Source organism: Ammodytes marinus (assembly GCF_949987685.1).
Source record: "Ammodytes marinus genome assembly, chromosome: 14".
In the NCBI taxonomy this organism is placed as follows: domain Eukaryota; kingdom Metazoa; phylum Chordata; class Actinopteri; order Uranoscopiformes; family Ammodytidae; genus Ammodytes; species Ammodytes marinus.
In genome coordinates this window covers 13,358,502-13,430,590 of record NC_137218.1, presented here as the reverse complement: position 1 = coordinate 13,430,590, position 72,089 = coordinate 13,358,502, and the positions used below count along the sequence as shown (strand labels likewise).

At 42.1% G+C, this 72,089-nt stretch overlaps 3 protein-coding genes across 5 annotated transcripts; 2 read left to right on the top strand and 1 right to left on the bottom strand.

Moving 5' to 3' along the window:
• Positions 1-20,373: 20,373 nt before the first annotated feature.
• smg6 (SMG6 nonsense mediated mRNA decay factor) lies at positions 20,374-35,546 on the top strand (the record flags this gene model as incomplete). Of its 2 annotated transcripts, none has more annotated exons than XM_080040531.1 (19): positions 20,374-20,464; positions 22,639-24,961; positions 25,098-25,290; positions 27,073-27,183; positions 27,413-27,519; positions 27,814-27,892; positions 28,035-28,145; positions 28,453-28,668; positions 29,340-29,401; positions 29,524-29,669; positions 30,046-30,159; positions 30,509-30,683; positions 31,228-31,447; positions 31,553-31,732; positions 31,887-32,054; positions 32,540-32,684; positions 32,798-33,057; positions 33,239-33,320; positions 33,451-35,546. In XM_080040531.1, 19 exons carry the CDS (start codon positions 20,374-20,376, stop codon positions 33,579-33,581), a joined length of 4,914 nt encoding a protein of 1,637 aa, XP_079896657.1. In that variant the 3' UTR covers positions 33,582-35,546. The 2 variants fall into 2 exon arrangements, with proteins under 2 accessions (XP_079896657.1, XP_079896656.1); XM_080040530.1 differs by having other exon boundaries at positions 28,438-28,668.
• A 1,685-nt stretch (positions 35,547-37,231) lies between these two features.
• taok1b (TAO kinase 1b) lies at positions 37,232-62,047 on the top strand. Of its 2 annotated transcripts, none has more exons than XM_080041061.1 (21): positions 37,232-37,359; positions 44,276-44,528; positions 44,848-44,919; positions 45,492-45,593; positions 45,710-45,755; positions 45,880-45,976; positions 48,774-48,887; positions 49,592-49,683; positions 50,028-50,121; positions 50,301-50,382; positions 51,947-52,114; positions 52,903-53,109; positions 54,004-54,138; positions 54,404-54,640; positions 54,830-54,958; positions 55,332-55,415; positions 55,647-55,766; positions 55,855-56,094; positions 56,497-56,709; positions 57,405-57,587; positions 58,058-62,047. In XM_080041061.1, exons 2-21 carry the CDS (start codon positions 44,397-44,399, stop codon positions 58,544-58,546), a joined length of 3,036 nt encoding a protein of 1,011 aa, XP_079897187.1. In that variant the 5' UTR covers positions 37,232-37,359; positions 44,276-44,396; the 3' UTR covers positions 58,547-62,047. The 2 variants fall into 2 exon arrangements, with proteins under 2 accessions (XP_079897187.1, XP_079897188.1); XM_080041062.1 differs by lacking the exon at positions 37,232-37,359 and adding an exon at positions 37,599-37,933.
• A 584-nt stretch (positions 62,048-62,631) lies between these two features.
• LOC307260761 (protein ABHD15) lies at positions 62,632-65,201 on the bottom strand (the record flags this gene model as incomplete). The annotated part of the gene is made up of 4 exons (XM_080041070.1): positions 62,632-63,385; positions 63,491-63,720; positions 64,458-64,958; positions 65,091-65,201. The coding sequence occupies 4 exons, from the start codon at positions 65,199-65,201 to the stop codon at positions 62,632-62,634; spliced, it is 1,596 nt and encodes a 531-aa protein (XP_079897196.1).
• Between the last annotated feature and the right edge of the window lie 6,888 nt (positions 65,202-72,089).

Here is a 72,089-nt window from a genome sequence, read left to right as displayed (position 1 = left end):
ATGAGCTTCTTAAATGTTTTTGGAATTTCAGAATCGATCGAGATAATGAGCCAGAGTTTTCCTAAATTCCTAAAAACAAACAAAGTTGGACAGGCATAACATAAGTGCCTCTACCGGTGTCTACATCGCAGCAGTTGAAGCTTTCTGTCATAGCTCCCTCCTGTTGGCTGCATCCCTACTTGCTCTCTCCAACAACAGAATATCACAATGGATGGTATGGCACCCATGGTGTCGCTTTCAGTTGCACACAAAGTTTCAGACGCTGTAATACGAGCTGACCAGCTCTACATTTGAAGTGCACTAAAGAGTCCTTTAGACAGAATGGCAGATGGGGAAAATCAGGGACTCTTGATACATTTGTTTATAAACTAGAAGAATATCAGGAAATATTAGTGACTTTATTTATATGAATGTACTCCCACTCCCTCAGCTGTAAACTAAACAGTTAAATCTAAAAAAGAAAGGAAAAATGTTCTCCCCTTTATAAACACAACCCCACGCCAGAACATTTTTAGGATCTGGCAACACGGCACCATGATTGTGGAAAAGTTATGACAAGAATTTTACACCAGTGCCACGAGTTGAAGTGCAGTATGTAGGCTTCACATAGATTGGCAAACTGCTTTACTGGTGGAGTATTTCAAAAGCTGTGTAATAACAGAGCCTGCGTATGCTATAAAGAAATTATAACTAAAGAATGTGTTCATACAAAAAAAAGGAACGGTGCATGAGGAAAATGTTCCCATGTAAACATGGTAAATGCCCTAAATGTTGAGAGAACGTTTGAATGACTCAGTTACCACATCATTATGTATGAGTCATTTTTTTTGCATTGAGTTTGCATTGCAGAGTATAGGGCAGCAGCGGAGAGTAATCAGTCACTCTGCCATTCAGAGGCGACGTAGCTCGACCATTGACTTAGGTGTTGCCTCACACGGTGGGTTATACAGACAGGTTTATGCACACGCACAGATGCACAAGGTCCGAGCCGAGGACATGCTGTTCTGTTATAGCCGAAGCATGTGCACGTCACACTGCACTCATTAGATTGTTTCCAGATGTTTTGCTCCCTCCTCTCTCTCTCTCTCACTCTCTCTGCCGTTCCATTTTGCTTTCATCTCCCACCGGCCTCCACCTCACTCCGAACTCAACATCCTCCTCCCCTTACACATCCTGTGTGTCGTCAGCTTTTGGGCGCAACATACACCATCACTTCAGATGTCTGCAGCAATTATGACACTGAAAAAACAATAGTTTGGCCTGTCCGGATACCTCCAAAACTTTACACACAACTTTGGGCTGCTCTGGGTGGTGGTTATTTGCCTTAATGAAATTCCACTGTAAAACGGCTTATGTTCAGCATCCCCTCTTGTAAACTTACACTCTCCCTCTCTCTTACTCAATCTGTCCTTGTGTTTATAGCACATCACCTGTTCAAGATCTACTGAGCGTCCACTGCCACTCACAAAATCACACTCACTATTCGTTTCTCTCCTGTGCTCCCCTGTGGCCCTTGTGTCCCTCCAAGACCTCACAACACACACACACACACACACTCATACACATGGTTTTGATAACAAGAACGGAGAGAGTGAGCGAGCGAGGGAAACAGTAAAAGAAAAACACAGAGGGTCACTCTTGCCAGTAAGTTTTACAACAGAGCCGTGACTCTCCGCTCAGGAATCCGTTCCCCCTGTTGCACAACAACCGGGAAATAATGGAATGAGAGACAGAGACAGATGAGGGTGGAGTTATTCTCCCCAGTCTGCCTCCAATACTCCCTCTCCCACACTGCCTCTCCGTGGCTTTTGCGGTTAAAGAGAGAGAGAGAGAGTAAGGCCACATTTTAAGTTTTTCCCGGGCGACGGCAGGATCACTTTTTCCCCTTTTCCTTTCCCTCCGGTGGAGTACGGGTGGATGGAGCATGGGGCAGAGTGGTGTGTCAGAGCAACAGATGGGCTCGTATTTTGATTATGGCACGTTTGTTGTTAAGGGAGACGGAAGGAGGGGAGGGGCCGTGTGGTGCGTGTGTCTATATAAGACTTGCACTTCAACTCCAAAGAGCCTGGTCATCCCATGGCCCGGGCCCTGACAAAGTTGATAGCTTTCTTTCACTGGAATAACCAGCGTCTAGGACCTATTCTATGAGGAACTTGAGATTGTATTACCCGACTTACAACTATTGGACTTACATTCATTTCGCTGCAACTTTTCATCCTTATTTTTAATTTTTCTCTTTGTTGATATGTACAATGATCCAGACAAAAAAGGAGATGCTGGATTTGGATTTCGACCCTGATGATTTTCAATCTTCTGTTAAAACATTGATTTTGAATTGATATGTATACAGTTGACCTGAAGTGTTCGCATGTACGCACCTATTCTATGTGCGTGCTTGCACTGTTAAAATTGGTTGGCTTGTGCGGATGGATGTGATTTAACACCAGGTTGGATGTTTTCCAGAGGTATGGCCTGTGTCCAGTGTCACATGGGGTTTAGCCATGCCTCTATCTGCTTCCTGTGTGTGTGTGTGTGTGTGTGTGTGTGTGTGTGTGTGTGTGTGTGTGTGTGTGTGTGTGTGTGTGTGTGTGTGTGTGTGTGTGTGTGTGTGTGTGTGTGTGTGTGTGTGTGTGTGTGTGTGTGTGTGTGCGTGTGTTAGATAGAGGGTGTTTGTGTGTTTGTCTGGACTAGGTGTACATAGTGTTTGTGGCGTGTTTGAAGTGCGTGATGTGTGCTGAAGTATACGAATGAGGGAACAGAGGGAGTATTTTTAGAGTTGCCAGTCAAACAGCTATGTACAGAACAGAAAGGGAAGGAAGGCAAGTTGATATCAGCTAATGACATGACACTCCACAGTGAAGAAATCTATGCTGCAGTATTAGTGTGATATCTTGACCCTTATGATGGGCAGTGGGTGTGTGGGTGTGCGTGCGTACGTGCGTGCATGCGTGGGTGTGTGTCTGCATATTTCCTTCCTCCATATGGGTGTGATTTAGTCATTTGTTATTCAATGCTTGCATACTCGCACACTTCTGTTTTTTCTTGTGCTTTGTGTGTTTCTTGTTTGTGTGGACAACGTGTACTTTGGTTTGGGGCCAGAACTTGTCTGGTTTTCGCCCCTCTCCAGCCATTATGGGTAGCGTTCTCTCCAGCGTTATCTTTCCTTCTCACTGATTTCAGACATACAACATATTGTCATTAAATGAGATTTGATCTCCTACCAGGATTATTGGCCCCTCAGCCTGATGTAAACATGCTCAGAGGTTGTGACTGTTGACCGAGGATGTGCAGAGGTGAACTGAGGACACGGCTGAAGCCATCTGAAGTTATAGGGCATCGGTGGTTTCACGTATGACACCATCATAGGGGCGTTTGTCAGTCTGCTTGTGTAAACTGGACTGTTTTTAGAGGCCGTGGCTGGGCCCTGGCAAGGAGAGCTGTGGCTTGGCTGTCCTTATAGGTGCCTTGCTGACACTACTGGGGTAAATATTAGTCATCGGGACTATGGGGGAGGACTATGGTAGAGTCTGGATGAGACAGAGAGAAAGAAACAGACATAGAGAGAGAGAGAGAGAGAGAGAGAGAGAGAGAGAGAGAGAGAGAGAGAGAGACATGTATTGGCTCACAAAACCAAAAATTAGGATATACAACGCTGTTGCACAATCTTGTTTGATTTTGAAAGAATTATTAAGAGGTTTGGAGGGTGAAAAGTGGACATTACAATAATTCCGTCAAGAGCCGTTGCTCTAGCTGAATGCTTGTACATGAATACTGTGCAGACTAAATCGAGTGAGGACACTTATGGAGCAGTCAAAACTAAAATCAAACAGCTATAGGGTAAGGACCATAATAAAAGTCATAAAACATTAATGGGTGTTTACAAACAGCAGACTCTTTTGGCCTGCACCAAGACCTGACATGGGATCGCTTGAAGTGTATGGGTCTAAGACAGATACACTTATAATATTTTTAACATACAATTTAATTTTAAAGGTTTGTAGGTTCCTCATTTATAATGATTGTATATTGAATCATTTTGAGCCACTTCCATGCTATACTATGTAAGACACTTTAAAATGTACCAGATTGAGGTAGAATCAAACCAATGATTGAGGTAGAATCAAATCATTGATAAACAGAAGACTTCCACGGTGGTAAATAACCAGTGAACTGCTGTGATACATTTGTGCAGCTTAACTTCTCAGCCCTGAACAGTAAGAGTTTATGTGCTGTTGTTAATCTATCAGCGCATAAGCTTTTACAGTGCAGGGAGGCAGAGGGCAAGAACTGTTCACCCAACTCATCTTTCTACCCTCATCCTCACCGTTCCTCTCTTTTCTTTCCTTTTGTACTAGTTTCTTTTCCCAGACAAATACAGTATAACGGTGTGTATAGAAGACGTGATGACTGTGGATGCAGTCAAGAGTAAAACTGATTTCTCCCCATAAACTTCTGTGAATCTTCCATGTGTATGCTTTCTAATACATGAAGTGATGTGCTTTGTGCCATCTTAGTTGTTAAGTGCACTGTGTGGTCCACAGGGTAAAATCAATTGTTTTATGTTAAGAATTTAAAAATATTTACCATCGTGCTGCAGCCATGCTCTACACTCTTTGCACCCTGAATTCTTCAGTTCTTTGGATTTTTCTCTTTTTAGCATTACTTTTTACAAACTTATGAAAAGTAACTGTTGAGTCCAGAGGGGATTTTGAACAGCTGTTGCACATCATTAAAATAGAAATCTACCTTTCTGTCATGCTGGAATGTGGAGTCACTCAAATGATATGTCTTGTTTTACCATCTTTTCTGCTCAGATCTTAAATAACACTGCCATCTGTCTCATCAGTTTAGATACAAACTGTGAAAACTGAACACCTGTTCAGTGGGACATGGAAAGGCAGCTGCCTTAGCAAGTATCCACAACAGACTGGCAAATCTTTTTTATTTTATTTTATTTTATTGAACCAGGCTCCTATGACCTGTAGAGGGCAGAATAACACTGCATATTATAGAGTAGTGCTTGAAGAATAGTGTGTGTGTGTGTGTGTGTGTGTGTGTGTGTGTGTGTGTGTGTGTGTGTGTGTGTGTGTGTGTGTGTGTGTGTGTGTGTGTGTGTGTGTTTGAGTGAGTGAAAATACCTTATGTGTGTTTCCACATGTGTGCATGCATACATGTTAAGTATCCCACCTCTGTCAGAGCCAGTGTGTTATTTTTGTCTGCCTGCTGGTTACAGCGCTGCCTACTGGGAATTCCAGACCGTGCTGTTTGAATTGAGGCTGCACTGGTCTGACAGAGGGGGGGACAGGTGTTGAAGCTGGATGACTCATCCATTCAGCATGTGCTCTTTGTATTCATTACTCAATGATCAAACCATAAAGAAACACGTTATACCTAATAAAGACCAAGTGAAATTAATATGTGTCACGATGTCTCATTGTGTATACAGTGTTCGGTGTGTTACATTTCAATATGTGCATTGATATTCCATAGGATTTTAACACATATTTAAAATCAAACCCTGAACATGGATAAGTGTACAAACTCTGAATTTCAGAATTTCAACAGATAAATCAAATGCAAACAAAATTAATGGCCAAGACTCAACTTTTTTTTCTTCCTTCTTCCTATTCCGATGACACCTGCCCCTAACGACCATGGCTGTAGACTGTTACCGTGGTGCTGTTGCTAGAGTAACAATCTAAAGCCACGGTTGCCATGGAGACAGCAGGGCGGAGGAGGAGGAGCCAGGGGTTGGCATGGTAACTGAAAAACGGCAAGGTATCATTGGTCTGAGCGTGGATACTACGCACTTACGACGGCGTAGGACTCCCCCAATGCAAGCCCACACAGGTTTCCTCTCTGGGCAGGAGGGAAGAGAGAGGAGAGAAATCTCTAATACACAGTGAGCTTTCAGCTGTCAAGTACAAGCATTTTACAAGCCCTGAACAGCAGTGCCATGGTGCCAAGGTCTCTGTGTGTCCCTGCTGTCTTAGGAGTACTTGTTTGTAGCATTACCAGGCTTCAGTAGCCATGACTGTAGACTGTTACTGTACTGTGAGATTGTATAGGCAGTAAGCAGTCTAAAGCCAAGGTGCTGATGCTCTGGCCAAGTGTGGAGGATTGGGGGAAGACATGGTCAGTAGAGCAAACACTCCCCCTTGTGAAGAAGACCTGCATAGGCAAAAAGAGGAGAAGGACATTTGTATAACATTACTGCAATCAAACCTGACACAATTCCCAAGAGATGGAAGCGGATCAATGAAGTCCTTTTTGACCAGGGGCATCCCAGTTACGTAAAAAGTCATTTTTGGAAGACTATGCTGAAACTAAATGCTACTGCTTAAACCATCATGGTAATGTTTTTTCTTCAGTAAGGGCTGTAATGTGTAGTTGAAGCACCATCCCTGCATCATCACTAGTGACACAGTGCAATTACTTAAAAACATGTTCTTTAAACTCTAGCTTTCACTGCTTTTTCTCTAAACTGGGACGGAATATAAGATCATTGGTGTAGTAGATTCTGTTCATCTTTTTGAAACATTAAAAAGTGTCCAGTTGGTGTTCCTGTGCTATTTTTAAGCTAAAGCAATAAAGGGATTGCATTTCCTGGTATTTTAAAATCTAATCAGGGAATTATCAACCCCTGTGATATGACTTAGGAATTTAATTTGGGAGCTGGCAGGACTAAAGAAACACAAGACAAAAACTACAACAAATGTAGTTGTTCTTGTTTGTTTTTTTAAATAGATGATACAATTATTTACACTATGTTAAACACTAATGTCCAGAAATGGTTTGACTTCAAAAATGTAAAGTATAAAGATAAACTTTAAAATATATATATATATACATTTTGTACAAACTAACCAGGGATCAATTAATAATTTGATGTGCTACTAATTGGCTGATCAGTCAATCAAAGGTGAAAACTGCAAGGTGTCAAATTAAAATGCCTTAAAGGTATTTTCTTTGGAAAACTTATTTGAAACACTGTTGCAAAGACATTTTAGAAAATGCCCCCATAGAGAACATCAATGACATTTCCATCAGTGTTGGACTATATTGAATATTCCAATGGTTATTGTTACAACAAGTGAATACTGGGGATGGTACACAAGTCATTACATATTTCAGAAAAAACGACCACTGACCTATTTAAAAAAACTGAAACAACTTGAAAACTTAAGACCAACTTTCTACCTCTTTCAGTTGTGGACCCTTTACCCAGGAGATTTACCTGATTAGATCTGACGATTATGAAACTTAGCTCAACTCAGTGACTCACTTCAGCTCCATGGGGAGCGGGACATTTCACAGCTATGCCCTCATTAAACGGCTAAGTACTAAAGAAAATAACTAAAGAAACAAGAAGGATATACTACTCTCACAGCTTAATCTTATTCCTAATAAGAATAATTGTGTCAACAATAACTTGTTTAAGGGGCCCTTTGTTACAGTGGTCGCAGGTTCGAGTGCGACCCGTGGACTTTTAATGCAGGCCTTACCCCTCTCTCTCTGTCTCCCCATTTCAACTCTGTACTGTCAAATAAAGCTTGAAAATGCAAAAATAATTATTTTAACAATAACTTGTTTAAATAGATAGAAAATCCTCTGTTTAATGACAGATGTCACAGCAACAGGTTCCCATTTATCTTTGTTTCAGCACCACGGACAGCGACACAGCTGAGGTTCGGCGCTGTCCGCGGTGCTGAATTGGGCGAAGTCTCATTTTTCACAGCACAACTAAAGACTCAAACGTCCCAAATCTTAGTTTACCGTGACTTCTCAAACAGTGGTCAGTATTTCACCTCATTATGATATCGCCCATGACATCTGTAAAAATGTCTCATTGCCTATCTTAGCGCCATAGTTTTCGCGACTCGACCGCGTCTGACGTGGAGCACAGGCTCTGCAGTCAGGTGACACGCTCCTCTTAGTGCTGCTCGGGCTCCCTGCAAGTTTGTGTGTGTGTGTGTGTGGGGGAGGGGGGGGGGGGTACGGGTATGTGACGTCACGTCGCAAGCAAACCAATCGGCTGTCCTCCCATTCTGCCGCCTGGCTTATCAGAACTCGTGGGCAGTGGCTTAACAAGCTCGGTTTCTATGGCACCGGGGAGAAACCGCTCCGACTGCGCGGGTCGACGTGACGAGCATTCAGTGATTTACGCACGGAATCATGAAAAACTTGAGATTGAACTTTGATCACTCGCTTATTTGTATCTCATACAAAAGCTTTCACTATGAGACGATACCTCAAAGCTTCCATTGCTTCTCAAGTCTGCAGCATTAGGCTGTTATAGAAATGGTAGGTTAATAAAAATACCATATTATAATGAACTAAGATGTTTGAATGATTGCTCTAACATCATACACACAACTATTCCATTGCCTCTGTTTAATCTACTATACAAACACATTCTGTGTTATATTACAATATTTCAGATGGCTTTGCTTTACTTACAGATCAAAGTGAGTGCAACAGTATAGCCACAACAACGAGTTGTGAATGAACAAGGGGTCTCATTGACTCGCTCCACCCACTCCTCCCTCGTGTTGTTCATGCACGAGCCTCTCACATTGCGCATTCACACCCACGCACGCCAGAGGATCACACTGCAGTGTGCGCGATGCCTATAAAAGGGTTATAGTAGGTGACTGCGTCTCATCTGCAAAGTGCGCAAGAGTGACGCAGGGCTGACTTCACTGGCTGGCGACGTCACAGAAATGAGAAAAAAGGAAACGCCGTCCGGAAGTGCATGAAGGAGAGAGGGAGAGAGCAGGGAGGATGGTGGTGGGGGGGGGGGGGTGCACCGGAAGAAAGTGATGGCTATAATGTCATCACTATCACCGGAAACCTCCCGGTGCCACGCGCTCCCGAGAATGTAGAGAGGTTGGTGAGGAACACTCCCCCACCTACACACACATACGCACGCGCATACAGGCCCCTGCGTGCCCACACACAGAGACGTGTGTGCGTATCTATGTCTGTGCACGTGTCATTGTAAATTGCACCGCTGCATCTGCACATCTTACGGGAAGCACCGGACAGCTGATTAAGCCTGCTCTGTTTGAGTAGCATGGCATACAAAACATCTTCTATAGGCTTACCTGTGCTGCTCAGCCAGATACAGCCAGTAAGAAACGTGAACATACGTGGCGAGTCACATATGTATAACTATATAGCCTATATTTCGTGGCTCGTAATTGGAAAAGTGGATGAACCAGAATCTCCCAGAAAAGACACATTTCGATTATTGGCCGCAGTTAGTGTTTTTCAGAGGTATCAAAGATAATTATTTTTGTGTAGGTTGCAGGCTGAATGCTGCCCACATGGGAGAGAAAATGACTCACACTGCAGCAACTTCCAGCCGAAGAGTCAATGTGAGAATAGTGTCTGTCAAAGTAGATTTACGTGGAGTCTTTAGGGGATTGCCCATCCAATACCCTCTCATCCACATCTACTTTATCTCATATTCAGATAAAGTAAGACAATATCTGGTCTGTAGAAACATAAATGTAACTTACCTCAGCCAAAGTTCCCCGTGTGGCAAAGGCTGCTGTTCCTTGCTGCAGAAATATGTCTGTCCTCCTGTCTCTAAACTCGCTGTCTTCATCAGCATGAGATCGGTGCCATAATGTCTTCGCACACACAGACTGCGGTGCGGTCAGATCTTCTCTAAAGTCGCTATACAGACCGGGTTCTCCCATCAACCGTAGGCTTTTTATAGAGATCCCGTAGTAACTCGTAGAGGGAACGGGGGTGGGCGTGGGAAGGGGGAGACGAGAGCTCATTCAAAGATTTACCTACACATGTACGTGCGTATCCCACGTCATTGAAGGGAGTGCATCTATTTATAAAGGGGAGGGAAAGTATAACCGGATCACTGTGCATTTCTTTAAAAAGGTGGATGAAAATAACATGTTTTGTCCATGCACTCTTTACACCGAGAAGTCAAATATTTAAATCTTTGGCGTCAAAATTCCTGTTGTAAAAAGTAAAATAACAGTCATAAATGTGTGGTATCGTTCGTCTCCCGGTGGTTCTATAATAGCCGATGTAGCCTATTACATAATTGTCTGAAGTTTAATTTCGCATGGGATGCATTTTTAGATGTTTTGTCTCCCCCCCAAAAAATGGCTCGACAAACATGCGGTCATTTCGTTTGTCATAGGATGTAGCTGTTGCTTCGGTAATTATATTATATTCAATCCATGCCTCCGACGCGTTAACAAATAACAAATATTATTTTCCAACTCTAAAATCAAACAAATAATCATGAAATAATCCAGGAGATTCAGTGTATCTGTTGGAGAATAATAAAAGAAACAGATTGTTTCGAATAAATAGCTTAAAGCAAGTGACTAAATCTATGACTGGTGGTCGCATGTTCACAAGGGGTTTTACCAATTGATCATAGCGATGTATAATGAGCAAATCGTGATGTGTAAATTAGTAATGAATCACTGCAGCTGCCCGCTAAGGACAGAGTCTGCTGCAGTGCACTAATGTTTTAACATTTTGTTTTATGTTAATGTAATTTCACAAATGAATGAAAATATCCAAAATCCATAGGTGTTACGTTCCTTTAGAAACATCTGGAGAAGCGCGACGGACACGAAGTCGTGCGTAAATCCACCACGACACACTTTTAACTCGCAACACATTTTTTGGGGAGACCCTCCTACGTAAAGAAGTGTGTCAGACATGCGTAGGCGTGTGCAGCGAGACACTGCTGTAAATTAGACGCACTTTGGACACGGGACTGAATATGCTCATTTGCTTTTCCGAAAGCTGCTCTCTTGACTTGAGAAAGCTCAGAGTTATGCAGCAGAAGTGTGATAGTTACAACTCAAATGCCTGCACATTTGACTGGAGGGCAACCCAGATGTGACCTCCACTCCTGCACCTCCTATATCCAAAAGTGACCCCAAAACTTTTTAAAAGAAAAGTGTAAAATTAAATTTTAAAAAGTAAAGTCTTGTCACACCTCTCCTTTGATGCCTTATGATTGAAAGGTATCCAGCTGTCACAGCTGAAAGTGCAGACTGCAACAGCAAATGTAGAATAAGAACTATTTTCACTTTTCACATCTTTATTGTCTGATGAATGCAATCAGTGCATGAGAAATAAAATATTTCTAGTGATGCCAAAAAAAACGTCTTTAAACAGCGGTCAGTGCACAAAAAATACAATGTTTCTGGCAATTTGTTTGCTTGTATTTGTTATTTGTTTTTGTTGTCTCTAAAATGCTATTTCTAGTGTCTAATCTTGATGTATTGTACGCCCCTGTAAAGCACTTTGAATTGCCTTGTGTCTGAATTGTGCTATATAAAAAAAAACTTTCCTTGCCTTTCCTTCAAGATACTGTATAATTTGAAACTTTTAAAACTATCATTACATTCACAATATAAGTATTCGACATGATTATGAACTAAAAAACACAAACCTGTTGCAGCTATCTTAAAGAAGATACACCCTAAAATCAAAACCACATGGTTTTAGTAAGAGTTTGAATGAACCATTGACCGAGCTGAACAGCCTGTAGTGATGATGTGATTCTTTAGCTCACACTCCTTTATTACACGACTACTGCTTCTTACTCTTTCTCTCTCTTTCTCAAGGTTGTGAGAGTCACTCCCATTGGGCCTCAACCTCTACCTGTGGCGAAGCTGCCATGGAATCCAAAAATAAGTCCAAAAGAATCCAGAGTGACTCCATCTTGGAGATCCCTTTTTCAACCTTGAGAACAAGTACCGGTGCTAAAATATTCCACATTTAGTTTCAACCAATTGGCATCTTTTGTCAGTGAAAACATCTTAAAAATGCCCCCCCTCCCCCCCAGGTTTCAAAGGCATTGTGTCAAAGTTCAAGGCTATTCATATCCAACACCATGCCAGTACCCTTGAACAGACAGGGGTTACAGAGCCCCCCATGATGACATCTGGGCATCTTCCATTCGCTGAAGAGGATCATGGGATATTGTGAGAGCTACTGTATGTTGTGCATCCTGGTGGCATAGTGCTTAAAGGCCTACTTCACCGGTTTGAATATGAAGGTGTATTGAATTCTGAGATCCTATGTAGTATAAATGTGCAAAAAAAAATTTAAATCGGTTCATCCTAGCCTGAGAAAAGGCAGAAAGAGTGTTTTTTTTAACCCTATATTTCTCTTTCTGTGATGTCACGAGAAAGAGAAATATAGGGTTAAAAAAACACTCTTTCTGCCTTTTCTCAGGCTAGGATGAACCGATTTCAATTTTTTTCGCACATTTATACTACATAGGATCTCAGAATTCAATACACCTTCATATTCAAACCGGTGAAGTAGGCCTTTAAAGGTGCTGTAAGCGGAATGGTTCTTTTAGCTAACTTCCTGTCAGTTACTGCAGTTAGCAGTCCCCTCGCTCATCCCTACGTCACCACATTAATGCACTGCGGTCTTCAAGCAGCAAGTTATCTAGCATCATCTCAGATCCATACGTGTGATAAAACATGGTAAAAACCATCAAAACAGACATTGGGAAGGATTTTCACCTGCTCCGCCATTGTAGGCGCATACTAGTCTGGCATGACCACTTCCGCCAGCGTCTATTCGCTTGCGTCGAAAAGCTACGCAGCCCCCGGTTGCTGGCTTTCCCCTATTGTGATCCCCCTCAAATTCGGAAACAATTCGCTCAGTCAACCCGTGTGCTTATGTGCAGCGCTCTCTCTCTCTCACACACACACACACACACACACACACACACACACACACACACACACACACACACACACACACACACACACACACACACACACACACACAGGGTGTGAGAAGTCACATTACTGTAGACAGATATAAAGTGTGGCGATACTTCGGGATAATAATATTGGCGGCGGCGGTCCGGGATGCATCCTAGCTTAGCCTAGCTGTCCAACTTCATTGTACAACTACCCCCGGGCAGAAATACCCTCATAAACTCTGGAAAATGAAGCGTGGGGGTTTGAATTGAGCACCGGACCTTATAACCAGCTAGATTAAGATCCGCCGTTCCCTTTCTTTGGTTAATTAGGGACTATGCAGCGGTGTTTTAGCGACGGGGAAAGATTCCAACGGCTTCCACTATCACCTAGCAACTCTTACGGCTACTTGCTGCAGTTGGTGTAGCGCTCACAACGTCAAAACCCTGTTCTGCCTGTAAACAGACGGACTACGGCTATGACTACAGCGATAGGAGGTGGTGACATAAGTTCTCGAATGCTAAAAATTCTACTCGACCGCCGTAGCCGTCCTCTCAACCGCCGATGATAATGTTACCAGAGATAACACTACGTGGGTGGCTAGTTAACTCCGGTTAAGTTATCCCGTGAGCTCCTCGGGGGCTAAAGTGTATGGTGTCTTGACATGCTGGTTAGAAAGCAACACACTATGTATATTCCTTTTGTCTTTAATAGTTTTTGTGTGGCGTTTGCGGGTTTAGCCATTTCTCTGACAGTCTCTGGACGTAAAGACGTTCCATCAAAATAAGTCCCCCCCCGGCACTATTTTGCAGGACACCGCTGCTGCTTCCCGGGGTTAGCCCCGCCCTAGATGATTGTGATTGGTTTAAACAAATACAAACAGGCTAGCCCAGTTTCCCCGGTTTCCCCACCCGAATAGACGGCTCTAAACAGAGTGCTTCCAGACCCTACTACTTGCTGTAGTTTGGTCTGGCTTTGCGAGACTAGGCGCATACACATTCACCCATCTGTTGCTCTGGCGTGCACCGGCAGTGAGACCATGGAGTGTATATACTATTTATGAGTGAGACGGGTGTCGGTTTGTAGCGTTCTCTCTTCTGATTGGATAAAAATTCCGGGATCCTTCAATAAGTTTATTTGCCGATTACATGCAAAGCAGCTGACTGAGAGATCGGCTTTATGAAACGCGCACATTATGTAAGCGATCACTGTATGAATAAAGAGCGATTTAACACTTATATTAACATAATTAAACCGCTTACTTTACCTTTAAGGTGCACACCACATAAACCCTACAATCCTCCCTTTATTGCAGGTCTTACCCCTCTCGCTTATCTGCTGAGAGAGTAGCCACCACAACACGTGGCCATCTGTGGATAGTACCAAACATTTTAGGGGGTTATTTTCTTCAAAGGCTTAGATTATAATTAACTAAGCATTTCAAGCACTTGATAACTGGTTCGAATTGTCACATAAAGGACAACATGGTCAACTTTGCAATGTTTACGTATATTGTTGTGGGATTTGTGGAAATTGGTTAATTTTGTCCAGAGATTCCCAAGGGAGATCTACCGCTCTTCTTTGAAGGATGATGCAATATGATTAGATGTATTGACTGTGGTTCACTGGAGGAAGCCCACTGGGACGTATTCTTATTGCTTGAATAGAGAAGGTGGAAAAAAGCCAAATTTGCAGCGTGGTAAGGTAAGGTAGGCTCTTTCTTATAGAGTTAACCTTCCCCAGTATTGATTGCAGATGCTGGGGAGGGGGGGGGGGGGGGTCTCTCAGCCATCGGCCTCAAAACTGTACAATCTGCGCTGTAAACAGTACAATGAATGTGCTGATAACATGTGGCGGAGTGTAAGTGGTGTGCAAATGTGGTTACCCATGCATACACAATCCGATTGCCTCATTCTACACACACCCCACATGAATATGCAAGCAGCGTCAGATGAATGATTGAAAAAGTGTGAATGAAGTAGTTCCTCACTTACTCCCTCCTTAATCTAACATTACTGGCCCCAAAAGCGCAAAAACACATACACACACACTGCTACAGTATCCTGTTCTTAATATTTGTCAACATTTTAATTTCTCCCTGGATTACTATGTATTCAGTTCCCAAATGTTAAACTTTCCCCTCTTTTGTTTTGACAGTGAGTGTTTAGCTCACAAAGGCCATCCGCCTTCGACTCATATTCAACCTTCATGTACAGTATCTCCAACATTGATTGTGAATCAGGATGCAGATTATTTCCTGTTCAAATTCCCTCGTCTGTCGGCCATGCCGTTGTTTGCTTGACGCCTTTTCTTTCTTTTTTATCTCCTCATCTGTATTCCAACAGGAGAATGCAGTCAGAGAAGAGAGAAGGAACTCATCCCTCCCATACACTCTTCCCTCTCCTCGCAACCGCCTACCTTGCCTTCCCACCTCCCCTTCACCCATTCTGACTCATACTTAAATCCCAGTGAGCCTCTCTCTCTCTCTCTCTCTCTCTCTTCACCCACCCCTCCGCTCTCATTTGTGTTTTCTCTCCCTTTGATTGCCAAGCTGGCTTGAACGCAGCGGCGAGGAAAGACGGAATGTGCAAATGACAAAAAAAGGGAGAGAGAGAGAGAAAAAGAGAGAGAGACAGGAAAGGTAGTATGGAGACAGGGAGAAGAGGAGGAAGACTATGCTGCCAAAACGTGCCCGTAATGAGGAATCTGTCATAGGAAGGCTGGGGGGGAGGAGGAGGAGTGTGTGCCTGTGTGTGTGCCTGTGTGTGTGTGCGTGTGTGTGTGTGTCAGAATGAGTTGGAGGTTTGGAAAGAGTGGGTGTGTATTAGTGAAACCCCTCTCGCCCCTGCATTGTTACCTCCACACTCTCTCTCTCTCTCCTTGCCCAGAGGATTTGTAAGATCGCAAACCCACCCACACACACCAGAAACTCAACCCATACACACACACACACACACACACACACACACACACACACACACACAGCTATATTGAAAAGGCAGAGATTGTGAGCCGATACCTATGGACTTTGTATGTATGTGTGGGGGGGGGGGGAAACATGCATGTTATGGTCCATGTTCTTCCTCGGTTACATGTGCTCCTCAACCACTGGAGCCAATTAAATGGCTAAATCGACTTACCTGAGGAGACATGAAGATTGTTTCCCTTGATTTCATTACATTTACAGAGTTTCTACGGCTAAAAGATGCCTAGAATGGTCTGTTCTTTTGCAAAGTCATATGCCGTCGTCTCCCTCCCATTCGGCTGTTACTCCAACTGTGACTCACCCCAAAACTTCACAACATTATGCCAAAGTCATATGCTGAATGTAATTAACGGGCAACACCAGCTGTACATATTCGTGTGTAAGTGTGGGCACTCATTTGTGTGTGTGTGTGTGTGTGTGTGTGTGTGTGTGTGTGTGTGTGTGTGTGCGCATGTGTTGGAGGGAAAGGGTGTGCGTTTGTTTGCACGAGTTCAGCATGGGGCTCATTGGAATTATTCAGTGCAGAACGCCAAGAATATTTGAAGTGACATAAGTGTCCGAATGTATGTGTCAAAGTCCCTGATACAACATATGATGCACACACATGGCTTACTTCGAACTGAATGTCTTGCCAGAGCAGTTCCAATCATCCCAAACTCTACTGTGCAATCAATGTCAATATATTGTATTCCAGTATTAACACTGCTGTCCTGGAAAACACTGCCAGAACACAACTGGTGCATCCTGGTGGCATAGTATAGGCCGGTCCAGCATGGTACCAGAGAGTGGCTCCCTAATACTGGAGGAAAACAATAGAATATATTTACTTAATGGGAAAAACCAGTCATTAAAGGTCACATATTATGATAAATGCACTTTTTAAATGTGTTCTAACATATCCATGGGTCCACGGTGTGCCTAGAGACTGCCAAAATATTTTAAAAAATAACAATCTCTCCTTTTCTCACTCTCCCCCTTTCTGAAACCCCCACCCCTCCCCCCCAATATACTCCAGTCAGAATTCTCCTCGTTTCTGACCTCACAAACTGGAAAGCCAGAAGCTTCCACTGTGCAGCCCACACCCCTATTTCTTATTGGTCCACGGCCCTGACAGACAGAGGGCGAGGCGTATCTGGCTTCGCTTCTGGACAGGGGGCGGGAGGAGCTCAAAGATTGTATATTTACGAGGGGAGCTGCAGCTCTTTTTAAAAAATAGGCCATTGTGAGATTAGCTGAACATCAGCATAGTACAATAAATTATCTGAAAGTTTTTTTCAGCAAACAATTAAAGAAAAACGTATTAGGGACCACTAAGACCATATAATATGGTGTATAATAGTACCGAAAAGTGTATAATATGGGAGCTTTAAAAACTTTGGGGTTTGAATATTTCACTCATCTTCAACAGTTGTAGCCAAGTAATATACTAATACTATATACTAATACGTATATATCAGGTCAGGCAGAGTGTAATAATAATAAGAGGATTTTTTACTTTACCCTGAAGCTACTTTAAGTGAAAACTGTATATATAAAGTTTGACAAATGGTGTTGTTGATGAAGTCGCTGGTCTTTGATCAACATCTGTAATAAAACTTTAATGGGATGACGTCATGAGACGCAGTCGATAGCTACAATCTGCCTTTCATTCTGCCATGGACTTTTATTTGTTTGAATCTCTTTTTCGTGTGAATAATACATAAAAAAGCTGACGTTGAAACATGTAGCGTCAAATATATGCGTCACACAAGCCTCTGGTGTCAGTCTCTCTTTCACTGTCTGTCTCTCCTATACACACACACACACAGACACACACACACACACACACACGCCTCCTTTCATTCTTGTCTCTCTCAGTACTTCAGATGTGGATCCCACATCAGTCGTCTCACTTCCATCTCCCTGCCATTGCCATTCTCTTTGCCTTGCTACCCATTTCCGAAAACCCGAGGCATTTTCATCTGCTCCATTGGCAACCACAATGTCCCAATCTTGTCTTCACCTTTCTCTTATGACTGTATTCCCCCCATCTGTTCTCCTCCTCCTCCTCATCTAACACCTTCCAGCATCCTAGTGGGGAAGACAGACAGAGAGAGAGATGGACAGAAAGAGAGTGATAAAATGAGATGGGGGCAAGAATGGATCGAGATATGATTGGGCTGGAGAAACCCCCCTGGTGTCAGAAATTCACCTACAAAAAAACTCCTAGCTTCCCCCGCTCTCTTCTCATCTGTATTAACAGTATCTCCTCCTGCATCATGCCTCCTCACCTCTCTCTCACTCGCTTCCTCTTTCTCTCCAACTCCCTCCCTACCTCCCATCCCTCACTCCCTTCTCCCTTTCTGTCCTTCTGGGTCTCTTATCATCCTGCATTGCTCACCCTGCTGTGGTGCAGCACTGACAATCAGAACCCTGCACACATAGACACACACGCACAGAGGCACACACACACTTACAAACACACACACACACACACACACACACACACACACACACACACACACAGGGAGACACACGCCCACCACTTCCGGTAGTCCCCCTCCCCAGTCCTACCCGCTCTCACACCTCTCCACTGCAGACACGAAAAACATTCTACAACCCCTGGTGTGCCAGTGCTTCATCAAAACAGCATTCTGCTATCACATACAATGTGGCCTATTGTCCATTCCACATAATTGTTATAATGAAAGCAAAAAGAGGAAAGGACTTATTGATAGAAACAGGAGGATACAGAGATGATAATAATCGTCGTCAACATGTCAATGTCAATAAACAGAAACTGTCATTAGTAAATAGATACAGTACATGTTCAAAAAACGTTTTATAATCAGGCCAATTCTCTGCTGCCTGCCTGCTTTATATACTGTCAGGGGGATGCAACTTCTCTTACGGTAAAATTGATTTTCTATACACACAAGTATGTGTAGATAATATTGCTGATTACTATGCCAAAGGAGTGAACCAAGCACCTTGGATGAATAATTGAATGACACTACGGGGAAACGTGTATGGATGAAAAAGAGGAGGTTTGGCTCTGGATGAGGAATCGTGTGTGAGAGCATTATAGGAAGGACAAAAGACTCTGGCCCTTTAATTTGGTGTTGCTAGGGCAATGGAGCTGTTTACTCTAGCATCAGCCACAGCGATGATGTCTGCATGAACTCCCCATGTTCCCTTCGTCATACTTGGCGCACACACACACCACCCAGTCTCTCTGTGCATGTTTTTGTCATTCCCACAATTCCCCTCAACACCTTTCTGGTGCATCTGTCAGTTAACATTAAAGTCATGAGGGAAACACGGGACAAAATGTTACAGTATATATATATATATATATATATATATATATATATATATATATATATATATAGAGAGAGAGAGAGAGAGAGAGAGAGAGAGAGAGAGAGAGAGAGAGAGAACAAACTAAAAACTTTTACTTTTGTTTCCCACATAGTAGTTCAGCAAAAGTTTTTTGTTTGGGCCGATCCAAAGGGTTTGACAATAGGGCAGTTGAGCAACACATTTGAATGAGTAATCAACCCTGACATCTAGTGGATATTGTATGCAATTGAGTGTATGTAAAGGACATCTGTTTATTTGCTTCTTTATTTAACATGCAGACTTGTTAAGCCCTCTTCCTGCATGCCACATATGTAAGTCAAGGCCTGCATAAGAATTACATAACTACAAATTTTACAATGACAAACATTCAGAAAATTGTCACAGAGAGTTTTCATACACAATTATGTTACGACTATGTAATTGATTCTAATCAGAAAAATAATAAGGGAAGTTACAATTAAAACAATCTAGCGGGTGCAATCGAAGAGCTTGAAACTTTTTCATCATCTAAAAGCTTTGATCAAATATCATATATGTCTGCATAAACAGATTTGGTTGAAACATGTCATCCCTGTTTGTGAATCTGCTCTTTATAATGAAAGGATATCTGGTGGAACAGGCAGCTCAAAATTCATTCAGTTGTTCGAAAACATTACAATGATGTTAAATTCAGTATGAATAGTATAATAATGACAGGAGTGTAACGTGACACAAAACAAAGGATTACAAATGAAAATAAATTAAAAAAGCACAATCCATAAATAAATAAAAATACAGTATATAGGCCTAGCCTACATATAAATGTTTACAAAATAAACAATTGGATAAACAATAATAAAACCACATATTAAGGTGTTTTCCTGAGTAAGTAAAATAGAAGCAACAAGCTCAAATAGCACTTATAATGGGCTGGCAAATTTCTGTCATTGCTTTTACTATACAATAGGCTACTAAGCTAACTTCATATTTGATATTTTACTAAGAATATGGACCCTAAAATATCTGTAAAATAAACAAAATGATAAACAACAAAAAAGTTCCTTACAAAATAGGAGTAGCCTACCACGATATAATCTTAATGCACCTCTTGTAATAAGCTATTTCAAACGTTTGAATTTACCACAACGACATTTAAAGGATCTGAAAACTGATTAATAAGCATTGCACATATATTAAACATAAGCTGTAGGACAGGCAGGCCATAATTTATAGTAAATTAATCTTACTACATTACCCAAGCGCTACGTCACACGGTGATTATGTTTGGTCCTTTGCGGCCACCATACTTGTTGTGTTTGTTTCAGGTTTGTTTTAGTGAAAACAAAGATGGCGAATGAACTGGACCGAGTGCGAATCTCAGCTGCGGAACTCCGAGCTGAAGCGTCGAATTCAGTCAATATTATTGACTGTCAGAAAGGTAAGAAAGAGTGAACTAGATATCTGGAGGGGAAACTGTCGTGACAACTCGATAAATTCAAGTGCAGAGGTAACCCAAGTCTGGCAAAAGTAGCCTTCGGAGTTGCTAAGTTTGTAACCAGCTAATGTTGTTAGCTAGCGAGCTATCTGCCAGTTCATTCTTTGGTCGCGCGCGGTCTGTTTCAAACGCCCCCTTCAACCATAATAACGACTAATTTTTTGTGACTGCGAAATTACCCCGTTTTAAATATTCTCCTTAGAGTTACTTTATTTATTATACGCACACTGGTAGAATTAATGCTCCCCCTATTGTTTAATCGCAACGTTTAAGTTTAACGATTTACAAACGATACGTAAGTTAAATAGCCAACGTTTTTTGCCGCAGGCCTCCAAAAGTTCAGTTGAAAACTCAATATAAAATGTATAAAAGTCAATAACAGTGATACAATTTTCATCTGCTGTGGGAAGCATTGCAGTTTTATTCGTAGCTGCACATTTCCCTGTGTGTAGCCTACTGCTCTCTGACTCTCAGTTTCTGGCTCTAAAGATGCTGTTATTATTTGAGTTTGTGTGTTCAATGTTTGTGTCTAAAAAAAGGATAAGCCTGATGATATTCTATATTTTTTATTTTTGTCAACAAATCCTTCAAAAAGAGTCTGATGTTGTTAGCTCATCACTCTGTGCAATAGCCCTCCTCCAGTGTTGTCCACAAACTATTAAAAAAACATTTATTAAGACTCCATTGGGCGATGTGTAATTTATTTTGAATCAGTCCAACATACAGTGTTCTGCTGCCATCAAAACTCACTAGAGAACCAAATGCACTACCTCGTACCTACTGTTAAAGTTACACCTGCTATAAACTACAGCGCCCAACAGATAAAGTTTGGAAAATCAAACTATGTATTTGAGATCCATTTTTAAGGTCTAAATCAAGTTGGAATAAATGAGCTTGTAGACAAGGGCCACAAGGTGGGGAGTTTGAACGTACAGAGGGATACTTCATTTTGGTCTTATGACAGGATTTGTTGTTATTCTTCAATCAGGGCTCCAGACTAACTTTTTCATCTAGGTGCACCAGCATATATTTTTGGTGCACCCAGTTAGTGCTGCACGAATTCGAGAAATTGTGCCATGCGATTATAGTGGCAAATATTGCGATTTGCGATGCAATATAATAAATAAATGGTTGGCTATTATGATTCTACTTTCTTGGTTTTCAAGGAAGATTTGAGAATATTGACAGCTTTGATACCTGATCTCAATTTAAAACAAGCACATATTAAGAATCAGTGAAAATATCAAAAATAAAGCTTGCACTACTAGGCTAGTAGCCTATACTGTTTTCAAAATAATACAAATTATTGTTAAAAAATAAAAATACAATTTAATAAAAAAATAAATACTTCCCCATGAAAATAAATGCATTCCTCCAAAGACTATAGTCTCTATAAACTTACTGAAACTTGCGTGGGCCTTCACTCTCATGCACTCATCTGACTTTTCTCTGCACTGTGTTGATAGACTGGGCGTGTTGCCACCGGTCGCCACGTGACGAGTTTCCAAGTTTTAAACAGCAGTTAAATTTGTTCAATGTCGCCGTACCCGAATCCTAAATATCGCCATAGAGCAGACGTTGCCTTTGTTTTCCGTCACAGTTCAGCGTGGATGCTGCTGCGTGTCGGCGTCCATGTTTGTTTGTTTACTCTGCTGTCGGCACCCGTCTTGCACGCCGTGTAAGTGTGCACGCAGATCCACACACACACACACACACACACACACACACACAGAGACTGTCAGAGGGGTGCTACCAAAAAGACGAGAGGAGTAGTTGGAACGTATATAGACACACGCGCACATTTATCCTACATTGAATTGCAATCGCAGCCAATTTTGCGATTATGTAATTGCACTAGCTCACATCGCAATTAGATTAATCGTGCAGCACAACACCCAATATTACATTTAATATGACGTGATAAATTTCAGGTGCACTGGTGCGACCAGTGAAAATATCTGGTTGCACTCCACTGATTTCTGGGCGCACGTACGCCCAAATTAGGCGCACTCTGGAGCCCTGTTCAATACTCATATCCATCTACTGTGTCTATGACTGACTTTGTCTTTCTGAAGCTCAATTTCTTATTTCTGTGTGTGTTTTTTTTTCTTCTGCAGAGGATCAACAGGAGCATCATGTACACAACCAGCAACAAAAGAGGAACGGTGGAAAGCGTCCTGAACGGCAGCGCTACCAGCCGGTGGCCGGACATGGACAGCGTCACCATGACAGCGAGGACGGAGATGCTGACTCATATGAGCATGATCAACCACCACAGAGTGAGAAAAAGCTTGTCCCTGAAAAAGCTCTAGAGAGACATGGCTGCACTGACGGTGGGACGAGGGCCGACAAAAGGGAAGAAGACAGGAGGAGAGGGGACGGCAGTCACACTCAGAACTGTAGAAAGGGCCGCCAGTCCCAGGCTAAAACAGAAGCAAACCAAGCAAAGGGCCTTATTGAAGATGACCGAGAGAACCAGGAACCTGCTGGAGCTGCTAAGACTTCAAGGAAAGCCCGCAAACCGGACAGGGTATTCTATCAACCCGGGAGCCGGAGGAGCGTCCAGGGAAATGACTGCGGAGAGCAGGATAAGCCTCCTCCAATGAAGCCCGAGGAGAAAACTGAATCCCAGTGGAGTACAGGGGAAAGTGAAGGAAACAAAAATACATCTCTACCGGAGCAAGTAAGGAGGGATAAAGAAGTGAACGATTTACAAGAAAGCGAAAAAAAAACATCTATATCCAGTGAGTCAAACAGAAACCAAGGGAATCGAGATGTGGACAAACCTCCATTACCTTCTGATGCTGCGGTGGAGAAATTGATCAGCAATGTTGAAAAGCTCAACGTGACGGCAAATGCTAAAGAGGAGATGGACGAGGGAGAGAAAAGGAGGGAAAGGGGAAACCGCAGGAGAAGGGGAGGGGAGAAAGAGAGAGAGAGGAATCAAGAATCCAGAAGAGGAGAAGAGGAAGCTGCTGTTGGTGGAGGTAGAATAGACCGTGGGAAAAACGAGAAGGAAAGAGAGACCAGGCGAGCACCAGAGGCCGATCGGGATAACAGACCCGGTAAGACAGGAGAGACGCACCAAGGCAAAGGAAGAGAGAATCGCAGAGAAAACAGAAGAGGAGACAACAACAACAACATCCGGCCTAGAGAAGCTGAGAAAGATGTGAGGGTGCAAAGGAATGTGGACAGGCCTGTAGAAAGAGGCGACAGAAACAGAGCCACTGCGAACGGCCCGACGCCAACCTCAAAACGCTACTCCAAATCGGATATTCGCCGCTCACGAAACCGAACGTACAGCAGCAGCTCAGCCAGCAGTGTGACCAGCCTGGACGGTCCCGGGCGAGGACGGGAAGTGGAGAGTACCAAGTGGCCGCGGCCGGAGCCTAGTAGACACCAAAACAAAGAGGGGACTGCTGTTATTAGTGGGGAGGGACGAAGGAGCCATTTACCAAGCTGCAACGCCAACGGGGAATCATCTACGGAATCACCGGAAGGGAGTGAGATGAGTGACGTAGCGGAAGAGAGGAGGAGGATAAGAAGAGGTGGGGAGGAGGAGGTGAACGCAGAGAGGCGAAGGGAAGAAAGGAACGGACCAAAGGGAAACAGAGGCGGGGGTCGGGGAATCCTACGGATCTCTTTAGAAAAACAATCGGTGGCCCCATCACACAGCAGGGTTCCACAACATCGTACGCAGGGCTCGGTCCCTCGTGGCAGAGGTGGGGGTATCCTGGTGCTCCCGGCCCGCACAGACATCTCCAATAGTCCAGAGGTTGGCCAAAGACTTCTTTTCGGTGGACATAGGGGAGGAGCATCTGCTAGGAGTAGAGGAGGCAGAGGAGGAGGAGCAAGGCGACTTTGGGATCCAAATAACCCGGATCAGAAACCTGCTCTTGCCAACACCCGTTCCTCCTCACAGCCTGCATCTCACCAGCAGCCCGTATATCTCCAGACAGGGGCCGGATACGGACAGCTTCACTTCCTGGATACTGACGACGAGGTGGTAGGCAGTCCACCTGTGCCGCAGGGTGAGCACTTTCGATCCAAGCAAGCCGCCGCTATGGCCTACTACAAATTCCAAAACTCTGACAACCCTTACTTCTACCCCATGCCGGCCAGCAACCAACATGGTCCCGGGGCGGCCACCACTAGCCAGCGCTATCCATATCCATATCATATGGGCTCCTACCAAATGGCTCCCACTAACGGTATTTACCCGGGCCCTGGTGTTGCTCAGTTCTGTGGCAATTACAAGGGAGTGGGTTATTCTCAACAAGCTGCAGGAGGTAGCATGACAGTTGAAGAAATGGAGCAGCACAACAGAGGGGAGTTAGGGAGGGCACTGAGGGCTGCTGATTCACAGGAGCTCCAGCTCAGTAACCTGCTGTCCAGGGACCGAGTGAGTGCTGAGGGACTGGAGCGCATGGTCAAGCTCAGGTGAGGATTTGGGGGGTGAGGGTCTGTATGTAAGGGGCGTTTTATGTTTTAATTTTTTTTTCTTACCCGCATTACTAGCTGAAATGGCATTATTAAAAATAAGCACTTTCCTGTTGCTGCCCTTTGTATTTTCTAGAGGAGAGCTTTTGGGCCTTTATGAGCAAGCCATCCTGATGGACATTGAGTTCTCAGACTCTCAGAACGTGGATCAGGCTTTGTGGAAGAATGTCTTTTACCAGGTCATAGAGCGCTTCCGGCAGCTCCTCAAAGACCCCGCCTGTGACAACATCCCTCATATCAGAAACAAGCTTCTCACGCTGCTTGATGAGGTAAGGAACAGATGGGAAAAAATTCGGGCAGGGTTTCACAATACAGTGTGCAAATCATATTTCTCTCAGATTTTCCTAAATAGTCGATGAAAATGACAGTCAGTATACTTTAAGTCATCAACCGTTAAAGTATGATTCACATTTTATTGAACAAACCTCCATATGATAACAGTATTTTTTTTCAAAAACAAAAAACTCAAAATGCAGTGTTCCAAATTATTATGCACAACAGAGTTTCAAAACATTTTATAGGTTGTGAAGAACTAAAAATGGCCATTTGTTGAATTTGCAGAATGTGGAGGTCATATTTATTGAAATCAAAAGCTATTTCAATCAAAAACATCTTAACAGGCCAAGTTACATGTTAACATAGGACCCCTTCTTTGATATCACCTTCACAATTCTTGAATCCATTGAACTTGTGAGTTTTTGGAGAGTTTCTGCTTGAATGTCTTTGCAGGATGTCAGAATAGCCTCCCATAGCTGATGTTTTGATGTGAACTGCCTCCCAACCTCATAGATGTTTTGCTTGAGGATGCTCCAAAGGTTCTCAATAGGGTTAAGGTCAGGGGAAGATGGGGGCCACACCATGAGTTTCTCTCCTTTTATGCCCATAGCAGCCAATGACACAGAGCTATTCTTTGCTGCATGAGATGGTGCATCGTCATGCATGAAGATGATTTTACTACGGAAGGCACAGTTCTTCTTTTTGTACCACGGAAGAAAGTGGTCAGTCAGAAATTCAACATACTTTGCAGAGGTCATTTTCACACCGTCAGCTCTCTCCCCATGATTCTGGCCCAAAACATGACTCCACCACCTCCTTGCTGACGTCACAGCCTTGTTGGGACATGGTGGCCATTCACCAACCATCCACTACTCCATCCATCTGGACCATCCAGGGTTGCACGGCACTCATCGGTAAACAAGACTGTTTGAAAATTAGTCTTCATGTATTTCTGAGCCCACTGCAACCGTTTCTGCTTGTGAGCATTGTTTAGGGGTGGCCGAATAATAGGTTTATGCACAACTGCAAACCTCTGGAGGATCCTACACCTTGAGGTTCAGAGGCACCAGCGGCTTCAAATACCAGTCTGCTGCTCTGTAACGGCATTTTAGCAGCTGCTCTGTTTATCCGATGAATTTGTCTGGCAAAAATCTTCCTCATTGTGCCTTTATCTGCACGAACCCGTCTTTGTCAGCCACAAATCTCTTCTCGGTACTATGATCACGCTTCAGTTTCTTTGAAATATCTATTGTTTTCATTCCTTGTCCAAGGTATTGCACTATTTGATGGTTTTCGGCAGCAGAGAGAACCTTTTTCTTTCCCATAGTGCTTGAAACATGTGGCCTGCTTAATAATGTGGAACGTCCTTCTTAAGTAGATTTCCTTTGATTGGGGTCACCTGGCAGTATGAGATTGATTTCAATGATCCACAATATCAATCCAATTTGCATAATAATTTGGAACACGGTGTATAAGGATTTTATTTTTTTTGCAAGGGGGACAGATTGGAAGTGTGTTTATAGCATTTAAAATCTGTGCAGGATTCATATTCTTACTTGAAGATACGCCAATGCAAAGGCTTAATAACTGTCTCTTTAGACACTTTAATGGAAGTACCATCATGACCTTGCTTGGGATTGCATTGTGCGTTTTTACAAGTAATATACCACTAGGATTAGTAAACCCAAAATATTTTAGAAAATATACACATTGTTTTTGTATTTTTACGGACATGATATCACTTGTCCATTACAATCATTGTCTGTATTTTGCAGGGAGCACTGTTTTTTGATTCACTGCTTCAGAAGTTGCAGACAGCGTATCAGTTTAAATTGGAGGCTTACATGGATGGCATGGCTATCAGGGCTCGGCCTTTACGCAAAACGGTACAGTATTACTTTAAATTTTTAAAATGTGTGTGTCAATGACTATGCCCGTGTCAGTCGATATAAATGAAACCTAATGCTTTGAGAATGATCAGACGTGTTGCTCGTAATATAATTGCTGACAGCAACTTAGATGTGTATTAATTGTCAATTCTGTTTGCACTTGCAACTGAACTTTTTGTATATATTGAATTGCTGAAAGGTTTTCTCGTGTTTCTGTCTTTTGCAGGTAAAGTATGCACTCATCAGTGCTCAGCGCTGCATGATTTGTCAGGGAGATATAGCACGCTATCGGGAACAAGCCAGTGACTCGGCCAACTACGGCAAAGCTCGCAGGTAGGCTGTTATTCAAGGAAATGTTTGCACCCATTTAATTTCCCCCTGAAAACTGTTTTTCATTTTAGTCCTGAATATTTTTTTTGAATTCCTGAATTCTTGATCAACTTGTATAACCTTCTCAGTATTAGACTTGTTTTTCCTGAGATGCCACCTGCTAAAGAGTAGTAACTATGTAACATTATAGAGAATATGAGAACCTTATCATTTAAGATAGAACTCAGAACATTTTGACAGTCCAAATCTTCCACAAAGTTTCTCTGATGGTATCTTATGACTGCACTTTTTCCTTAGCTGGTACCTGAAAGCCCAGCAAATTGCACCCAAAAATGGCCGGCCCTATAACCAGCTTGCCCTGCTTGCAGTTTATACGGTGAGTGATTGTGTTTCTCTTGGCATGTATCTGGATTAACTGAGGGAAAAAACAACAACATATTTGTGTACAATCCCTGTGGCACCCACCCAGTGTGCGTCCTTTAAAAGATACCTCCCTCCTCTTATTCTTTCACTTACAGAAGCGGAAGTTGGATGCTGTGTATTATTACATGCGCAGCTTGGCAGCCTCGAACCCCATCCTGACTGCAAAGGAAAGCCTTATGAGTCTGTTTGAGGAAGCTAAGCGTAAGGTGAGAGACACACTCCTGTAATTCATTCACTTCGACAAAAGCATTGAAAATAACCCCAAGTCAGAACTTTGAAATTGAACCGTAGTGGTTTGTCAGCATCGCTGTTTGGGGGACGTTAATTATTGGTAGGAACAGAAGTGGTTTGACAAAGGTATCATTTCAAAAGGGTTGTTTCTAACCTTAATTGTCCATGCAAGTAGGGCTGCATAAATACTCATATTACTACTGCCTTAATAGTACGTCTACTATTGGTGCTTTGACTTTAGGCGGCGCAAGTGCTAATTGTTTACAGACCTTGCTGTTGCAGACGGAGCAGCTTGAGCGAAGGAGGAGGCAGGAGCATGAAGGAGGCTCCAGGGGTCCAGCTGTTAGAGGGAGAGGAAGAGGGGAGGACGGAGCCCGGGTGGAGATATGGGTTCGCCCCAGTGGACAAGCAGTGACCCCGTCCTCCCAGAGAGGAGGCAGTGAGTCCAGCAGAGACTCTGAACAAGACGGAGAGCTGGGCAGTCTCAGCGCTAGTGAAGTAAGATCCTTTTTCCTCTTCCTAGACATACATACAGACATCTTTTTACACAGGTCATTTTGTATTATTATTATTATTATTATTATTATTATTATTATGGATCGTGAGGAGATATTCACTGATTTTGACAACAAGCGTTCTTCAAAACAACTGCCTCCTGAATTTGGTGACGTATTAAGCCCTGTTCGTTTAGCGAACAGCGGTTTAACTGTTAAATTAAACTTTTGCCGTGGTTGGTCGGCAAAACAGAACATTCCACTTACTTGCTAATGAAAAATTTGAGTGCCGTCTTCCAAATCGTAAAACGTCGAGGCCAAAGCCGTCTCGAACTCAAACGACATATCCGCAGCCATCTTTGATGTTTACTATCACGGCTTCGACGGCGCATTCACGTCACTGTCGTCATCCGGTTACGTCCGCCCCAGAGCACCATACAAAGGGCTCTGGCCCGCCCATATCAGAAAGAACGATTTGATTGGTAGCTCAGGATTTCATGACGTGAGCTATAATGGAGAGTGTCCAGACCAACAGGCGCAGCAAATTTAATTTGCCAGCGCCCAGTTGCAGGTCTGGAAATGCCAGGCTACTGTGCTGTAGGATTTTGAGCTGAATACAAAAGTTGCCAAAAGATTTGTCATCATTTATTTCCTTCCCCCCCCCCCCCCCTCCAGCTGAATAAGAGGTTCATTCTGAGTTTCCTGCATGCACATGGAAAGCTCTTCACTAAAGTGGGGTGAGTGAAGGACTCTTTTATTCCAGCACTTAAATTCATGGACATAATAAGAATTAATTCTGAAAAGGGTATTTATTCTGAGTGCCCTTGTGCCTGTTTGTTTCTGTGAATTGCTTTTCTAGCATGGAGTCTTTCCCTGGAGTGGCGAGCCGTGTGCTACAGGAGTTCAGGTCACTGCTCCAGCATGGCCCTTCCCTTGTGGGCAGCACACACATGCTGCAGATCATCACCATCAACATGTTCACCATACACAATGCCCACAGCAGAGGTATTCACACAAACAAACAAACAAACATACAAGCCACTTTTATCATTATCACACAACAACTATCGCTTCAAAGCTGTTTATCTGCAAAACTAATACAAGTGCATGGCCGCTAAACAACTTAAATCATGCAGGTGATTAATGTGTCTTTCATTTTCTTTGTTACACCTTGAAGAGCTTTAGTGGCCATTGCAGGGTTGATAACGATAACTCTTTGGCTCTCTCTATCTTATTGTGTCAGATGCAGTTCTTTCTCCAACTAATATACGATTTAAAAAATAAATCCAACATGCTGGGGCTTCACACAAGTCATTGGGGATATTAATGCAAAGAGTGTTGAGGATATACTAGTTTAAATTCTTGTCTCTGTTTTCTTTAGTTGAAGATGGAGACGTGCGGTCTGTTTTACAAGAACAAAGCACTGCCCTGGGTCTCGGCATGTTTGCACTACTGGTGCAGCGCTGCACGGAGCTGCTCAGAGATATTCCTGCAGGTACAAACACCAAGTGTCTGATCAGTGTGTTTCCTTATCTACAGTATGTCAGATGAACTGTGTAATGACAAGAATGAATGTACTGTCCTACAGCTCATTGGTAGAGATTATTCATGTCATAAAGGGAGCAATCTTGTAGCTTCAGTTGGTCTTGGCATCTTGGAATAATCATACTCATATTTATTTGTACAGCTGTGATGATATTTTGTTCATTTTATGTTAGTCAAAAACAACCCACTATGATTTTTTTTTGTATCAAAAGCTCCTGTTTTCCACATAATGGATGTTTCAGTTGTTTTATTCTGTCTGTAACTTTCAAGTGTTTTTTTTAACCTCTCCTGTCTCTCAGAGCCAGTCTCCATGGTGGATGGAGAGGAGGATGGTAAAGAGGAGGCGCTGGAGGGTATGGTGAGGGTCTCTGCCTTTCCATTGGACCTTAAAGAGCTACTGCCAAGCATCAAGGTCTGGTCTGACTGGATGTTGTTACACCCAGAACTGTGGAATCCACCACCATGCCGTATAGAGTGAGTGTTTTTAAACCTGCAATAACTGATTTCCTTTCCTTTTTTGGATCCTTGGAGGCAGAGGATCCACCCTTTTTTGTGAGCAAAACTTTGACTACATTTATATGCACAGCATATTCCGTCAGCCAAAAAAATTACACCTCTTCTTTAAAGGAGCCATGTTGCATGTTTACACACGCTAGCTCAACAGCCGTAAATCAGGGCATGCGTCACAAACTGCGGAAAATGCTGCAAAAACTGCAATAGGAATACTTGCAATTCAGGTGTATACATGTCTCAATAATGTGACTAAGATCTGAATACTTCACGTCTTATGACGAAGTTGCTGTGGGAAATATCTGGTTGTTTACCTTAAAAATATTTGTTTACTGGCTTAATTTTTTAGCTTTTTTTTCTGCCTACTGCTTGATTAAATAACTACCTCAAGGAAATGGTCAGTCCTACTGATACTTTTACACGAACCACACACACCAACTCTCCTCAGACATTAGTTCTTTAAAATACCCATTCCTCACCATGACCTGTGGCTTTCCTCTCCATCAAGTTGCTGCCCTGATGTTTGGCAGTGCCTGGCGGACCTCTGCAACGTGTTGGCACGTGTTGACCATGGGGAAGTGCCGCTGTACAAAGTAGATACAGAAGAAAGCGATGGAGAGGAGGAGTTGACTGTGTTGCAATTGAAGGAGGACCGGCTACTCGCTGGCTTTGTACCACTGCTGGCTGCACCCCAGGAGCCCAGTTACACAGACAGACACACTGAGATGGTGAGTGGAAAGCAAATGTGTACAATATTAACTTGTAAAAACCACAAACATGGAACATATTTACAAATTTTGGGCATGACTGTATACCTTTTATTCTTTCCTCAGGCAATAGCAGCAGATTGTAAGAGAGTCACAGTGCTGAAGTACTTTCTGGAGGCTTTGTGTGGACAGGAGGAGCCTCTGTTGGCCTTCAAGGGTGGCAAATACGTGTCTGTGGCAACTTCTCCACCATCTAACCTCTCAGTGGCTACAAAGAACAGGCAGGACTCTCTAACGGAGAACGAGGTGACTGTCTAGCTCTTATTTCTATCTAATAATCTTTCTTCTCTCCTCTGCTCACTCTCTTCTTTATCTTCTCTGTTTGCACTTCTTTCTTTCTTTCTTTCTTGGTAACTTGTGGAAAACATGTGTCTTGACCTTGTCTGTGTGTGTTTGACAGGGGGATGATGTCATAGTGGAGGCAGAGTCCTCTTTGTCCGCATCAGAAGGAGATGATGATGGCGAGGAGTCGGGAGACTGTGAGAATGACATCAGACAGCTGAAGGCGCGACGTCACGACCTCACTAACAAACTAGCACAGCAACAAAAACGCAGGGATAAAATACAGGTAAAATATACATAAGCGTGCATACCTAACAATAATTATTCAAGGGGGCGCCCTTAGCTCAGTTTGTAGAGCGTCCCCCCCATGGGCCTCGGGCCAGCAGCGGACCCGGGTTTGATTCCAGCCCGCGGTCGTTCTCTGCATGTCACTCCCCTCTCTGTCAATAAAGCATAAAAATGCCAAAAAAAATATCTTTAAAAAAAAACAATAATTATTCAAATTCAGGAAATAAATTGTAATGGGAATTTGTCTGCATGCCTGGCAATGTATAGCTTTTGTGTATAGTCAAAAAGGAATAAAAAAAACTAAGATGGGCAGTTCAGTTGCTAATGGATTTGTACTGAGAGGACTTCATAGATTTACCTCACAATTTGGTTAATAATAAACTATTTAAAAGGACTGATTGAAGAGGACATGTTTATACATGAATATGTACATGTTGTCACCTAGCTGAGTTTCTCATCAAATTGAATGTGTGTGTGTTTCAGGCGGTGCTGCAGACAGGCGGGCAATTGGAGCTGGAAGTGAGGCCTCTCTTTTTGGTTCCAGATACAAATGGATTCATTGATCACTTGGGGGGGCTGACGAGACTCCTTCAGTGTGGAACATACATCATAGTTGTGCCGCTCATTGGTAAGACTGAAATACATTTTAAAGATGAACACACTCTAGAAAGAGGCATAAAGGATGATTACAATTGTGCTGTTATGACATGTTTGACATGATGTGTGTTATATGCCTCTCAGTGATTACAGAGTTAGACGGCTTGGCTAAAGGCCAGGACAACTTGAGCGGATTGGGGTCAGGAGGGCGCAGCTCTGGCAGCCGTGGCAACTATAATGTTAGTGCGTCCCACATGCGGGCCGTGCAGGAGAAGGCCCGGTTGGCAGTGGCTTTCCTAGAGAAAGGATTCGAGGCCAGGGAACCGTACCTCCGAGCCCTGACAAGCAGAGGAAACCAGCTGGAGTCCATTGCCTTCCGCAGTGAAGACACCTCTGGACAGCAGGTGAGAGCCCAAATAAATGTTGCCCAAAAAAGGTTTAATTTTATTTAGTTTTATTACCACTTAGTAATTTGGTTTTAGATCGTGTTTTGAAATTAAGCTTCTTCTTTTGTTGGCCACAGTACTGCTTACAAACTAAATGTTTGAAGTGTTTTCATCGAGGGATTTTTCTATTCTTCCTCAGGGTACCAATGATGACGTGATTCTGTCCTGCTGTCTCCACTACTGCAAGGACAAGGCAAAAGACTTTATGCCTGATCAGAGAAGTACGTAACATTAACTGTCATACATTCATTCGGTCGCTGTCTGAATATATTTCCATACACACACTTTGCTTAATTTGATGTGAATGTATTCTCCTGAGTTAATCTCTTATTTCTCTTTTCTCAAACACAGATGGGACAGTGAGGCTGCACAGGGAGGTGGTGCTGCTCACAGATGACCGTAACTTGCGTGTCAAAGCTTTGACCCGCAACGTCCCGGTCCGAGACATCCCAGCTTTCCTCAGCTGGGCCAAAGTGGGCTGAAACAGGCTAAACTGGAACCAAAGGAACCCAACTGATGAAGCCTGCTTGCCACTCGGCCTGGGGAGAAGACACACTTGAGCAGAAGAAGAGGCGATAACAGGGGAGAGGAAATAGTCAAGAAAGCAACAAACCACTTCTTGTGAAATATAAGCAATTGTAGTGAGAGCAAGGTGGTTTGAATTAGCTTCTTTCCCCCCCTTGTGATGGAGTGTGTGTGTGTGTTTATGTATGTGTTAAGATCAGTACACTTCCCCAGAAAGAGGTAGGGGGACTTGATAAGTCTCAGGAAGGCTGGACTAGAAGAGAGTGAGAAGGTGAATCTGGAGTGATTTGATTTGTAAGATGTCTGGTCCAGCCTTGAGCCTCTGCTCTAGATAGTGAGTTTGCTCTGCAAGCAGTATTCAAATTTGAGGCGGCTAATAGAAAGAGGCAGAGAGGTAGAGTATGTCATTGCATTTGGTGGAAGACCGCAGCAAGGACGGCCATATCTAGTACTGCTGCACTTATCTTAGGGCCTTGTCATCTGGCACTGCCTTTGGCCTCACAGCAGAGCTGAGAGAATGGTAGGCGAAGAGAAGCACAACTGGAGGGTCTGTCAGCACGGTAACATGTGGCTGATTGTGGTGAGGGTTGCTCAAGAGCCCTTTGCAAGCTCAGCACCTCCAAGGAAACACATTCAGGTGAAGTATTTCCTGCTTACCCAGGAAATGCTTGATGCCCGTTTGGTGACCTGGGTTGTTCCTCCAGTTTGAGGCTAATTTTAAGTTTAGGCATTGAAAGAAAATCTTTCTTTAAAAAGTAAACAACAAAAAAAAATCTGTCGTTTTAACTTCTTTTTTAGCTTGTGTAAAAAGGTTTAGTTTCCTTGAAAGTAATTTCTCCATTCTGTAGCCTCTGATAATAAGCCTTTTGCAAAGTTTTCAGCAGCAGGAACCATCATTTTTCGAATTCATTTAATTAAATGTTGTGAAATCGGACTCAGATGCAAATATATTCGTTATATATATCAAGATTTAGTATAATAGGAACACTCAGTTGTTTTGTGGTGTGTTTAGTTTCAGAAAATGATGCTTTATTAACCATTTTAGTGGGAATCTTTCCTTTTGGCGAAATTCCACCCATCTTAAAAATTTGAAATGGAAAATATGTCATTGTTTGACCCAGGTCAGCTTTAGACAGCCTCAATGTTGGATGATGGTTTGGGTTCTGACTGTCTTTGTAGATATTTTATTATTGAGTACCATTGTCTTTATTTTATCTTAATTTTAAGATCTTTTTTATTTTCTACTTCACTTTATTTTCTCTTCATCTTTCCACTCATCATCCTTTTATTTATTTTTTTCAGTCCATACCACACCACCAGTTTACGCTTTATCCACATATATCTGTTATCCTCTTGAGTGTGACTTTTTTCAAGGTCACAAAAGCACTTCTATCCACTTAGATGAAATACAAGAGTTATACAGCTATACATTGCAGCCTGTAAAAATGTAATCAAAAACAAGCAACCTCTTATTGACCCATTGTCAACAAACATTAAACACATGCGTAGTATTTGTGTTTGCACTTTTGTTTGCTCTAAATTGCTTTTGGAAGCAGTTTTAGGAGATTCTGAATTGTCAGAGATTATTTTTCTTCATGTCCGGATGTCCAAAATAGATGTGAGTCATACCTATGTCCTCCTTTATGTGTGAATCAGTCATTCATCAGTCTGATGCTATGGATCTAAAATAATACTGTATGTTGAAGTGGCTACCTTGCTTTCTGTTTGTCCTGTACTATTTCAGCTTGACTCGTACAGCTTCCATCAGCAGTTGATGTTTCTGTTTCTTGTGTGAACTGTCTGACCGGTTACTTAATCTTTTCAGCCCCATTGCCCTGGTGCTGCCGAAGTGTTCAGTGAAATCTACTCTTATGTGCTGTAGTGTTTTGGTATTGGAGCCTAATGTAGTAAATACATAACAGTTTAACACAAATTAATTTTTCATCTTTCATCATTAAAAATATTTTAAAGGCATTGTTTTGTACCTCAGTCTGCAAATGAAAAGTGTGATATTGTAATAATAGATGTTTGGACTTGTCACGGGAAAGGCACACGTTTTACTAACATTAATTATCCATTAATAAACCCAGGTTATCAAAATATAGATAACGACTCGACACAAAATGCATACACATTACCAACATCATCTGCTGAACGTTGGGTCAAAATCCCAAAACCTTAACATGTGTGCCCTCGTGTGGTAGTTGAAGACGACACAGGTGGGAGTGATGGAACCAAGGATGGAGTTTTGAGTGTGGCATTTCAATACAGGGAATTCCTTGTTACATTGATAAAATAGATAAAAATGAGGAAAATTATCTGGAAACCCACAGCGCAATGAACAAGGTGACATCTGTTTTTTTTTTTTAAGTTTACTGATCATTAGACTCACAGAGGCCCAATACATTGGTGCACTCTTAAATTCCAATGCCATAAGATCAGTGATTGGAGACTCCCTACTATTAATTTTTGCATGTTATAACCTAAGTCACTCTTCTAAAACATGCATTGCAGATATATAAATTAAGCATCTGTAGGCAGGCACAATCACAGCTATGTTCAGTTCTAGTTTGATTAGACTGTATTTTTATACAAAGGAGTGCAGGGAGGAGGGGTGTATGTATTTACTCTATTTTTGTGTAAGTGTCTGGGACAGAACATTCTGCAGCCTATCCATCCATATCCTTTGCGCCAGTATACTTCTGTGCCTGGATACAGACCACACAGGCAGGCCCTGATTCCCATCATCATGACAACAGGGCTACCAAGCAACCAATCAAAGCCTTCTGAGCCCCGTCGTGCGCGCTGATTGGTCGTCCAGCCTGCAGCCTGTTGTGGAATGCCCATCTTTAACCTCTTTGCTGCCGTGCACTGCACATTGCATTCATCCCGATTCATCCCAGCCTACTTTCCCTCGATGTAGATTAAATTTACATATGTAATCCTGAGTTGTTTTTCATGCCATAATTAGAAAGTCTCAATGAAGTGTATTTCTGTGCACAGGGAATAAACAGAGGTTTTTTTATTAAAAAAAAGTGTCAGAAGCACATCAGTGGACTTCTGTCAATTTAGGACCGATCACACATGGGCTGAGCTCCCCAGGATGGCATCATCTGGCATAGCACTTTCACACTTTACTGTTAAAACCCCTACTTATTATTATATAACCATGCAATACCAAGTAATATTCCCACCAGCCCATGGACTGTAAAGTGTTGTTGTAGGCTATATCACATGCCTCCATATGTTTAGCCTATAAACTGACTGATCTCATGTAGGCTATTATAATCATGTCCCAGTACATAATTAGACTGAATTGTCTGCACTATTACGGTTCAACTCCTCTCGTCATACGGGGACATGGACTGAAGTTTTTATTATCCGTTTTTCAACATTGTGAGTTAACGACAGGCTATTTATAGAAGGGGCGAGATTATAGCTGAAACTGTTAATCAGGTTAGGAGCTCAGTGACTGAAAGTGCAGAAGGCCCCACACACACACACACGTAGCCTACAGCACGCACACACGAGGGGAGTGTTGTCATTTATGAATGGCTCTCTCCATCCAGAGCACACACACACATAGGCTACACCTTTACTTGCAGTTGTTGGATGGCACAGCAGTACCAAACTCTGAGATTAGGGAGGAGGGGGCAACATTTCCCCAGTAGGGCAGCCTATCCTGAAGCTGGACAGCATCAACAAGCCTCTCCAAATCGTGCACTCTCGCCTCAGGTAAAAGCTGCCCTTGTCGCTCCGACTCCGGGGCTTATGCCGATTCATTTGCTCCTCGATTCCTCTGCGATGGAAGGGAGGTGATTCTCCTCGCCGCCATTTTTAGGGAACTGCCTATCGAGGAGAGAAACTTTGCTAGCTAGCTACTGCCTCACGTTAGCTGCTAGCTTAGTTGTCCAGTCGCCTGTGTGTCTGTCAGTCAGGCAGCTCGTTGTGACAGTTGACGTTTGACAGTCGTTATAGCCAGGTCCGCCTGCCTTACGTTTAAGTGAATTATTCCCAGCTGCTACCACTGTGTAACATGACAAAAACAACGGTTACTGTTTTAAACAGGGCACAATTTAGCCCGACATGAAGCCAGCTTGACCATGTACTTGGTAGGGCAATTGTGCGGTTATATTTGCGAATTAGCATTGCCAACTTATTAGCTGGCGAATTCCCACTTTGATTTCTCCGGGCTGCATTGCCTCGCCTGTGATTTAGCGTCAGCCCCGGAACAGTGCCGTGTTCAGGGTGACTGGATTAATCCAGCCGCTCATACCCCACCCCAACTGTGTGGATTCATTTTGACCAGGTGAGTTGGTCGCTAACTGTACACTAACTGGTGATGGGTATACGTGTCTCTTGTTGCTACATGCTGCAGTGGATCTTGATGTCCAACATTGGTTAGCTCGCGAGCTAGCCAGCCATTGCTATTTTCCAGCTAAACAAAAGTTGCTGTCACAACTTGTACGGTCTGTCGCATCGACATATTTAAGTCTGCCTTACTGGGCAACTTCACGGATCCTTTGTCAGCACAAGGGTTTTTGTTTTGAATGGCAATGTAACACACGAGCAAACGATACAAACGTACAGGGAGCAGGGCTAGCTTTTTTAGAAATTATGGTAACATTGCTTTAGGCTACCGAATAAGCGTTCTCTAGCTATGCTACATTTCTAATCCTCTTTATGCAACTATCGTTGCAAACAGTGCCACTCCCTCGTTTTTGTTTGTGTCCACTGTGACTGCACGTCTAGTGAAACTCAGCTTTTCAAATGTCTGTTTTGGACGTAATGAGTCGCATAGTGGCTGAATAGCTAGCTCTGTCACGGTAGGTGACATTGGTCTATCTATTTCCCTGTCTGTCACACGGACATGTTTTGTTTACCAGCATCACTAGCCAGGCGAGTCAGTTCATCGTTGTTATCATTGAGTAAGCGACAAGCAGAGCTCACATCCTTCTGCCGCTTACGGTTGTTTTTGAGCACTGACGTGACGTGAGTCGCATTCCTCTGTTTTCTGTGTTGATATTGCGTAACTCTTGCTCTCACTCAGCAAGCTACTCTTCTGCTTGGCTTATATGTGACTTCCCCGCTAAACTTGTGCATGACACATCGGCTGAGCTACATAACATTTAACATAACTCTTTAAATGTGTTGAACTCCCTCATAACGTCGGTTTTGTAAGTTGACCAGTCACCTAACCGATAGGCTAGGCCTACGTTAAGCGTTGCTGGGATGGCTTGTCAAATTTGCTGTCCAAGGTTTGATGGCTGATAGACCTGAAAACATACACATTATGTTTACCATGTATACTGGCTTTGTTTGTCCAAAAAACACTGCAGTATGTATGAGCCGTTTTTAGACCTTGTTGAACAGACTGTCCATGTTATTAATACAGTGAGGGCTAGATCTGAAAAGATCCTCTCCTCTTTTACTGTGTTATAGCAGATGTCTGCTAGGCTGTGTGTCCCTGCCTTTCTATCTTCTCCTTAACCTGTGCAGTGATCCTCACAGCTTTCCGTTTCTCGTTGATGCCCCCCATGCTTGTCAGACTCAGAACAACAGTGCATTCACAGGCTGGAACAGATCCCTGTCTCTTTACTTTCAAGGACTTGCTGCTAGCCGATAATGATGGGAGCAGGTACACAGCCGTTTTTGACTGTGAACATCTCAATGCAGGAGAAGCCTTTTGGAAAGTTGTTTTCTTGTGTATCAAGGGGTGCTGAATTTGGGCACACACTGCATAATGGATTTAAGTGTCTCCCAGGAAAAATGGATTAGACACTGGGAGCAAAGCCTGCCTGCCCTGCTGCTTGCTTATAGATCCCAGTCATTCAGTGTCAGCCACTGCAGAGCAAGTGCTGGTTCCACAATATGATCCACTGCAGCACTGCCTGCCACCATAACTTTTATTTGGTATTCATTTGAAACATATAATTTACCTATGACTGACCTAGTCTGAAACTTAGTTAGTAAAGTGATTGTATTGCTACAGTGCTTTTATTATACTTAATCAAATATGTATTAGCTTGGCAAAACAAATGGTCAATCAAATAAAAGTACAATGAGGATGCACATTAACATGCTGTCACTTCATCTTCATTGGATTGAGCCTCACATTTGACCAGCTTATTGGAGACTAATTTGTAACAGTCTAAATTATTCAATCTCAAATCAGTGTTACTCTTAGATCCAATAGTGCTTCTGTTCCATTTGACAAAAACAAGATGTTATGGGTAGACTTTGTAACCTTGGGTAATACGGGGCTGCCAGTAAGTCTTGTTGTTGGAGGTGACACAGAGAAAGAATTGGGTGTGTTGTATATGTTCACGACAATCAGTGGCGGACTCACACTGTTCGAATGGCAGGGGCGAAAAAATAAAAAGGGCACATTCCGGACAACATGTGGACAGTGACACACAGTGGCGTTTGTAACTCGATGGTGTTTTGTTCTCCCAGCGAAGCCTTAAAGGCAGCGCTGCCTGGAAGGCCCCGTTCGGGGGACTTGTTACATCTCCATGTAGCACTTACTTGTGGCACTTTGTAGTTTGGTTTATTTGCAGCTATAGTACTACTGACGTGATTCTTGTTGTTCTGAGTTTGTACCTTCATTGTTGAATGCACTTTATGGAAGTTACTTTGCATAAAAGCGTCAGCTAAATAGAATAGAATGTAATGTAACGAAACACCAAACACTGTGTTTGTAGATGTTTAAAAAAAAACGGTTGGGCTCATACAATAAAAAGGGGGGTCTGGGCCCCCCCTCCTGAAAAAAAATGTGCTTCAAAGACACTGTTTCCCCTAATTCTAGCGACTTTATAAACACTAAAATGAGTTGTTCACATTATTGTGCACTTTCACATTTTAGCCTAAGAAGGGAGGATGCCTTGCTGCTTTCATCTTTACTAACATTTAAGTAAATTAGACTGGAGAAAAATCAATGTGCCGCTACCATACAGTCTTTGACCGCTGACAGCCAGCTACGGAAATATTGAAGGAAGTTTTCCTTCATGTTGAGGTGATAGCTGACTATTATCGTCTCTCTTGCATGACATAACCTACACTTAAATGAGGACCGGATCTTGACACTCAAAAAATGTAAATACATTTTAAACGGATTATGCAAACTGACAATATTAAGTTTTTCTTACTTGGCATCTAATTGCACTTTTCCACTATATAAGAGTCATACTCTTAATCCACTTTTTGCTTTGTTATCCAGTAGAGATTTAAATACCACTCGATGTAGCTGTTTGTCATAGCGACGCCACATGAAAGCAACGCCACTGCACGACATGTATCCCTATAAAGGAACAGTGTAAATGGAGCTCTGGAGTGAGTGACACAGGATGGGCCAAATCCTCTTAGTGGTTGGTTATTCCTCTCCTCTGTCACCATCATCTCTCCAGAACCACTACTCAGGATGTGTTGTTGTTGCTGCTGTTGTTGTTGTTGTTTTTGTTGACACTGGGTGTCTGGAGAGCTTTCACTTCCTCCACTCAGTGAGAGCCACAATCTGTAATCAGATTGACTCCCCACCCCTCCATCTTGGTGGATAGAAAACCAGAGCGTGTAAGCCATTTGAACAACAGCGCGCACATGTAGGTCATGAAATTAACATTGTCTCTGTACACACAGCTGTGATATTGCAGAGTCATTTGTATTGTGCGTTGGAGGATGCACCTTACTGACTCATCTATTCTCTCCTAATTTTTGTGAATTGGCTAATTTGAGCACTGATCTTCACTACTGGTAATTCATATTTTTTTCTATTTTTTATTTTCAAATCTGTTAGATAGCACAAAGCTGATCCCACTTTTCCATCTACTATAAGTGGTGGAGATATTTTTCTTTCTAGGCTTGTGAACGATAGATAGATAGATAGATAGATAGATAGATAGATAGATAGATAGATTTTGTGTTGTGTGTTTGAAATAGAGCAGCGGTTTTCAAACTGTGGGGCGCGCCCCCCTTGGGGGGCGCGGGGTTATGGCAGGGGGGGCGCGGATGAATATGTAAAAAAAAGAAAAACTAAAAAAAAAAAAAAAAAAAAAATTTTTTTTTTTTTTTTTTTTTTTAGTTTTTCTTTTTTATACTAAGATCACGGCATAGCTGGACAAAAGTTCTTCTGCTTCGTTCCCCTCACTGCATTTAAATGCATTCAGTAAATAACAGAGAAATAGGTCTCGTTAAAGAAAAAGAGCACCAAGCCCAACCCAGAGGACCCTGCATACATTTTGTTTATTTTAAATTAATGTTTTTATGGAAAATCCATGTGTCCTTCTTCAATAGCTTCTAATTCATCAGACCCAGTGTCTCCAATTTATTTGTTCACACAAAATTCCTCATATTTAGCCTCTTAATTATCCTCTCAAAGTGCACCAGATTCATGCATTTCACTTTAAAAAGGTGAAAAAAAATCTCCCGGGGGGGCATACCCCCGGACCCCCCTAGGAGGGTCTGGTTCTCCACTGGCTACTATTCTCCTCCAGCAGGACATTGGAGGCACTAGCAAAAAAACACTGGGTGTGTGAATGACATTTAACTAGTCAATAATTTGGGCAAGTCTGTCTGCCTATCTTTCTCACTCCGATGCACACTCAGTCAGTATTATCCATGCTTAAAGGAAGCAGGATTAAAACACTGGATTAAGATGTTAAAATGTATTAAATGTGTTTAAAATCGCACAATTTTTTTTAGAATGTTTCAAAAACGTTTAAATTTGTAAAATAATTTTTATTTATTTTTTGGGGGGGGGGCTCCGCTGAAATTTGTTCTCTGAGGGGGGGCTCACTCTCTCACACTTTGAAAACCCCTGAAATAGAGCAAATAGAAAGGCTGCGTAGTTCCCACCAGATGTAGTGTAATAATCCAAATAACTAAAACCTAGGGATGCACTGATGTATCGGCCCTAATGACTGTCATCGGCCTATCGGCAAATAAGGGGACATCCTCTGATTACAGCTGTGGTGGTGGCTGCAGAGCTTAGTACTTTTGGAGGAATGATTACCTTTCTCACAAGATGGCCATTTAATAAACCCAGTATTTCAATAGTATTGGAAATGAAATCATTATCAATGTTATTGTAGTTAGATAAGACTAATAGCAAAAAAGTCGTATGGTATTGGTGCCTGATTGATGACAGTAATTGACATTCTATTGTCTTTGTCATGGATTTTAAACAGAACAAATGGATGGATGGATTTCGCATGCATCTTTTCTCTGCATCTTGATAAACAGCAGCTCCCGGGCTGCTCCTCTGGAACTGACTCTCTGGGCAGCCTGGTGAATTTCGCTTTCGGGATCAATAATGTATTTGAGATTTATTATCCCTCTCCAGTTCTCTCTCTCATCCTCTCTGTGACACCCCTTGCCACTCAGCTTTGTGTATCGGTTGCCTCTTCATTAGGCTTCCTGGTGATTTCTACAGTGCAGAGGAAATATATTCTTTTTGTGTGTGCATGTGCGCACATCTTGCAATACAGGCCATCTTTTCCAGATTCAGTCTTGGGACTCAGTCTTGTGTGTGTGCGTGCGTGCGTGCGCCAAAAGAAGATATACCTGATGGTGTTTTGTTTTTCTCCCTACTACACACTATTATATAATCTGTTAGATTTGATTAAATAAGTAAATAAAATGCCCAGGGATTAGATGTTTTTTTTTTTTTTTTTTACCATCCGGCCACCTACACGGCAGCGGACATGAAATCAATCCAGGAGCTGGGATATTTGCACGGCCCAGTCCTTCCAGTAGCGTACAGATCTGCATAATAACTGCAGGAGCGATCTGAATTGATGCACTTGTGATGATTTCGCAAATAGTAGATTATTTTAGGGTCAGCAGTCAGCACTCAAAGGCGTGAACAGTGGCCAAAATCACTGTCTTTAAAAAACATCAGGAGCCCCTGACCTTTCTGAAGAATGTGCTCTCTTTGGCCACCGTCATATTGAATGTCACCATCTCAGGCACTGGATGTCTGGGAACCCCACTGTGGCTTATCTAAATGATGCATGCAGCCCCCTTGTCTTTTTTACTAATTGTTGAACATATCAGTGGGATATGGGATCTCATGTCAGCGAGGTAATAGTTGTACAATGAACACCAGTGAGCATTGGATATTGTTTCAGGACTTGAGTCACCCTGAAGTTTACATTAATTACTTTTCCTCAAAATAGATATACCCTCTCATACACAAAACAAAGGGAATTCAGATGTGCTTTTAAACTGGGAACATTATTGAGCCAAATACCTTTTTTATAAATAAATCACTGAAGTGAAAAATGACAGGCTGGCTCCGGTCCAGACAGAATGTAGCGAGTAGTTCTGCACCCCTGTGGCCTTACTGTCCATTCATGCAAAGCCCATTTTCATACAGGTATCACAGCATTTTATATCTGCCTAATTTTATTGTAGTGTATGTTTGAAGGGTGTGGTGGTTGGGATGGATAAAGAGCAGACTTTGCTACAATGTGACTTGAGCCCAACAAGTTTAACATTTTGGATTTGTGTCACAAGATTAAAGATTTACTCCTCTCCTTTCAAAGTCTGGCCATTGACTCTTTACACCGGAACCTTCAAACTCACATCAGCTGAGATAATTCAAACTCGGGTCAGTGTGTTTAATCTCGTCCTCTGTCTTTATGTCTTCTTCTAGGAGCCCATGTCCTGCCTCGCCATGCATTCCTGCAGATGAATCTTCAGCTGCTTTGGCGTAGCTCAGCACCCAGATAGTCCCGTCCCCTCTACGTGGGCGACAAGGGACTAAATTACCCAGGATGCCTTCCTCTGTAAGGGCAGGGAGCCTGAAGGATCCAGATGTGGCTGAGCTCTTCTTCAAAGAAGACCCGGAGAAGCTTTACTCTGACCTCAGAGAGATTGGCCATGGCAGCTTCGGCGCTGTCTACTTTGTACGGCAAACTTCATCTTCACAGTTCACACTGACTTGCACAAAAGAGAAACACACTTGAGCTTCTCTGGACAGAAGTTTATAGATGTTAATCAGACATATAATCAGTTCAAACACAGAAAGTCTTTGAGCAAGTGAACAATTCTGTGCTTTTTGATATGACTTTTGGCATGCAGTGTGTGCGGTTAATAAAGTACAAGAGTTCTTGAACTAAGAAACATCCGAGATGAGAGAAAAATATACACAGATTTTGATGTATAGTATTTTTATTGTTGAAAAGTTTGATGGCAATGTATGTTAATGATAATTTGTTTTCCCAGGCACGGGACTTGCGCACGAATGAGGTGGTGGCAATTAAAAAGATGTCCTACAACGGCAAACAGTCCAATGAGGTGAGACGCTTATATTTATGCGAGTATTGCGGTAAAAAGAAATGCAATTTTTTGTTTTGTTTTTATATACCTAAGGCAATTCAATTCAAAATCAATTTAAAAAAAATATAAAATTGATAAATAATAAATGTTTTGGTTTGTCAAAGTATCAAACCATGATTTCTGTTGCTGGAATACACCTCACATCACCGCAGCTACTCGTTGTGTTAGTCTTTCTGTGCCACTATATAACACTGCAAGATCTTGAGAGATCATTGACGCAAACACTTGTTACTACATGAGAGAAAATTGCACAAAGAGCCTGATTTCTCACTCCTGGAAAAAAAAGTGGAATTCATCAAAGTAATTATTGTATCAATGAGTGAACTACTTAGAATATTTAAGTACTTTCAGGAAGTCCAAAACCAGATTACAAGCTGCTGGATTCAAAGCATTAATGTTGGGTGTAATTGTGACCCTGATTTCAAAACCTCCTTACTTCTATCAGACTATACACACAAACACACAGTCACCTCCCACTGCAGAAAACCAATCAATGAAATGCCTATTTCACTTCATGTCCCCGTCAACAGAAATGGCAGGACATTATTAAGGAGGTGAAGTTTCTCCAGAGGATCCGGCACCCCAACAGTATAGAATACAAAGGTTGTTACCTCCGTGAGCACACAGCATGGGTAAGTTAACTGTTTTACATGCGCAGAAGCAGCATGACATAATTAAGCATTATGTGACGGCTCACGGGCGTCCATATCCAAGTAATCATTCTTGACCCTTATCCCACGCTTTCTAGCTGGTAATGGAGTACTGTCTCGGCTCAGCCTCTGATCTGTTAGAAGGTGAGCAGGTGTTTTTTCCCACAGTGGATGAGATTATAGGACTTAGTTTACTGAAAAAAAACAATCATAGATGTGTCTCAATCAGCTGATGTTGATTCCTGTTTTTCTTTTTTTCTTCCTATAGTTCATAAAAAACCTTTACAAGAAGTCGAGATCGCTGCCATCACACATGGTGCTTTGCAGGGGCTGGCCTACCTTCATTCCCACAATATGATCCACAGGTGAGTAGGGGTGTGCACGTGTACACGTGTAACTGGTTAGTAAATCATATCCGTTTAGGAAAAATCAAGAAACGAAAACCTTTTTTTTTTTTTTTTCAAGTTTTTTTTTTAAGTTTTGAAAATTATTTCAATATGTTCTGGAGACACGCATTCATGCATTTAACATCAGAAATAACACAAACTATTTGGGGATGATAAATGCTAGTCTTCAGAATCTGTCTGTCCCACTGTGTGTGTGTGTATCAGCGAGCACTGCAGACACGCAACAGACACACATGCGCGCACACGCACACATACACACACGGGGAGTCGCCGTCGGGCTCCAGTCAGCCTCGGAAGAGTGACGAAAGAAAACCTAAAGATTAAAGTTACCCAGTTGACGTTAACTACACTTGTAAGTAGCCTCAGTGCATTAAACCTTCAAAAGTTAAAAGCCCAAACTTTTTAACACCTGTTCAACCTGCATACAGGTGGACATGTAGGCTAGTTGAGCGATCGGCTATATTAATCTGGAAATGAATGAAGGCGAACAAACGTGTTTGTGTGCAGGCGAACGAACATGTGTGTGTGTGCATGCGTAAGACTGGCACTCCCGATGGGCGGGGGGTTTATATACAGTGATGTATTTTCCAAGGTTTCGATCCCCGGCACCGGACAGGAGGGTGTTATTTGTAATAATAGTAGTGGCTGGTGTATGATTCCCACCATTTTTACCATTGTTTCCTTGAGCAAGGCACTTGACAAAGCCTGCTCCAGGGGCGCTGTACTATGGCTAACCCTGTGCTAGGACCCCCTCCAAAGTGTGGTAGCTTGAGAGGGGATATGCGAACATGTCAATGTGCCTTGTGTAAATTGACTTATAAGCTATATCCCATTCCAGAGACGGACGCGGTCTACGTGGTCTATGAAGGCTATAGAGACAGTGCATGAAATAGGCCACGCCCATCTTGGGGGAAAACATTGAACAGCGCTCCATCCACTTTGTATTGAAGGAGACCTGTCTTCTGCAAACAAACTTAATTAAAATGTAATCAAACATCCATTTAAGAAAAAAACGTTACTTACGACTCTTGTCTGTCCATATGAGTTGTTTTTGTGAAAAATTATTGATACTTTCTTGAAAAGCCACGACTCTTGTTTGTCTATATGAGCTGTTTTTGTGAAAAATAATTGAGTAGTTTTCAATATTGAGGTGTTTTTGTCCGGTCGGACCGGGTCGGACCCATCGTGGGGGAAACCGTTGAAAACCGTTCCATTCACTTTGTATTGAAGGAGACCTGTCTTCTGCAAACAAACGTAATTAAAACGTAATCGAACATCCATTTAACAAAAAAACGTTACTTACGACTCTTGTCTGTCCATATGAGTTGTTTTTGTGAAAAATTATTGAGTAATTTTCAATATTGAGGTGTTTTTCCCGTCCGTGAGGGTTAGCCTATGGTTAGCCTACAGCAGAAGGCTAACATTAGCCTAGCATTCAGCATACATTAGTTAAGAGTTTTGTCTCGATATTGAAAATTACTCAATACTTTTTCACCAAAACAGCTCGTATAGACAGACAAGAGTCGTGGCTTTAAAGAAAGTAACGTGTATTTGTGAAAGGCATGTCGTATTACGTTTTTATTAAGTTTGTTTGCCGAATACGGGTGTCATTCAATATAAAGTGGATGGAGCGCTGTGTATTGTTTTCCCCCACGATGGGCGTGGCCTCAGATTATGACGCATTATGCACTGTCTCTATAGCCTGTGAAGGCCGAACAAGCGTTGTTAAATGAGACGGTCTGCAACCCCTGAATTGAGATTCACCCTTAAAGATAACTTAACTTAAAGCGGCTACGAGTAACATTTAAATATCTTTTAAACAGCCTCATGTTTCCTCTCATAATCATAAATTACCTTTAACAGCAAACGAGACCATCAGTGCAAAGAAAGACGTTTTTATATAGTTTTTATTGCTGCATTTGATCTGGTCGTACACCCAGTCCGATTTTCGGTTCACGCGTGCATGCTCTATGGTCACATATCCGTATTGGTCACAGATTTCAGTGTGGCGCAGGAACGTGAATTGAGAAGCCTATCCCTCCTGGTGAGGGAAGGGGAGCGGGAGCCTTGTTTGAGACAGTTGTTTGTCGTCATAATGACTGATAACGGGGCTGAACCAAAAAAGAAAATGCAATGAAGCAAAGCTAAAAGGGAGAGTGATAGTCGGGCGGGAGGGCATTGCCAAGCAACGTATACACAATTTCACGCAGCGAAACTAGACTGCAGTGTTTACTCCTAAATGAATGAGCGGTAGCCTACTAAAACAAAGTTTACTTTGCCTCACCAGCATCATCAGATGACCATTATTCATCGGAAATAGTCATTATTTACAACATAAACACATTACCTCATCATGATCCATACTAACTGCCATCTCTCGTTCATTCGCTTTGTGTGAGGACACGGGGACTCGTTCAGCTCCGTGAGAGGTGACAATGCATCAACTCATTGCAATCAGGTGTGTTTAGCACTTACTGGCATTAGTTGATGCTGTGTCACCCATAGACTCACGGAGCCGAAAAGAGTCCGGTGCCCTCACACTTTCAACACACGGACACGCACCATATTGCTTCCTGATTATTTGAATCCTGCACTCCCTGCACGAGCTACAAAACAGCTTCACGACAGCTGGCGTCGTAATAATACTACCGCTTTTGTTCAAAGGTGTCGCCAACGTGCCGACTTACTCGTAGTAGCTTTAACTTAACTTAGATAACTTAACTTAACATATCCCCTCTGTTTTTCTCTCCCTCAGGGATGTGAAGGCGGGTAACATTTTGCTGACCGAGCCTGGGCTGGTCAAACTGGCAGACTTCGGTTCTGCCTCCATAGCCTCACCTGCCAACTCCTTTGTGGGAACGCCATATTGGTAGGTGGGAGCTGAAAGAATTGAAAGCACTGTTTGTGTATGTGGTAAATGTTGACTGAATATTGACTTTGTGCAGCAGACGCTAATTGAGCTTAAGCAGGTATTGATTCATGAATTGGATATTTGACTGTGAAAGGTGTTTGTGTGTATTTGCATTCTCACACACATTAGTAAAAATCTGCCTATAGTGTTGATGTATTGAAATACTTTGCTGCTGTGCTTGTTGTGGACAGTGTGCGCTCAAGATTGGGACACCATTTTCACATTGGTGTACTCTATTTACTAAACATATTAAAGATAGAATTAGGAGTGTAATGCTATATTGTATTGCAGTATTTTGTATAAGACTCCATACCATACTGTGCAAACGAATGAACAATGCAGCGCTGTGGTTGACGAGTTCACCTGTCAGTGTGTCTTGGCCGTTACTGCTCTATTTGGTGTTACTTATTCTTAAGAGAGAAAAAAACTACTTCAATGTGTTGTGTAACCCTGTTATTTAATTTCAAAGAATAAAGTGCCTTTTTAGTTTGAAGATGTATGGTTAAAACAAGAGTACTGTCATTCACATTTAAAGAGGTAAGTGTGACTGAGTATCGATGAAAAAGATCTCTTTCTTTTTTTGAACTAACTTATAATTATTTTTTGTCCTTTTCCATTTCCCATCCCTTCTTTATTTATCCCCTCTCCTCCACTTCATCCAGGATGGCCCCGGAGGTGATTCTAGCTATGGATGAGGGCCAATATGATGGGAAGGTGGATATCTGGTCCTTAGGGATCACCTGTATAGAATTAGGTAGGTGACATTATGTGTGCATTGTTAAAATGCAAGTGCAGGAGAAAGAATATGTTTCCATAGAAATTTAAAAGTAGGCTTCATACACAAAAAATAAGAAATGTTACTAAATGCCTGTACTGTTGTCTGACTTAAGGTTGTTCCATGTTTGATATAAGGTTTAGTTTAATCAGCTGTGATTTTGAAATTAGCTTTGTTTATATTTTTTAACTTGTGGTTAGTTGAGAATTACAGATACAAATATAGTTTCAATAACTTTCAGTAACTCTCCCAGACATAAACGTATCCATCAAAAAGGAATATATTCTTATCAAGAATATACATTGTTATCATTTGTGTTCCAGCGGAGAGGAAGCCTCCCCTGTTTAACATGAATGCAATGAGTGCCTTATACCACATAGCGCAGAATGAGAGTCCCACACTGCAATCCAGTGAATGGTGAGTCATTGTGATACAATTATGAATACAACCATAGTTTTTTTTTTTGATTGAGCATTATTGTTATTATGTTGTATATTTTAATAAAATGATGATGCTCATAGTATTAGTTGAAGATCATCTGTGTAGGCTTTTTTCCTTCTTTTTTTCCCCCTTAATCGTGTCGTCTTTGTTTTCAGGACGGATTACTTTAGAAACTTTATCGATTCATGCCTTCAGAAAATCCCCCAGGACAGGCCGCACTCTGACGACATGCTGGGCGTAAGTACACACACACACGCTGTACACACTACAACACAGAGACTGAGTGAGAGCAGGGTCAGGGTGTTAACGTGGGAGGTTGATAAAGCTCGCTGGTGATGAATCTCTCTCTCTCTCTTTCTCTCTCTCTCTCTCTCTCTCTCTCGCTCTCTCTCTCTCTTTTGATGTTTGCTCTCTGTTCTGTCCACCATAAGCTTCTATTTTGATTCACTAATCCTCTACTTCCGGATTCACACACACACACACACACACACACAGGCACACACACACAGAGCTCTGTTTTATTGAAGTAACCCAGATGTAATTACTGTAGAGATGTGACTTGTGCATCCATCGTTAAGTAACTTAGCAGCTGTCACTTAGCCCACTAATGGACTCGCTATTGCTAATGGAAGTTGTCCTTGGAGTATATTGAAGCACTGCATGCTCCATAAGTGCTTTTTCTTAACAAAATTAAGTTTTGCAATGCTCCTTTGTTAATGTTAACTAGATCTTCTTTATTTGGACTTTTGGACTCACTTTTGGGTGAGTGAAATGTTATGTAGTGGTGATTGAACTATGACTATAGGACCCAAGTTGACAAAAATAGGAATTTCCCTTTTTTACAGACGTGTTTACAAACTAAACTAACAATGTGATGATAACTTTTCCATGGACACTTTCAGAATTTTGAAATAAACCAGTGAAATGACTGTTAAGTTTTAAATGTGTATGTGGCACTCGCCCAGGCATTTCCAAAACGTCTAGTAACACCCGCCAGTTGTAATAGAAATCTGTTGGCTCTGGCTAGCTCACATGACACATATTTCAATGAGAAACAGTAGCTAACGGTATTACCATGGACCTATTGTAAAGGTATTACCAGTTACCCAGGCTACACAGGCTGGCAGGAAGTGACACGTGTCGTGACATGAGCTCAGAATAAGTAACAATGCTAAGAGCACAAAAGCCCTTCATCCTGCTTATTACATTAGTAACGTCAAAAATGTACCAGACCAAATACACCCAGCACCAGATGGAGTATAACAGATGTGACATTACTCTGTAAAACAAGTGCAAAACCAAATATTAGATGACTGCAGCATTACTATTCATGCAAAGAGAATCTACATCCTTGTTTGTTTGTTTGTTTGTTTTATTTTACTCTGGAAAAAATTAATTTATGCATTTTCCATCCAAAGTCATCAGTCTCCTTGATCAGCTGACTCCAGGTCCCACACAGAAAACCTTAAAATGTATGCATAAGAAAATAATCAATGATTTTAAATGTGCACCATGCAGTTACAGGGGAGGGGGATTTGCTGTAAACCACAACGGTGAAACAGTAACTTTAATGATGGCTTTATAACTTCAAACAGTATTCCAGGGATCCAATTTTCCTTTGAGGAAAATTAGTTTTTAAAGTTATGACAATATAATGTACCTTTTTTTTCTTTTTTTTTTACTTTTTAACTTCTCTGACAGACAAAGTTACATAGTGCACCTTTTCAAAAAAACAGCCATAAACACCAAGTAACAATGTGTCTGATGTTGTCTTCTCCTTCCTGTCATCCCTCCCCACCAGCATGCGTTTCTGCAGCGTGAGCGTCCAGACTCTGTGCTGATGGATCTCATTCAGCGGACCAAGGACGCAGTGCGAGAGCTGGACAACCTGCAGTACCGCAAGATGAAGAAGATCCTCCTTCAGGAGACCCACAACGGACCCGCAGTAGAAGCCCCGGACGGCGACGAGGTGTGTGCACACTTGTATTTTAAACTCAACTAAAGCAACAGTGCTATATTATTATTATTTTTTTTTTCTTCTTCTTTTTCTTATGATCACAGAAATACGTTAGCCACTTTAAAGGTGCAGTGTGTCGAATGAATTGCCATTGTTCACAACACACTTGGTAGAAATGAAATACACTATTCAGAAGTATGTTTTAATCAGTGTATAAAATGTCCTTTTTTGGAATGAGCCTTTTATATTTACATAGGGGCGGATAAACCCTAGATGCAGGCCGCCATGTTGCACAGGCATGTTTACTACAGTAGCACCGAAGGGACAAACTTAATAGCCTTACACATTTTTATATACAGTGGGCGTCCTGGGGAAGTGCACCTGTTGGAAGGCGATGTACGATAGAATAAATAACTAAATGCATCTTCACCTCATCACTTGATATTGTGGAAAGACTTGAGGTAGTGGTGTATTATGCCATCTTTAGTAACTAGCTTCTTGTCCTTAAAGGCCACTGTAGCGTATGTCATTTTTCGAAAAAGGGAGGGGTCAGCAAGGGAGCATTGAAATCTAGAACTTCCCCCACTCGATGGCACTAAATATTCCGAAATTATACACTGCACATTACACACTGCACCATTTAATGGCATCAGACCTTGCAGAGAAAATAACCCAGCATGCACTGGTTTGTATGCATGTCTGTCTGTCTGTCTGTGTCTCTTTGTCTTTCTGGCGTTCCCTCTCTTGCTCTCTCTCTCTCTCTCCCTTGCCGTCTCTCTTTCTGTCTTTGCTCTTTGCAGGATGTGGAGCCGGGCGGCGGGCGGACAGGAACAGTGAACAGTGTGGGCAGCAACCAGTCCATCCCCAGCATGTCCATCAGCGCCAGCTCCCAGAGCAGCTCTGTCAACAGCCTGAATGAAGCGGCGCAGGACAGCCGCAGCGAGCTGGACCTGATGGAGGGAGACCACACGGTCATGTCCAACAGCTCCGTCATACACCTCAAACCGGTGGGTGAAGTGACACGGACACGCGCCTGTTTAGAAGTATGTAGGATTTAAAAAGGGATACTTCACCGATGTCTTCAGTGACTCCGCCGTCGGAGCTTTGTGTACTCTTGAGAGAATGAGTCTGCAGTGCAAACTGGGAATGTTTAGACGTAAAGATATGACCCATTCAGGGAAGGTCTAATGAAATACTCTATTGAGTTGCATTATGGGAAACATAGGGCCCAGTTATTTTGGATTGTGACCAATAAAAGTTTTTTTTGTCTGTCTCCTGCAAGTCTACCAACTTTGTGCAAGTGCAGTATGACATTTCTGGAATGCCCTTTTTTAATTGACCAGATTGTAAGCATTGAAAATGCCAAAAAATAAATAAATAAATAGTTTGTTTGGTCAGACCAACAAGCCAGAACCAAATTCAAATGCACACACTTTAAACACTGCAAGTGATCACATTTAGGAAGCTGATACATTGTAATGATACTTTTAGTGATTGATCGATTATCAAACTATTCAATCGGTATTCTGATTTTATGTCAGGATACATGCATCGTGTAATCTGTCTCTTAAATAAGGCCTGAAAAAAGAAACATGTTGATGGATTAGGAGGTAGACTAAACCATGATGAAGTTTGGTGAACTGGTTTGTGCAGCTGCATTTTGGATGGATGTTAGGGCAAGTTAGTGAGGAGCTTTCGCACAGCCATGTGACACTCTGATTCAGAGTCAGACAGGGCACTTAATATTGGTGTACAAGGTTGTTTCTGGTTCTCTTCTGTTCTGTCTCCATCTCTTTCTCCCCAAACTTCCCATGCCCCTAATCCTTCTTTCTTTTTTAGTATGTTTTCTGTAAAATACCCTAACAAAACAATATGTTCATTCCGTTGCCTTGTGTCTCCAGGAAGAAGAGGAGAGTTTCTCGGTGGAGGAGGCAGCCACCAGTGAACCCTCTGAGCCTCAGCCAACAGCGGCTCACGCACCAAGGAAGCACTACCGCAACAGAGAGCACTTTGCCACCATACGCACAGCGTCACTCGTAAGAACACACTCGCCTTCTCATTCATGCATCTCACTCACTTATCTCACTCACTGATTCAATTTATTATTGGCTTTGTTACAACAAGGGGATATATTTTCTTATTCATGTTTGACAAAAGGACTTTGAAATAAAAAGAAGGGTTCTACATTTAACAAACTCTGTCAACATTGCTGTTGTATCAGCACTCTTGATGTGTCTTTCTCCCTCTCCTCAAACACAAAGTCCAATTTCTATACAATACTTCTGTGTCCACATCGTGCAGGTGACCCGAGAGATGCAGGAACATGAGCAGGACTCAGAGCTGCGGGAACAGATGTCGGGATACAAACGCATGAGACGGCAGCATCAGAAACACCTGATGGGGCTGGAGAACAAGCTGAAAGGGGAGATGGATGAGCACAGGATGAGGCTGGACAAAGAGCTGGAGAGCCAGAGGAACAACTTCGCCCAGGAGATGGAGAAGCTGCTCAAAAAACACCAGGCCGCCCTAGACAAAGATGTATGTACAACAGTTTTAGAAAAGCACACTCTCAAAATATTAATACAAGGGGGAAATACAGCAGCCCACAGATGCTGCACAGTGTGTACTTTATGCCTGTCTTGAAACATTTCAACGATTCCCCTTTTCAAGGCGTCTTTCTACGACCATTATTTTCTGTCTCTTACTCAATGTTTGTGTTTGGTTTAGCTCAAGACGTTTACCAACGATGAGAAGAAGTTCCAGCAGCACATCCAGGTGCAGCAGAAGAAGGAGCTCAGCAGCTTCCTGGAGTCTCAGAAGCGGGAGTACAAACTGCGCAAGGAGCAGCTCAAAGAGGTAACACGCTGATTGAACTGTGTGTTATTCATTTATTATACCATGGTCTGGCTGAATATTCTTTTCTGATTGGCTGTCTGGTGTGTGATGCACGCGTAGTTCATCTCAAGATAAATCACCTCGAAATGACTTACGCTAACCGTATTAAGTTTCCAAGTTTGTCAGCAGACTCATTTCGACACATTTCCTATGTTGACCATGGTAAACGGGGGATCATCAACTTGATAAGAACCCCTGCTACTTTATAATCCCTAAAATTACAGACAAATGTCATTTTATGAGTGCCCACCCGCCACCGATCATTTTTTTATTTTTATTAATAAATACTGAATATGATGCCCTAACACACTGAAAAAAAAACTGTGTGTGGCAGGAACTGAGTGAGAACCAGTCGACCCCCAAGAAAGAGAAGCAGGAGTGGCTGTCCAAGCAGAAAGAGAACATCCAGCACTTCCAGGTCAGGATCTCTGAAACAATGCCAACACTTTGCCGAGGCCAACTGCTGTTTTTTTTTACTCACTCAATAGAATCTGTGACATTAGCAAAACTTTTATTTTCCCATCCCAAGTACCGAACCATGCCTGACCCGGCCTAGCTTAGCGTTTTAAGATTAGAGTCTCCAAACTTTATTTTTTCAAGTCTGCATTTCAGTTGTATTGAAGTCACGTGGCATCAATCAATTCCCCAGGCTGAGGAGGAGGCCAACCTGCTGAGGAGACAGAGGCAGTACCTGGAGCTGGAGTGTCGGCGCTTCAAACGCAGGATCCTCATTGCCAGACACAATGTTGAGCAGGATCTGGCCAGAGAGGTACTTGGTCACACTGAGATAACCATCCGCACCTTCTTCCTTTTTTAGTTTTAATTTCCTTCATCTGCATTGTTCTCCTCTCTTGCAGGAGCTGAACAAACGTCAGACACAGAAGGACCTGGAGCACGCCATGCTGCTCAGGCATCACGAGTCCATGCAGGAGCTGGAGTTCAGGCACCTGGGGACCATCCAGAAGGCCCGGGCCGAGCTGATCCGCACCCAGCACCAGACCGAGCTCACCAACCAGATGGAGTACAACAAGAGGAGGGAGAGGGAGCTGAGGCGCAAGCATGTCATGGAGGTCCGACAGCAGCCCAAGAGTCTCAAGGTGCATATCGAGTCATCCACGCATTTTTATGTGGCCGACTTGACTAGAAATCAAACACACACACACACACACACACACACACACACAGCTCTTACAATGTTTTAAATAAATAAAAAATGTAAAGGGACAACACACATTAATTACCATCATGTAAATGTGCCAAATTTAGCTATAAAGGATCATTTTCATCTGCAGTCCCTAGCAGGATAAGGGCATTAAAGAAAATATTTTAAAAACACATGGGCATAGACGGATAAAATGACACAACCAATATTCCTGACAGCTGACCCTGGCAGGTTGGCGGCATGTGGAAACACAGTACAAGTAGCATATAGACACAGATAAAAGCCCAATCTCACTCAACATCAATTTGGTCATTTCTTCATCTTCTGTCTTCTTCAGTCTAAGGAGCTCCAGATTAAGAAGCAGTTTCAGGAGACGTGTAAAACCCAGACCAGGCAGTACAAGGCCCTCAGGAACCATCTGCTGGAGACCACGGCCAAGTCTGACCACAAGGCCGTGCTCAAGAGGCTGAAAGAGGAGCAGACGAGGAAACTGGCAATCCTGGCCGAGCAGTACGACCACTCCATCAACGAAATGCTCTCCACACAGGCCGTAAGTACCCCAAGACTAAGGTCTAAAGAGTTTAGGAAACGTAAATACTTAAAAAGGTCCTTATTTCAGTCAAGTAGGGCTGGGCATCATGTGGAAGTTCTCAGTACCAGTGCTAATGCAATGCAACTACTCAAATGTACCACTGTTGAATCTTGTCTTCACACGAAGTTGAACAAGTAAAAATATTATGAAACATTGTTCGTAGAAGTCTTATTTATTTCTGGAAATATATAATTCAAGAACATGTATAAAAATGTTTAAAAAAAAAATAACAATCCGACCAAGTATTTGATAACCATTTGTGTTATTCACAAACTTTGAGAGACAAGTTGTGGTCTATGTGTATAGTAGTGTAAGTATTTGTCAGGCCATGCCCCTGCACATCCCAAAGTAAATGAATTGCATTATTTTACAAAATAAGTCTTCAAAAATCATTAAAAATCCTTTAATCAGGGAAAAGCCTTATTGTAATTTAGAATGTATATCTTTATTTGTTTACAGTAGATCCTAATTGAATGCTTTATAATCCTTTTTAAATCAGTTATGACGTAAGAAAAAAAAAAGTTGTTCTGTATTGATGGCTTCCTCAAAAATCTTTCTCTAAATTGTAAAAAAAAAAAAAAAATCTCAGTGCTTACAAAGAATGACTTTGTATTTCTCTCTCTTTCTGTCTCTTTGACTGTCCTGCCCCTCAGCTGCGGCTAGACGAGGCTCAAGAGGCGGAGTGTCAGGTGCTGAGGATGCAGCTGCAGCAGGAGCTGGAGCTGCTCAACGCGTACCAGAGCAAGATCAAGATGCAAACAGACGCTCAGCACGACAAGGAGAGGAGGGAGCTGGAGCAGAGGGTCTCACTGCGGAGGGCTCTGCTGGAGCAGAAAGTAAGAAAATAACCTGTTTCGCTCCACTTTGTAGTAAACACTAAAGATGGCGTTCAAATTTTCGTCACATGACAACCCTTTTTGTTGACTTTCACATACAGTAACTGTTAAAGGCCTTTCCGCTCTTCCCATGATTCTTCAGTCCTCTCCTCTAGAGGGAGCTGTGGGTTTTTACCTGTGTTTTAAGAGCTGTTCATAGTACTGCTCCCAGGGCGCTGTATTATGGCTGACCCTGAGCGAGGACCTCCTATGGAGTGTGGTGTCTTCAGAGGGGATATGCGAAAAGACTAATTTCAATGTAGCCATTGATTTTAATAAAGTAACTTAACTTAGTATTGTATTGTTCTTTGGAAAAACATCGTTCTTCATTTTCTCTGAAATATAAAGACTCTATTTTAGTTGTTATATTTTTGTTCCTTAAACCAAGAATGTTGGTATCATGTATGTATTACTGTGCTCATCTCCTGCAGATAGAGGAGGAAATGCTCGCCCTGCAGAACGAGCGCCTGGAGCGAATCCGCTCGCTGCTGGAGCGCCAGGCCCGAGAGATCGAGGCCTTTGACTCTGAGTCCATGCGGCTGGGCTTCAGCAACATGGTGCTCACCAACCTGGCCCCCGACTCCCAGGGAGGCTGGGGGGCAGGAGGTCATGGGGCTCAGGGGGGAGGCCACTGGCCCGGAGGAAGCAGCGGGGGCAACCACAGCCATCACCACCAAGGGGCCTCCAGCTCCCAGCAGCCCTGGGGTCACCCCATGCTGGCTGGGGGCCCGCCGCCCTGGAGCCTCCACCACCCTGGAGGAGGGAGTCAGAGGGGGAGTGGGGCCGGAGCAGGAGGGGTGAGGAACAGCCCACAGGCTATGAGGAGGACGTCTTCGGGGGGGAGGAATGAGCAGGGCATGAGCAGGAGCGCCAGCATCACCTCCCAGATCTCCAACGGATCCCACCTGTCGTACACCTAGAACAAACACACAGTCACACACGCACACACATGGATTGGCAACACAATAATTGTCTTAAAGTGTGCACCGGTGTAATACTGTACACAGACACACACACCATGCATGCACCACACATACCTAACACACACTCTTCCCATCTCCTCGGCTCTCTTACATCAGTGGTCCCGCTAGCAGCAGTCTGTGGAAACCCAAAAGTCTTGAGACTAATCCAGGATGGCTGAGGGTCATATAAACAAGATGCCACAGTGCACTAGTGTCCATTTTATTACTATAGCATACAATGCTATATTTTTGTTTATATTTGCAATGTTAGTCTCTGTTGCCATAGCCTCATGCTCACAGTAGTGTATTTGATATAATCTACCATGGAGTTTATTTTCAAAAGTTGTCTTTGCAGCATTCAGTTTCATAGTATGTACGTGTGGCAAATCTGAACACTTCAGATGTTGTGGTAGCAGATTAAGGGTTAATTTGCATTCAGAACCGCACTGAAAAATGTGCCCTAGAGCAATTTCCTTAATACCACTCACGTCTTACTGATAGAACGTTTATAGAGATTATTGTTTATGTGCAGTAACAGGCGAATGAGAAGACAGGAGGTGATGTAGAAGTCTGACTAAAGATTTACAATCGCAAAATGGAGACGTTGGACAGGTCTAGAAGGAACATGTGAAGAGAACAAGAATGCAGGTTGTTGAAAGTGAGTACAGCTGGCTGTCACGGGGATGGCTGAGGAGTTACGGACAGCTTGAAGAATGTTAACTTAAATTCCAGCGTGAGGGACTTGTTGTAACTGAGTAGCATGTCCTCCATCCAAGAGGAAATCTTACCAGTAAAACCACTCGAAAGAAAAAGAAAAAACACTCATACTCTCAGTAGTAATGCCACACATATTTGTTTCCTCTGGGGTTAGGAGCGACTGTCTACTGCGAGCAGGGCCACAAAGAAGCCAAAGGCAAGGGTGTTGAGTCAGGTTTTATAATTAAAATGATCCATGCCAAATCTATGTGTATTTATTGAGATTGTGCCATTGTTGGCAGATGTTCAGTCATCACTTTGAAGCCAAGTAGATGTGTGTTGCCGGATCGGAGCAGAGAAGGAAGTCTTATCTTGTGCACACTCAGCCTTATTGGCTCGGCTTTTGGGTTTCCACAGGCCTCTGCGTTTCACTCACAACTGTGCACAGTCTGAGGGACACTGCAGCCTTATAAATCCACAGCACTAATGACAGGTATGGGTTTTCAGCAGCATCTGACCGATTACTTCACGGGTAAGGGGCAGGGTCAATCTTAGCTTGTTTGCCATCTTTTCCTGGTCTAATTTGGCACGGTGAATGCAATGCAATACACTAAGTTCTCAAATTAAAACCACGCCGGTTGGCCGACCTCGACCAACACTCAAGAAGAGCTTCACCACAGTGTTGTGAGAATGACTTGCACTTAGGCACAGGCCTCCACTCACACTAAATCTTAATCAGACTATTCAGCGCACAAACGCATACATACAAAAGTAAGGGATTTAGCTTCCCCAGTCAAACGGTATGTCCCTTTTCACACTTAGCTTATGGATGCATGTACTGGGGTAAATTTTTGTGAAAAGATTTTAGGACATAAGTGTGTTTTGGGAAAAAATTGCGGTAATTTTTTTTTATTTTTTAAGCAAATTGTTTCATGGGGGCTAGAGTAAACGAACAGGCAGCACAGAAAGAGAGGTCTTGCTGGTGGGTAGCTGCTGAATGTCTCAGTGGGTAGATGGGAAGTGATGCTGAGATCTCCACTACCCATGCCCCTGCAACCTTCCCCGGTCTGACACCCTGCTCTGTCTCACCCCTGGTGGAGCCCATGTCAATGTTCTGACCAGCGCTCTCCCCGCTTCCCTCCGCCTCTGCGTCCTCCCCTCCTGAGCCCACTGTGGTCTCCACCTCCTCCGTGATCTATTTGGGGAGAGCCCTCCAAGTGAAAGAAAAGAAAAGAAAAGAAAAATAAATATGTATTATATAAATCTATATATATAAAAAGAAGGATTATAGTGAAATAGAGATGAATGTGGAAGTCTTATTGTGAAATGCAGAGATGGAATGTACAGGAAACCTGTTAATAGTGTACATTTTGAATTTGAAAATATGGAAATCTTAATTGACGAATCAAAGACAAATTGACTTGTTGCGATACGGACACCGTGACCAGCCGTTTTCACATGAACGGTTTTCACTGTCTCACTTACAGCTGCGAGTTCTGAAACATGCTCCAGATGATCTGGTGTGTACGATAACAACACAACTGTAGCTCAGATTGCCAATGGCAACATTTAGTTTAATGCTGAATGAGGATGATTTTGCACATTATTTCAAATCTCGTTAAGTATAGCCTTTGCTTTAGCAATGGCTTCATTTTACTGACATGATACATAATAATTTAGAAGAACCTCTGATTAGTTTTCCATTGTTCATAGAAGACTCTCAGGCCTAAAGTCAAGATTATAATAACATAAAAAAATATATATTTTATTTCAAAGATCTGTAAAATCTAGAAAACAAACAAGCAAAAAAACTGCAAAATTCTTTACTATTTGACATATCGCATGAACAATATTTTGTGCACTTCCACAACCTAAATTCTTGAAAAAAACTGAAAAAATATCTTGTTTGATATCTACAAAGTAGGTTACTCTTAAGTGCACTGATACTATTTGAAACTTTTAATTCTGATCAACGAAACATGCGCAACAATCTTTTGTTGTTGTGACACAAAGCAATTTTTCTCAGCACTTAAGTATTTGCCTTTTTATAATTTCCCCACCCTGCACCCAGAATTTATAATCTTGCTGATTTTTTTCTTGGCTCAGTCCCATAAACGGAAAAAAACAACCTGGATGTGGTGATCCCACATCTCTTTTCAGACAGTATGCTGTTGTACCCAACACCTTTTTAATCAACTTTTTTTCCACCCCTTTAATGTTTTTTTTCCATTTATGCCAGAAAGGTCAATTTTATTTTTCAGATGTCTGCAGAGGGCCAAAAAAGTGACAGATTTTTAGACCTTCTCTTGTGTTTACTAGAACTCCCAGGTGTTTGTCGGGGCAGAGTCTATCTTTAGACCTTGGTCACTCTGAACTGGATCAGTTGCACTGATTGCACAAGTGATTGACCAGATTAAAGAGTCTACTGTGATCCCCCTCAGTGTGCTGGGGGCCGGCTGCCATTGGCTGAAAGTAGGCGAGAGGCAGGGTTACGTCTCTGTACAGTCTGTTTATCAGTATTCCCTTTATCTCCTGTCATTTGGTGGATCTTGCTGTTTTATTCTCCGTAGTCCAGAGACCTGTATTAAACTGTATTAAATTGTATAGATTGTGCAACAAGCTGAATGTCGCATAGCAGAAGAGAAAAGCTATTCCTTACAGATGACAAAGTGATTTAAAATGTATAAAAGAAATTCAGAAACAAAGTTTAGGGGATAAATTTAATATTTTGTTTGTGATTACTATTTTTTGTTGGAAGAGGGCTACTGGATAAAGAATCATCTGTAATAAAGTAATTTTAATATTTCTCTGTCTTATGATGTTTTTGTGTGCAAGGACCATGACATAGTTGACGTTGTCTAACACTTTAATTCTTTAAACCGTTAGACATAAATGCCAAAGATATTGTTTGACAATTTATTTATTTTTTACTTTACAGTGCTAAATTTTTGTTGAAATTGCTGAAGTTTTAACTTGGTGCAGAGGGGTTTTCTTTTTTAAACCAGACAGCAGCTGTATTGACTGAAAAGCTGTTTCTTCAATAAGTAACATGTTTTGATACAAGTGGTAAAATACAAAATGCTGATCTTTTTCTTTTTACCAAAGAATTAGATGGAAGCCTTGCTCTAAGTACATGTCGTTTCGCTGGTGTCCCCCTTGATCAATTTTACTAGTTTGACTCGGTACCGACATTCATTTCTTCATCTGAACTTTAAAAAAAAACTGTCCACTGCCTTTATTTTGTTTATCTTCTCTTTCAAGAGTTTGAAGGAATGTCCTTTAATTTTTGTTTTTATTAGTCCAAAGATAACATTTCTCTACAGATCTCCTCCTTGGCCATCTCTTCCTCAGCGTGTGTAGGACCTCTTCCAGGTGAACTTCTCTTCCTCTTCTCCCATGCTGCTCTCCTCTGTTGACTGCAGTCTGGGTCTCCTCATGGTGGTGGCTCTCCTCCTGCGGGCTGGAGCCATGTTGCTGGTCCTGCTCCTCTGCCCGGCCTGACTGTTATATTCTCCTAGTAGTGGACCACCACAGCTGCTCGCCCCTTTTCTCTCCTCCCCTTTCAGGAAGTCTGCCGTTACTCTGAAGTACTCCAGGACTGCGCTATGACTCCAGTTACCTTCCTCCACTTCCTCACTCCCAGTCCTCCCCTCCTCCGTCTCTCCCCCTCTGCCCTCCAGAGTGAACCCACAGTGCCCACCTCCATCCGTCAACGCCAAGAGGAAATGAGGGTTGCTCTGGAAAAGGGTCAGCGGCAAAGTGGAGGCAGGTGGGAGGAGAGGGTCGTCACGGCTACAGATGCAGAGCACAGGGACCGCCACCTCGTCCACGTCCCTCAGTGGTTCGTTCCTCTCCCAGTAAGAGTCCCAGTCCTTGGCTGGGTGCGCCCTCTCGCCCAGGGCCCAGGCCACGGAGGGTGCCAGGCCCCGTGGGGAATGGAATCCAGAGCTAAGTTCAGGATCAAGAGAGCTTATTGGAGGGCTGGGCGGCCTCTGCTGAAGCTGGGCCGAAGAGCAGGAAAGAGTTTCCTCAAAGACTCTGAGGGAGGTACAGCGAAGGGCCCGATCCACATCCAGGACCTCTCTGAAGGAACTTCTGTATCTTATCAAAGCACCATGAGAGAAAAAAAGAAAAGTGTTTATGATCCTTTCCATTCACCCTATAACTACTGTCGATTACTTTTTGTTATTGTTTCTTTTCTCTCACCTACTGAGCTGCAGTTTCCGGTGAAACAAAACCCCCCAGCGATATATGGGAGGCATGGCTGTTTCAAACCACAGTTGGCCCAGGAGCACAGGTGAGATGGCTGCGGCCGCCGTCAGGTACGAGCTTGATCCACGCTCCCCCAAATAGGAAAGCAGAATCCCTGAGCCCGAACCCTCACTCACTGCCACCAGTACAGAGGACGGGTGGCGGCTGTGCACATAAGCCACCGACTGAAAAAAAATATATAAGACATCAAAGATCTTGTTAGGACAAAACAATTTGTGTCAATGTTAACAGCATGGCTCCATTCATGTCAATGTCTGTCGGCCAGTCTTTCAATGACCCCACAGCTTTTCATCTGATGCCAAAATCAGTTCAAAGTTTTGTCCAAATGACTGCTAAACTAATAACATTCATTCCCATCAGACTCAGTACTTGTATGTTTGCTGACAATTTATGAATACCAGCGTCCCAACAAACTGAAATGAGATGGTGAATATGGTAACCATCTTGTTAGCATACTGACCTTATCATTTAGCTCATGACCACTTAAGGCCTAAATGAAGACTGGCAGATCTGCGAGCACCTTATTTAGTTTATTAATTAATCTGTGTAAAATGTATTTTGTCATTTTTTATTATTTGCTGAAACAGTCCCATGCCCACAGGTGTTCAATTTACAAAAATATAATACAGAAAAAGCAGCAAATCCTCACGTTTGAGAAGATGGGGTTAGACTGTTAAATATCGGAAATGTTTGCTTAACACATTTCTGAAAATCAAAAGGCTTGGCTATTCATTTTGTCCATTTATCAACTGACAATTGTTAAACACACATTTTCAAAAGTTTTATAAAATCACTCACTCGAGAGAAGAAACAATGCGCTGTCTCAAAAACATCATCCCAGGATAATGAAAGGAGTGCAGCCCTGCTGCCTGGTGTAAATCACAACACACTCTTTCTGTACCTGCTCAAGATCAGCCGGGTCTCCAAACTCAGTCAGTCGCGCTGTGGTCAGTGGGCACCCCGCTGTGCCTCGAGCATGAAACACCACCACATAAAAGCCCTGACGCATAGCCTGATGGCACAGCAGCTTCAGGTGCGGGGTCATTCCTCCCCAGGACTGAGGGATGAGGAGGAGGACAGGAGAGGTCGAGGTGAAGCAGCCGAGGGCCTTTCCCCCTGGCTGATTCCTCCCCTCCCACCTCTTCCTCCCGACCGCCTCACCCAGTCTTGTTCCCACAGCCCAGTCCAGGGCTACAATACCCCCATCTCTCAATAACAGATGGTCTCTAGTGAACTGTAATGTGTCTCCATGTTGTCCACACAGCAGGCTGAACAGAGTCTGGATGTGGGGGTCTCCCCTGGGCCAGGAGGCCAATCTGGGCCTGGCCAGAGAGCTGCAGTGCCGCAGCAGGTATTTGGACAGTGCAGTGGGTTTGCAGATGAGCCTAGGACTATCTGAGGCCTGATCCGGACAAGACCAAGTATCTGTCCATGGCCATCCAGCCTCCTTGGTCCATGTTCTTGTATCCCGGTCCAGTGGCAGCTCCAGGATCAGGCAAATAACGAGCCAGAGTCTCCAGCCTGTAGCCTTCACAGCCAGCTTCATCCAACAGCGAACCCTGGGCCAGCGGAGAGCCAGAGACAGCAGCAGAAGTAGCAGTGATGGTAGCAAACAGAACAGACAGCCCCCTACAAATGATGCCATTGGTAATTACAGGATATTTTAGTTTTACATACGAATCAAAGGTTTTCTCAGGGACATTTTGCTGTGACTTCCTCAGTCACAGGTGACCCCCGTCATTTTTAAACCCCTGCATTGTTGCGTCATGGACCATAGGGAAAGTGTTGCCTGATGAGTTGGCTGATGTTGTGAATAGTTGTCTTCATTCCCCAGTTTGTGAAAAGAGTAAAGAGAAGCCTTTATTAATTGGCCAACAAAACAGACACCACCACCACCTCCTCCCTCCCTCTCTCCACCCTCCATAAATCAATGACCGCAAGCACAAGTTCAGATAGAAACTAAGCAAACATTTGCCACATAAATCTGTCCCTTTTATGTTAACATGGTACAAAGACAAATAGACATCTGCAGTTAGATATATGGGAAAGAAGTCAGTAAATTGGGATCGGCAAGTGTGGTAGACACAATTTTGAAGACTGTGATGCTCTTGCAGTGATATGCAAGGAAAAACAGAAGACTCTTGCTCAGGTGATGAAGTCAATGCAGGATGTGATCAGACAGTGTCAGCAAGAATAGTCTGTCAACAATTGAATGAAGAGGGATCTTATTGTGGCATCTTGAAAAAAGATGGTATCAGATGAGTCAACCTTAACCATATTACAAGTGGTGTGTTTGCTGTACAACAATGGTGTGTTTGAGCACAGCAATGCTCAAACATCCAAGCAAAGTAACAATAAGTAAAACTAATTTCTGAGTAGAGTAAGGAAACTTTTAGGACTGACACAGCTGATGCATTCACACAGTCACACAAACAGAATACTGGACAGAAGCGTAAACTACTTTTCTTAAAATTTAAATTTGGCCATTTGAAGTTCTACATTTAATTTAAGTATTTCCAGTTGTAAATATTATTGATCCTGAAATGTGATTATTGTCCTCTGTCAGTCTGTTTTTGTATTGTAGCCCATAAATGATATATTCTGCTTATGAGTCACTTTAACAGCATTAACAGGTTACACACACTGCCAGTAATGAAAATGTCAAAATCAAAATTGACACAGCAGAGAGCTCTGTTTGCTTATTTTAATAGTAACATGAAAGGAATGGTAAATCCTTAACTATCCAGTTTGCATCTGCCTATATTTTGACTTAAGTGTTCTTTTTGTTTTGTTTTTTAACTTTTATTTTAGTGGTTTTAGAATGTTTTACATATGGACAAAAAAAACTGAATAAGTAAACATACAATACATACACAACACCCAACCCCCTCCCTCACATAAACAGACAAGGAATACAGAAACAAAGTGAAATAAATAAATAAGACAAAATGATTAAGAAAATAAGCATAAATACACAAGAAGAAACAAAACAAAGCTAAAACAAAAACAAAACCGGGGCAAACCTCACACCTTTTGGTTCCCTATGTGCTGCAGCACTGGGCCCCATACAGCGGGGAATTTATGGGGGTGGCCTGACAGCTCATATCTTAGCCTTTCCACATGTAGAATGCCCACCAGTTCCCTCAGCCAGGTATCGAACTGAGGGGCCAAGTCGGACTTCCACAGCCTCAGGATACATATTTTAGCAATTACCATGCCATACACCATGATTATGCGTGCATTATGGTCCAATTTTTCCAGGGCTGTGGAATGTCCGAACAGAGCGGTTTCTGGATCAGGAGTTAAAGAAACATTTAAAACATTAGAATACCATTGAAATACAAGACACCAAAAATTGTAAAGATTTGGACATTCCCAAAAGTGGTGAGCAAGTGTACCCTCAGCAATCTTACACCTGTTACATAAAGGCGAAAGATCTGGGAAAATATTATGCAGTCTAACCTTAGAATAGTGCAATCTAAGTGTGACCTTAAATTGAATTAACTGAAGCCTCGAGTTTATAGAGCAGGATTTTATGCTTGTTAGCGCTCCCTCCCAGAGATCGACAGCTTTTCCAATGTTTAAGTCTTTTTCCCAGGCTTGCTTTATTTTTAAAGTAGATTTGTCCTGCTGGTCTAAAAATATTCCCACAAAAGATGAAATCAGGTTTTTAGCTTCTGGTGAACTTTGGAAAATTAATCATCTGCGGGCAGAGATTCAAAGGATGGTATATTCTGTCTGACATAATTCCTTAACTGTAGATACCTGAAGAATTGAGCTTTCGACAGTGAAAACTTTGATACTAGCTGATCAAATGAAGCAAAGTGACCATTTATATAAAGGTCCTCAACTGTTACTATTCCCTTCCGACTCCAATCTCTTGACTGAAGTGTTTAATATGATGAATATATGCATGTGTTTATGTTTTACCTTCAGCCCTATCAATCCCAGTGTCTCATGATCAGGAATGTGAAGATGTAGACCAAAAGACATTCCAACAACTACTATTGCCTTTATCAATCAGTCATCATGGTAAATGAAAGTGACATCTTGCTTTTATGAAAACATAAACAGCAAACTCTCTGGAAATATCTACTGTGTATCTATGTATCCATCCATAAATATTGCTATAATAGACAAATACACAAAGATGTCAGAAACATTCTGAGGGTAAAGCAGCAAAATGTAATACAAAACTGATAACAGAATTACCCATCAGAAATTTTTTTTCTTCTCAAATGTGCATATTTATTCAATAATCTGAATTTCAAAAATCCAAATATCTTCAAATATCATGTGAACCCCTTTGCCTTAAATTAACTACAAAGAAAGCCTACATTTCTGTATTGAAATTGCAGTGAGGCTAGTAGAGTTTGGTGGCACTTTCTGTACACACTCATCTCTTCAATTGCTGACGTGAAGCATCCAGCATTCACAATGGAGCAAGATGACAACAGAATATTTTCTTTAATAAAGGTTCAAGAGAATCTTAATGGTATAGTTAAGGACGAGTCTAAATATAATTTGTTGCTGAGGTTGCCGTTTATAGGGCTAAGATTGTCCTCATGGAGGGCAGCATGGAGGAGACATTACATCGAAGAACTGCTTCATTTCAATCACAAACAGAAAGTGGTATGGAGGCATGCACATATGTCTGGTGTTATTGATTATTAAGTATCCAAGGCTACGGCTGGTAGAGGTAAATTTAATATGTGTTATGGTGCATTAAGCATTGAATATATCATCGGAAATATTCAACAACATGTCGACAATGTTGTGGCAATGAGGTTGTTTATAAATAATCAATAAATAATAATAATGGATATTTGCTGGTGATCATGATTATGCTTTTTCCTACATGTAATATATTTGGATGATTTGTTTTGCTTGCAGGCAATAGTCCCATTGATTTCCTGTTTGACTTTGTGGAGGTATCGCAGGGCACCTTTGGAGGTTTTGATGTTGTGGAAGTTATTTGGTGTACTTCAGCCTATTTCAGTGGATCTCCTGTTTTTCTGAAGGTGCTAATGGTAGCCTGATTGTGACGGTAACTGGGAGTGACTCCGCCACAGTAACAGAAGTCCTTCTGGTTGAATCGTCTGGGTCAGGAGAGGTTAATAGCACTGTGGAGGCTCAAGGGGAAGGACAATACTTAGCTCAGTTTGACAGGATACCATCAGGGGAGTTTGTCGTGCTTTGGGTCCACTTTTCCCCTTCATGTGAAGGATCACTATCAATAGAAATTAAGTCGGAGTGATCACGTTTATCCTGTGATGAAACACAGTATTAAATTGATTTGAATCATATTCTATGGCCTTTCATTTAGATGTTGTACTGACTGAGCGCTCTCATAAATGAAAATGGTGGTGGAAGAATGGTCTTGAGTTCAGAGACTTGGAGAATCAATGCCAAGGAAATTTGAAGCTGTCACAAGTTTCTCACACAATACATAATCGTGAGAAGATCAAATTAAATAATTAAAACGGACACACCAGAGAGCTCTTTTGTTTGTTTCTTATAATAGCAACCATCAGTTTCTGCTTCAGGCATTTTAACCACAAAAACAGGTCACCCATATAACCTGTTATGAGAAGAAGAAAACATTTCAAAGATAATACAACAGAGAGCTTTGTTGTACTAACCTGAAAGGAGCAGTAAATCTTTAACCATAAAAATCTTTAAATCTTTTTTTAAATGGCATTGTTCAGGGCCTATATTGGGCTCGTAAAAAAAAGAAGAAAATGTATTGGCACCCCTCTGCCTTGGACCCCCCAAGCCTGTCTAACTTATACCGGGAGTCCGTCGACCCTGCCTGCATGTGTTTCTGTTTTACCCTTAGCCCCTATCAATAGTAGCCTGGTCCTACCAGACAATCGTACTTCATTTCATTTGTACAGAAGGTACAAATGACTACTGAAGGGAAATAAAAATTGAGTGGAAGTAGGTAGGCGGGCGGTGGCAGGCTATATCAATATGTCTCATTATTGCAAAATGCGGATGTAGACCAAAAGACACACCAACAACTGTTATCGCTTTTATCAATCTTATCATTCAGGGAAACTTAAGTGAAATATTTTCAAATTTAGCAATAATACTTAATTATTAACTCAACCACTTGATAATTGTGGGATTTAAGACAAGTTTTGACACCTCAGATGTTTTACCATCTTTGATTCATGAATTCATCTTCAGATGTCGTAGCTGAGTGCCTATAAAGGTCAGGGTAAAATATAAGACTTTAAGCCATGTCTTTTAAGAATAATCTGTTGTTTCTGACATATTTTCAAGTTCAATTACCTATTTTTATAAAAAAGAAAAATTATATCTTAATTTGAGTTAATTAACAATAGCATTTAAGGTGTTTCTTAATTCAATGAAAATTCCCTATATATGTGCACTGAAGGCTTTAAGTTTCTAAATTACAATTGTATAATTTACATATTGGGGACAGCAGCTTCCAGATGTCATTTCAAAATGTCTTCATATGAAAGTAGGCACTTTCCCCTCCAGCAGTAAATGTGGAGGCAAACGTCGAACATCAAACTCTGCACAAACTATATCATTCTGCACAGCTCAAACATCCAAGCAAAGCAACAATAAGTATAACTTATTTCTGAGTAGAGGGAATTTTTTTTTTAGGACTGACAAAGCTGGGACGCATTGAGACAACACCCACACAAACCCATGCAATTTAGAGTTTGAAATTTCATTCATCTAATTGAAGTATATCCAACTGTAAATATAATTGATCCCGGAATGGGACTATTGTAGTCACTGTGAGTTGGTTTATTGTATTGTAGCACATTATTCACATACTCTGCTTGTGCTGCACCTAGTTTAACTGCACAAGCAGGTTAGCCACACTGCCAGGAATCAGGAGAAAATGAAAGAATTTAAACGGACAAAAATAGAGAGCTCTTTTGTTTGTTTTGTTTTCACCTGAAAGGAGTGGTAATAATACTAACCATCCAGTTTGCATCTGCCTGTATTCTGACTGCAGTGTTTCATATGATTAATGCCTGTGTGCATTTCTGTTTTACCCTCAACCCATATCAAAATTAAAGCCACTGCTTGCTTTTATAAAAACAAGCCAGCTGACGTAAAAACGACAGGGAAATGAAATTGAACACACCGGAATTGCCTTCAGATATGCATAATTTATCCTGAAATGTCACTTTAATAGACAAATACACACAATGTAAACTAATGAAACACAAAAAAATCCCAAATGAGTATCAGATAATCTGAATATCAACGACCAAATATCATCAAATATCCTGCTCCCTTAGTGTAATAAAGATACAGCAAGATGGGGCCAAGATGATGGAAGGATACCATGAAGGAGACATTTTACATCTAAAATTAGAAAAAACTTTGTTTTCTATAATGTTACTGGTGATGTTAAAACTCAAAATATTATACTTTTTATTCATGTTGCTGCTCCTATGCGTTTTTCTAACTGACTTTGAATACTTATAAATGAATAACTGCACTAAAAGATTTTTATGTTAATAGTTCAGGCATTATTGTGACTGTTAAGAATATTAGACCAGTTTTTGTGACTAAATTGTGCAAAGTGGTTTACTCAATATTTCTTGGAAATAAAGTTAGGTCTCACTTTCTGATGTCATGCCAAAGCTCAGGTTAGACCAGTCCAGCACATTTTAGACTCCACCCTGGAAAAATAGCTCTATAAATCTAATTGTCACGTAAAATTAATAGTCTAGAAGACGACATCAAGACCTAAGGTACAGTAAAGTCATAGGCTATGGAATATTTTTTAAATATTTATAATACAACATGGACTACTTAAATTAACCTTTAGTAGCCATTTTAACATTGAATTCAACTTCAGCAATAATGCGCATGATGGCATTTAATAATTATAGCTGCAGTGTCTGTAACATTTTGTGTTTTTGTGCATTGCTGTTGTATGTATATGTTTCGTTTGATTTGGTTAATTTGGTACAAGCTGATTGTGGTTCTACAATACTCTGACACTTGACGCTCTTGACTAGAGAGGAGAACAATTTCCTTAGTCACTGGGACTAGCAGGGCAAACAGAAATATACATACATTTTGTGTATTTATTAATATAATAATATATAACTGCATATAGAAGAGAACCCCACTGAGGCCTGCACTATGGAGCAGGATTTGGGGGTCAAAAATGTAACTTTAAGTTATTTGAATAACATAGAAAACATTTCAGAATAAACAACTGTCATGCTTGAGTAAATGCTGTGTTTTGTGAAATTATGCTTTGTGAATTTTCTTTTTGTTAAAAATTAAATATAATACCACAGTCCAGAAAATACTCTGCTGAAAGCATAGATTGTGGTTGAAAGTAAATGTATTGCATTCAAAAAGAGAAAAAAGTCTGGTAAGTCGCCTTTGAATAATCATATTAACTTTCAGCAGAACCCTCATAAACGTTGACATTTTGGCAAAGTTGCTGTGTACAGTACCTCTGTAAGGACTGACCTTAATGACCTATATTCCTATAATATATGTATCTTTGATAAACTTTGGA

Coding starts and splice junctions, on each gene's coding strand:
- taok1b (XM_080041061.1), top strand. CDS start 44,397: ATGCCTTCCTCTGTAAGGGCAGGGAGCCTGAAGGATCCAGATGTGGCT. Junction 54,959..55,331: donor GCAAGGAGCAGCTCAAAGAG/GTAACACGCTGA, acceptor TGTGTGTGGCAG/GAACTGAGTGAGAACCAGTC. Junction 56,095..56,496: donor AGCAGCCCAAGAGTCTCAAG/GTGCATATCGAG, acceptor TGTCTTCTTCAG/TCTAAGGAGCTCCAGATTAA.